Here is a 72,089-nt window from a genome sequence, read left to right as displayed (position 1 = left end):
GTGTCAGAGATTGGTGGCAGGTAAGAAACAAGCTCACCAGAAACTCGCAGAAAACTCGTCAGAAAATGGATCTAGCCAGAGACTGCTGTAACAGGCAGAGTTGGCTGGGCGCGTGGCCGCTGGGAGGTGTGACGTGACCATCCCCATAGGCAAACGCAGGGGGGGTTTCCATCTGCCTGGAAACCCCCTTCCCAGACCACACCATGACCGCAATAGAAATAGTAATATAATAGAATGTTACTATCGCTGCATGTTCTTCTCAGTATCACAAATGAAATAATTAGCACCACTTGTGGATCTTTTAACATGTAACAGCCAGTAATATATAACCTGTGCACCAACTAGGAGATCTGGAAAACATGCACTGTTACGGATGCACTGCTATAGAGTCCAATATATACATATATGTCCTGAGCAGTGCTAGGTTCTTCTGCTGCTCCTCCAGGCTCCCGGACTTGCTCCAATAGTCTGAAATGGTGCCCACATCTAATATAAATACATTCAGCTCAGGCAGGATGGCCCTACTGCCGAATGTAATGGCTTACTGTGATTACTGGTCCTGTATATGCTGGAACTATTACACACACTACACTTTGTATGACGCTTATTAAAGCTGGTTAAGTACCAATTCTGCCCTCTTCATTGACAGGCCACACTCGCTCTAAAATTAATCATTTGGAAACCCCCCTCTGAAAATCCTGCGTTTGCCACTGATCCCTCCCAGCAGGCAACACTTTTCTGTGGTGTGAGGTAAACGCTTGGTGCAGGGCAGGCGGTCTGAGGTACAGGCCCCGTAGCCGCTACTCCCTATGCACCTACGTCTTTGGGAGAAGGAACCTCTAGCATCATTTCTCAGAGTGCTTAGTGAAACCACAGAGGGGACTCAAAGTATAAAACGTTATGCTGTGAACCTCTTTATAGGCCCCATTTAATAAGGAGACATAAACCCTTTAGCACTCGCTAAAGGGTTTATGTCCTCCTTTAAGTATTTAACAAACAGCGGTAAACTAAGATTACCTCTATTTGTCAGTCTATCGTTTACGCCATCTATAGAAGCCGACCGTCTAAATGCCGACCGCTGGCTTCCAGACTACTTAATCCCGGCGAGGGTTGAATGACAGGCGTCTAAATCTAGACGCCTGTCATTTTACCGACGCCGGGAGACCGGCGCCCGGTATCCCGATCGAAGTGATGCCGGGCGCCGCAGCGGACAGCCGCGGGGGGGAGGGTTAGGGCTCCTGGGGGGGACTTAGAGTTAGGCACCCCCCAGGAGGCTAGGGTTAGGCTAGGGGGAGGGAGGGTTAGGGTTAGGCACCCCCAGGGGGAGGTTAGGGTTAGGCAGCGGGGAAGGGGGGTTAGGGTTAGGCACCCCCCGCGGGACTTAGCCTTTCTGGCTTCAGTGAAGTCTTTGTTCCAGGCACTGCCGAGTCCCCGCCGTGTGAATGTATCATGCCCATGTGTAGACTGGCCGTCACGCATGTGCATGACACGGCAGACTGTCGCTAACAGTGATAGGCTGCCAGCAACAGCATGCAGGATGCCACCGAGGAAAGGGATGGCACTGTACCTCGCCGGAGGGTTAAGTCATGTTAAATATCAGTGGCATATTCGGTAGTATGATATCACTGTGATACTAAATGAAATATGCAGCTGGTAATAACATTCGTTTTTAAATGGGGCCACAAATATTTTTCATAGGTTACGTCGGAGGACAAAACGAAGAAAAGGGCAGGAAGCCAATATTTGATCCAATTACTAAGGGTAACATTATTTATATCAAACAGCAGTGTGCTCTTTATTCTGACTTATTTATTGTCTGATCACATTTTGTTATTATTATTGATAGATACTAAAAGACATTGTATTGTGACCTGTATTATTACGCCAGAGAGAAGTGTAATCAGGTATTATTTATTAGAACATACTGAAGAGCTACAGTAAATGTATTGCTTTGTTAATAAGTAATACTCATTTAATGGTCCCCCAAACTAATAAAAATATTGATGAGCCATAAATATTTAATGATTTTATTACTGGGGGCAATGTTTAAACATAATATTTCAAATCATGCGGGGAATAATATTTTAATGTTAATTTGGGGACATATTATTTAATGCAGGGCTCGACAAATCCCGGGGGCCAGGTTTTGACCGTTTGGCACGCCTGCGTTCGGATCTCCACTCCCCGTTTTCAAGCACCTTCCCCTGTTACCACCCACAAACGCCTCATCCTGTCACTCAAATTAGCAGGCACTCGCTATTTGGCGAGCGCTCGATTTCCGATCGCACTGACTGGTTGGCGCATGCGTATTACGACCCATACGCATGCGCAGATGTGCGCACATCGCTCGGAGCGAACGAGCGGCCGCTTACGAGCCGCTCTGAATCAGGCCCATAGTCCATTATTACTGGAGGGTAGAGCAGGGGAGTTGTGCAGAGCAGTGAGGGGGCCTCCATTTTTCTGTATCCATTTAACTGTGACCATTTTGTGGACTAGTATAGTGTGTATAACACACAGAGCTGAGCTCCTCACTGACTCCTGTAACTTTTTTTGGGGGGGCGGTGGTCTGGCTCCTACAATTTCATCCTGGCTCCTAGATTTTCGAAATATTTGTCAAGCCCTGATTTAATGATAGAAGCACCAGTTACATTACATAGTTGTGGCACTACAAGAGCCAGCATGGATGTATGTTCTGTCATTATGTTTTCATTCTAATTTCAAATGCTATAATTTTTTAACATTACTGACGGATAGCGCAGAATGCATGCAATTTGAGCAATCTCCCCGGCCAGAGACGCCTCCTCTATCCTGCGAGTTTTTTTGGCGATTTTCCAGCGAGTTTACAAGTTGCAGGCTATTACATCTGGCCACTTGTATGTGTGACATGACAGAAATCTGAATAGCGACTTGTGTGTAGAATGATTCAGGAGGATTTCTGTCCACTTCGCATCTAGACTCATTCAGTTATATACGGGGACTTGAAACTCGCCGGAAAAATCACCCGTTTTAAAATTTCGAAGGCTATTATATTTCCTCCAGTGGCTGCTCCTATCACATCCCAATGACTTGCATGGCATACCGGGCTGTGCCGTCAGTTACACCGTAGTTAGCTGGACCTGCCTTACAGCATTACACATGGAACAGATCAATGGTTATAAAGTGACTGCAGGAAGACAAGGTAATAGAGCGTACACACACAACGATTTTTTGAACGATTTAACTATAACGACGTCGTTATCGTTCAAAAAATCGTTCAGTGTAAAACGATAAACGATTATCGTTCATGCGCGTTCACGTTTGTCAATTGTAGTTCAGTCAGACTGGCCAACTGAACGATTTTCAATAGAAGTTGCAACATTTTTCCATCAACACAAAAAATCGTTTATTAAGTAAAGTAAAACCAACTACTTTGTAAAACGATTTTCGTTCACTTTTTCAAGGGAAAAAGTGAACGAAAATGGTTCAACGAAAATCGTTCATTACTTACATCGTTGTGTGTGTACGCACCTTTAGTCATGATTTTGTACACAGAAGTAAATACTTTTTCAAATGCACTTAAACGTAGCTTTTCTTTGCAGTAGAGAAACTATCGTCTTGGCTGTAACAAGGGTAAATTTATGAAAACCGCTGCTTGGAAAAACATGTGCAAAAAACAGCTCCGCAGAGAACGAAATAGCAAAAACTACTCTGCGTTCTCCTGAAACAACTCGTGTCCCAATAAACCCACCCATGGCTTTGCACTACACTGACGCTTGGTTAGACGCCATTAGCTGTGAATTTGCCGCTAAATTATTAAAAAAAAAAAAAAAATGTATGTGCTTCAGCTTTGAATTATTGCAGTTCTACTGAACACTGTACACAGTACAAGGAATAATTGCGTAGCATGTCGGCAGGGTAGTGCACGTTTTGAAATTAGACATTGTCATGTAAGATGTTTATTTGTTGCTTTTATTTTGCATTCTGGTAATATTTAAGTAAAATAGAGTGTTATATTGTTATATTTAATATACAAGCTTAATGTATCTCTTGCTGAGGCACATGAGATTTTAGGGTACTGTGCACTATGGGCAGCCTGTGGACAACATGCAACCCTTCTAAACTTCCATGGCAGTATGAGAGTGGGCCAAGAGAAGAAGTCATTTGATTTTCTCCTCTGTCCACCGATACTGATACATTTGAGGAATAATGATTGTCGGAGTTGAAGTTTGAACAGAGAGGGGTTGTGGCTGGCAGCACCATTGCCAAATGGCACTACACTGATTTTCAAGATGTTGGGTAAGTTCTGACTACTTTTAATTGGCTGGTGGCTTTGACCAATTAGAGGCTGTCACAACATTCCCCAGAACACATCCAGTGACAATGCACACCGAGTTCCCCTGGAGCTGGAGGGACAAGCAGCTGGATCGGGAAGTAGAGGATGTGGCAGGGAAAATCATTGTGGGAGATTACTGGGCATTGCTGTAATTTCTGGCATAATACTGGGCATTACTAGCTGGCAAATAACTACTACAGTTGGCACTATACTACATATACATATTACTGGCTACCAATGCCACTGTTGCCATTCTCTACACCAGGGATATTGGACATGCGGCCTTTGGAACTACACATCCCAGCATGCCCGGGCACAGTTTTAGCATGCCCTAATAGCAAAACTGTGGCAGGGCATGCTGGGATGTGCAATTCCGCAGCAGCTAGAGGGTCGCACGTTTAATACCCGAGCTGTATACTGTTGATGCAGTCTGGCAGTTCATTGTGAAGAGTTCCGTAGCACCCAGTAGAACTTACCAAAAAGTTGAAGGTCAACCGTTATAAATGTAAAATGTATTATTGGTATTAAAGGTTTATTTTATATACTTTTTTTTTTACCTAAGCAAAATAAAAAAATTTAATGTGCAAATTTTGGGAAAATCCCAAGGCAGTCACCAAGTCTACAGAACGCCAACCACTATAGTAGGTGGTAGCAACATGGACTAGAACTGCAGTTAAAGTACACTTCCATCGTGGTGATTATACATGTGGCATTGGCAAGTTACTGGCTATACACTAGGACACTATTGCTGTATGCTGTACACAGTACAGGCTCGTGTATTCGTGCTGCAACATGGCAGTATCCTTTGACTTATGGCAGAGGTACAGTGTATTTCCGAAATTCTCAGCACGTAACCAAAGGAACAATAAATGAGACAACAACAGAGGTACATTGGTTCCTGAGATACCCTAGAAAAGTTTATTCCAGTAGTTGTGCAATCAAATTATTACAACTCTCAATTTGTTAAAAGACCCCACAGTTTCATATATTAAAACAAAGGACTCCTACGCACCATCCCTCCCCCCCAATGCATACACAAGCACATTCACTCAGAAGGGCAGCAAAATCCCAGATAAGTGGGTACAGTATAAAATATGAACATCTGCCACCTGAGGCTGGGCGCCAGCCCTTCCCACAGTGGCCAAGGGCATGCACATAGAAAAAAAATCACATTATCTGCTTTCCAGTTCTATACCCCTAAAAGTGCATGAAGTGAGGGCAAGCAGGCATGTGTGCCCCAACAGTTACCTATCAAATTGGGAACGAGAAATGCAATCTGTTGGCTTGATTAAATGAAACACAGATCAAGTAACATCCTACAAGCGAGAGGGGTTAGTGCTGACAGGTTACAGGCATCATTAACAAATGACTATAGATTAGAGGTAGCTTCTTGTGATGTCGTTGAACTACAACTCCCAGCGTGCTCTGCTAACCACTGAGAAGAATGGAAACATAAATTACGAAACATCAACTAACAGAAACACCTTTAAGTGTAAACTCTTGTACAGTATCCGAGCAATACATTATTAGACATGATCAACAAGTGAAATGGTTTGTAAGTACCGATATGAAAATTATAATAATATTGTCTAACACCGTAAATAATTATTTTTTTTTCCAAGTGATTTTACATTTTGTTCCCATGTTAAGAGGTAAATGTTCAGTTTCTACATAAAACGAAACAAATAAAACATATTAGAATAAAACCGATTTCGAGAGATTCCCCATCAACTGCTGGAATGTGACCATTCATTTATATATATATATATATATATATATATATATATATATATTGTATTTATATTTAAAGCATAGCTCTTCGCACGGGAAAAAAAAAAGTTACTGTATAAGAACATTTACAACTTTACAATTTTAAATTGTTTTTCCCTAAATATATGAATTAAAAGCTTCCAGGTTTTTCATACAAAGATATGCATTTTAGAACAAACAAAAAAAATGTACAACCAGAATTTAAAAGTGAGGAGAACAAAAAAGGCAATTATACAGTTTATACAATGCGATCGTTACCGGATTATCCAGTTAATGCATTACAAAGATTATTTGTACCATACGAATTGGGACTTCTCAGATCGTCTACACATTGTTTCCATTTTTACCAGTCCTTTGCTTAGTTTTTAAATACAAAACTACATTTCATTACGAAAATATGTAAACAGACTGTGCAAGCGATGACCGATCGGGTGGTTAGCAGAAGAAGCATAGGCAGACCAGAGACCACTGTTGCTTTCAGAGTTCATGACAATGGGGAAACCATTCAAAGGCAAGTGACCTATTGAAATGTCTCCTTCAGTTTCTTTGCCATCAGTGAAGCTTCTGGCCACTTGGACAGTGAAGGAGAAACAATATCTTCAAATGATATCCCATTCACCATATATGACCAAAACGACCTGTTTGTTTGGGTGATGAAGGCTTAAAGTGCACCGGTTGCATGTACACAATATAGGCAGCCAATTTGCAGCCTGAACAATATGCATTATAATGGAGACATATCACCCTCCCAGCCATTTCGAAAGCAGAATCAATATTCGTAAAGGTGCATGTGAATTCACCGACCATTTAAGACATCACTAGTTGCTATTTAATCAACAGCTTACCCCTGTCATAAAGTTTCCAGGTAACAGGTGTATCCTAAGAGCCTATCACTAATAACGTACCGAAACTTGTATTATTTCATTTATTGAATGCAGTAGGCAACTCGCCATCCTGGAATCCACATGCTGCTCTTTACCGTGTCTGTGCCGAGGTAGAGAACCTGAGGGTCTCTAAGTCACTAATTGCAGAGCAAGCTGGGATATACTGTTTAAAGGAGAAACCATGACGCATAAGTCTAATTTTATATGATGTGTGAAATAAAATGTTTTGACTTTGCAATTTATTTATTTAAATAATAAAAAAAAAATCATATGTTGGATTATTTGCAACGATGATATGAACGCATGACTGAAAAGCACAGAAAGGAAAAAATTTGAAACAAAGCATTTAGTAAAATTTATATGGGGCAGGTAAATGAATATAAATTAAATGATAAGTCATCTGGTGGTGATGGCTTCAACAGCTCCCAAAAATATGTATACAAAACAATGCAATTTAGTTACGGTACGCCGGATTGGAAATGTTGCCATATGAAATTGTGTCTGTGACACGGTAACTGCAGTCCCAGCAGTGATGGCCTGGAGTTATATTGCTGATCACAGTATAAGAGAAGGTCCACGATACATTGTGCAGAATGTGATGCCAGTGATGTCAGACATCAGGTAAGTGCATAGCAACAGGGACATAGGGGTCTATGTACTAAGCAGTGATAAGAGACAGAGTGAAAAGTGATAAGAAAGTAAGGTGCCAGCCAATCATCTCCCAACTGCCATCTCACAGGCTGTGTTTGAAAAATGACAGTTGGGAGCTGATTGGCTGGCACCTTATCACTTTTCACTCTATCTCCTAACACTGCTTAGTACATAGACCCCTGTATCTCTATTCACTTGAGGTAAGTTTGGGGTTTAGTGACCCACGTCCAGGCGAAGTGCATTATGAAAATCCATAGGTGTGTCCCCACAGCTCAAGTAATACAAAGGTTGGGGGAGATTTGGGAGATGTACAGGTGAGATAGCATTTATACCCATTCACACTGAGGAAACATACAGTATCAGATATGTAACATGCTAAACAACCGTTTCCATATGCCCACCAATACCACTGTAACATATATCTTAGCGCTCCCATCGTAGCGGTTACACAACATGTGAAAGCTCCAGTGTAGATTTTAAGGAACATAAAATGACAAAAGTTCCAGTGAGAGTGACTTGTAAAACCAAAGAAATCAGTAGATACATTTCATAATAACATCTTCCAGTGTCTGCAGCAGGAGCGTACATCTAGCGTCCCAGAAATTCAAATGACTGTTCGCAAAGACCGGCATGCTGGGAAATAAAATTGCCGGAACAATTCTAGTTCCTGGTCACTGGCCCTTTGTGAAGCGATAACATAACTCAATGGAGACGACCAAGAGTTTCATCTACGTGAAGAACAGAAATGCCTTGTGTTACAATACAGTGGCTCAACCAACAAAAATATTTGTGTTGACCAGAATCTGGGCTACTAGAATGAAGTATTATTTTTCCTTCACACGCAACCTACTCCGACAAACAATGCTCCATCCCCTTCCTTTGGAGGACCTGCCTCTCTAAAAGAAGGTTTAATGAACGGTAAATAGAACAATATTGTTTATGACAGATACGACTGAATCACATGATTACTAACTATGAAAGTCAATTAAGAGCTGGGAGTAAGTGTTCTTCAATACCTCAGTATAACCTATACTGGAAAGACACTAGACAGGGCCGGATTAAGGGGCCACATGGGCCTGGGGAATGATTAAGGGCCTAAGAAGCATAGGAGCTGTTACCAATTATGTGTGGGCGTGGCCAGTGCCATGTGGGTGTGACCACTGAGGTGTGGGTGTGGCCTTGCGCTATCAGCCCCAATGTCTCCCTAAATAACATACAAGTAGAAAAATTGCTTCATTTTGTGAGGAAAATAGAAATACAATTTTAATACTTATGAATTACCATGTGACCAGCTTGGCGGCCTGATGATGGGCCTATATTTATGTTGCGGCCTGGGGATCTAGTCCCCATCCACCTCAGTGTCAATCTGGTCCTATCCAAAAACATGCAGCTACTGTGGGTGTATTTGAATATTCAGGTAAAATACTCATCTACTACTGTAGTTCTTTCACGATAAGGTACACTGGGCCTGATTCAGAGCCAGACGCTATTTGTGCTCGCTCGTTCAGAAAAAGGGGCCGGATATTTTAACAGAGCGCTCGCTCTTTGTGGTCTGTTGACGCCTCTATGTCTGAGCGAGCAAACAAAATATGCGCTCGTTATTTTGTAAAGACGCCCCCTGGCCGTTCGCATCATATGTCATCTCCGCTATTTATTAGATTAATCGAGTACATCGAAAGGCGTATGAACTGCTCGCAGTGCTAGTGGTAGCATTTTCCTACCGCAATCATGCCAGCAGTTCAGGCTAAAAGACAACCAAGTGACGTGGTCGTTGACGCTGCTTTGTTAATTATGCACACCCTTAAAACGCCCGTTTTGACCGTTAGGCACGCCTGCGTTCGGATCTCCACTCCCCGTTTTCACGCACCATCCCCTGTTACCACCCACAAACGCCTCATTCTGTCACTCAAATTAGCAGGTATTCGCTATTTTGCGAGCACACAATTTCCAACCGCAATGACTGGTTCGCGCATGCGTATTACAACCCATACGCATGCGCAGTTGTGCGAACATCGCTTGGAGCGAACGAGCGCCCGCTTACGAGCGGCTCTGAATCAGGCCCACTGACATATAGTTCCAATCTTCCAAATCGTTTAAAAGGTTACATTTCCTATCCATTCCTATCTGACACACATAGGAAGCAGCCATTTTGTCAGCTCAACATATGTTCATGAGAGCAGTGTGGTAATTCATTATGAACCAATGGCTGCCGCTACTGTGCGCAAATGGTGGACACCGGCAGACAGAAGCCAAGACTGCCTCACGCACCAGCTGACATAAGGACATGAACTGAATTTAAGGAGTCACTACATGTTTAACCTACAACCCCAAAATTGCAGCTACAGTATATGATAACACAACAATAGTCTTGCCTACAGCAAAATAGGAGCAATATGATTTAACGGGCTGGACTACCCTTATGACTTGGTAGCAGCTTCCTTGTCGGAATGATCTCCAATCATGAATATCACTAAGAACCGAAGTCATGTGATAGGATTTGTTCCGGCTTAATTTCCACGCATCTACTTTGATATTTCTAAAGGTGCATACACACACAACGATTTTTTGAACGATTATCGTTAAACGATATCGTTTGAAAAAATCGTTCACTTTCTGAGTCAAAAGATGAACGATGATCGTTCATGCGCGTTCACGTTTGTAGTTCAGTCAGACTTGTCAACTCAACGATTTTCATTAAGTTAATATGCAAAAATCGTTTGTAGTTCAAAAAAATCGTTCATTACACTTTAAAAAATCTGACAGATAATCATTCATAAAATCGTTGGTAACAAAATCGTTGTGTGTGTATGCAGCTTATAGAGCATACACACGGTCAGATTTGTCAGATCTATCAGATGAACGATTTGAACGATTTTTACCAAAGATTTGAACGATTGAATGATTTTTGACTGCATTAAAATGAATGGAAATTGTCCAAGTCTGACTGCAAACACATCAGATGTCAGATATCGTTATCTGACCATCGGGAACGCGCATCGTTCAAATCGTTCATCTGACAGATATGTCAGATTTTCCTTCAGATATGAACGACTGAACGATTTTTAAATCGTTATCGTTCAGATCTGAAGGAAAAATCTGACCGTGTGTATGCACCATTAACGCTAAATCCAATTAAACAAATCTTAGAGACCTGCTTCCTAGAAGTTGCAGTTGTTGCTGCAACAAGATCTCTGCACTACATGAAAGGATTGGAAGATCTCTGGATCCACAATTAAGAACAATTTGAATTAATATTTAAACCAAGAACCTAGGTAGTTCCCTTTCAAAAGTCCAAGACTTAGTATCAATGGGGGAAGTACACCTAATGCATCATGCCAGTACCAGGTCCTTTAGGCTAGTTGAATCGGCCCGAAAAAAGATCATGATCTAGACCAGTGTTGGCTAACCTTGACACTCCAGCTGTTGTGGAACTATATATCCCAGCATGCCCTGCCACAGTTTTAGCATGCCCTAATAGCAAAACTGTAGCAGTGCATGCTGGGTTATGTAGTTCCATAACAGTTGGAGAGTCAAAGTTAGCCAACACTGATCTAGACCCTATTTAATGGTCATTTTTGGAAATGTTTTGGAAACACCTAACGCGATTCTTGTTTACTTTTTACTAGACAATAGAGTCCCATATGACCAGCGGTGCTGCTTCTGAGCAATCAGATCAAACAACGGGAAAACAATACAGTGTATTAAAATGCAGCTCATCTCACGTACCAACTTAGGCCCGTATTCAATTAGAGGCGTAAAGTCGGAATAGCATCACCTGTCTGACTTTCAGCCTCCTTCGCCTGTTTCAGAGGCAAAAACTGCTTTTCTCCCTTTCCAATTCCTAAACAGGCGAAAACGGAAAGAGGCGAATGCGGAACAGGCGGAAAGTACTGTCAGAAGTGGGGAAATCAGTCTGTACCCTAAAAAAAGATGCACTAACATAGGGAATCAATGTAGATGTGTACTAATAGCCCCAATAAAAGTGTCTGGGGTACTTAAGTAGTTTTTAAATTGCTTCTTTTTATCGTGTTTGCAAAAGTGGTGAAGAATGGTATAAAGCTGTATTTTTTGGTGAAAATAAGTAGTCCTGACTAATTTGGGGTACTTGAAAATGGGTGCTAGCATATTTTTATGTCTGTAAAGTGAACTTTTTAAAAACGTAAAAAACCATCCTCATACCTGCAATCCCAAAAACACTTGGCCCCTCCTTACAGCACCCCAAGAAGTCTATTTCGCTAGTTTTTGTAGTTGTCCCCAAACTTTTAACTTTTTCGCCCCCAAAATGAAAAGTACTTTTTTGGGGTGTTTTGAGGTAATTTGTTTTTACATTTTTTGCTGATTTGTCCTTTGGGGGGCTGTCCCAAGGGTTCTGAGTCGTTTCCCCACGTTTGCACCCCAAAATAAAGTTTTTGCACTTTTTTTCACCTGCTATTCATAGGAGATACTTTTCCGCCTATTACAATGCATTGAGTTTCCGCTTAGGCGAAATTGTCCTGGAATTGAATATGGAGATACTTTGAAAACAGACGGAAAGTCCGAATCCGCGGAAACTTTTCTCCAAACGGCATTTTTCGCCTCTAATTGAATCCGGCCCTTAGACTTTTTGGGATTGTTTGCACTGCAGTTTTCGCGGCATCTCGAAGCGTTAATAAGCACACATTAAGGAATGTATCCTTTCCTCAACAAAACACTATATAAAAGTAATTTTATAGTAAAATATGGTAAAGTCAAGGGTTTTGTCCCATACTTGCCTCTCCATGGTAAATTAATGGTGGATTTGCTAAAGCATTTTACAATGGAATACTTGTGTTTAAAGAACTACATCTTTAAACTGCTTCATCATGAAGACCAGAGAATATTTTCTCTCATTACAAGGACTGATCAGGCTCTGCGATCCCCTTGTGCCACCATATAAATAAAATACAATAATTACACTTTATACTATCCTAAGCCCAGCAATTTAAGACTTCCTCACAATACACCATTACTTTTTTCTCTTCACAAACAACATACATTTTTTAATGGGCAATCAAGACACAGGTGACACATGCTGCTTGTATTGACAAGAAAAGATATGAAACTCCCTTTATATTTACAGTACGTTTGGAAAGTCACCCTGCAATCAGATGCTAATCTGGTGTTGCTCAACTATCAAAATGAAAACCTAGCCTAAGATTGTTTGCTTTTCAGTAATGCTGGTCACAGAATTTTCAAAGAAGCCCAACTTCACGGAGTTGGGCCTAAAAATGTCATCAATGACCGGTATTAAATCTGATTATTCTCGGGCACTATCAACTCCAAACGGACATCCTGGCACTAAGGCACCCATAGGCAAATGCAGGGGGGTTCCAGTTGCCCAGCATCCCCACTCCAGGCCAGCGGCTGAAATCATGACCACAATAGCTATATTGTATAATATGATTTCACTAGAACTGTGACCACAACATACAGTATAAGGAACTGTGTGGAAATGAGCGCACTATTAGCGCACCAGACCAGACTATAAAGTGCATCCGGAAAGTATTCACAGCGCTTCACTTTTTCCACATTTTGTTATGTTACAGCCTTATTCCAAAATTAATTTTGGTGTTCAAAATTCTACACACAAAACCCCATAATGACAATGTGTAAAAAGTTTTTTTGCGATTTTTGCCATTTAACGGTCAGGTGTTTATTTTATTCAGAAACATAAACCCGCCTTCCTATTCAGTGAAAGTGCCATGTATTTGCCTGGCTGAGTTTGTGAAAGGGCTTGAACTAGCTCACAATTTGGAACAATATTGTCCTGTTCTCACCACATTGTTGTAAAGGGACGCAGCATACTCCAGTTTAATATTTTTAGTTAAAACATTGCTAAATAAAACATGTTTAGTTGTCTAATATAGAGAAAAAAAAACATTGGTGCATTTCATATATATGAGTTAGAAGTAAATATACTAAGCAGCTCTTTCAAAGGCTGGATTAAAAGGGGTGAAAATAATAAATACAAAACCAGATGAGTTTTGTCTTTAATATTATTGCCCCTTTAAATCCATCAGCTGAAACGGATGAAGTCGCCATGGCTTTGATACGTGCCAATTAGTAAATATACCCACCCAGGGGTGATCACGAGACAAATTGCATTAGGGCTTTCCTGGTATATAAAGTTCCGAATTCAAATCATTTGTAAGAAAACCTGAAAGCAGTAATAGAATCCTAGATGGGATTGTAAGTCTGTGATGGACAGCCTGGTTTTCAATGAACATCATTTTCTATGATGTCTAACTAGCTGCGTGGAGAGGGGGCAAATGGTCGACTACTGAAATCAGCGCTCACCAGCAGGGTAACTGGCGCTCACCAGCAGGGTAACTGGCTTTATAAAACCATCTCATGTGTGCTGTTTCCACAACCTTGACAAAACAAGAATGTATGGTTAAAAAATTTAGACTATCTGAACAATTTTTAAATACATACAGTATACAGTCAGGTGCATAAATATTGGGACATTGACAGAATTTTCATATTTTGGCCTCTATTCACCACCACAATGGCTTTGAAATGAAACAAACAAGATGTGCTTTAACTGCAGACTTTCAGATTTAATTTGAGGGTAATTACATCCAAATCAGGTGAACGGTATAGGAATTACAACGGTTTCTATATGTGCCTCCCACTTTTTAAGGGGCCAAAAGTAAAGGGACAAACTAAATTAAATCTGAAAGTCTACAGTTAAAGCACATCTTGTTTGTTTCATTTCAAAGCCATTGTGGTGGTGAACAGAGGCCAAAATATGAAAATTCTGTCAATGTCCCAATATTTATGCACCTGACTGTATATAAATTGCAGGGGGGGGAATAAATAATTTAAAGCATTCAATTCGGATGTGGAGTCACCTGTGCTGCAAACGATAGCACGCAGCATGTACAGTAAGTAGGCTGGAACAGTTCTGTCGGTTTTTCAGCTGCTGTTATCACTCACTCAAAGTCAATGCCAGATGATTCAAATGTGAAACACCGCTATTCAGAGGCAACAAGACTGCTGAACAAAGGAAAAGGTAGAGACCTATTTAAAAATGTCTTCTGCTGGTGACTGCTGAGGTTTTAACCTGCTAAGCCGTGACTAGAGGGGCAGGTTCCATCCGTTGAATCGCCAACCAGCGCTGAAAAGGAATTGGGCTAAATTATAACTAAAAGATATGTTTTATGATGCCTGGCCTCAACTGAAATGAGAAGTAGGTGTATGGAACAGAACAGCTATTTCAGAACTCGCAACAATCTCCAGCAATGCAACAGTTCGATGGGCGATACCAAAAAACTACGGCAGGCCTTCCGTATACTGTTTCACAAGAATAGCGGAGTGAAACGTTTTTTAATTTTGGAGAAAGGATATTAGGTAAACTTTAAAAATGCATCTAGCTTAAAATTGTTTTAGGCTACCTAAAGTCTGCAGGAAAGTGGGTGAGTAAGTGCAGTATTCTTCATGTACAGTTCTACTTCATAGAAGCACCGCTCCAGTCCTGCAGCTATTGGAACGGGTGCTCGCCCCGGACAATGTGCGAGGAGAATTCATAGCGGTCCTGGCTCCTGTGGCCACAAATGTTACATTCTAGAGGGTCCCGATAACCGTGGCAGCCCATGTGGATAGTGTACATGACGTGGTCAAGAAATAGCACACGACAGTGCTCACATTTGAAGGTTTTGATCTGCTCCCCGTCACCGTTGAAGACCCGATAGACATCTTTGGAAGATCCCAAACTAGCCTTCGTGGCGTTTACAGCTTTGCCGTCTTCCTTGGGATAAACGGGACTCGGCTTCCTCTTGGAGTCTAAGGCGTGGTTCCCTTGGTAGGACTGGCGGTCCTCGTGGCTGCTTTCAGAATCTGTGGTGTCCAGGCAGCTGTTGCTCGGGGAGGCCTCTCTCTCTTGGTGGTGACTCTTTGGTCTGATGAGGGAGATCGGGCCGTCCATGTTATTGTCGTTGCTGTCCGATGTTTCCCTGCTGATAGGCCTCTCCACTCTGCTCGGGTGGTAGACCTGAGAGTAAACGGAACTTATAACGGGGGCGACCTCAGAGATGGTGCCTGAAGGGTGATGGATTAGGGGCCTCAGTGCCTCTGCTCCCAAATAAGTGATGGCGTTGTTGATGGCCTGGTCCATCATTTGTGACTGCATCAGCTCTGCTTCCTTCTCGTAGGCCATGTTCATGTCAAATTGGAAGTCTGGATAACCGAACCTCATTAGCTTTTCACCTGTGGACAATAAACTGCATTTAATATCATGTTGGACATATACTGGACTGGTCTGCTTGTTGGACGATACACATGTAAAGTTGCAGATTCTGAAAGTAATAGACTATTGTTTCTAGGTATCTTTTTGTGCTGCTTCTAACGTACAACCCTATCCTCCCCCCACCCCACCCTCAATACATCCTCTCTGTATAACTTCTCTGTTGAATAACAATCTAATATTTCATTCCAGAGTGTCCTGTATAAAGGGGTTGTATAAGCCTGGCTTAATCGTATTATTTTTTATGATTAGCCAGGAGGTTGGCGGCGGCAGAGGGTACCTTGATGAAGAAGGTGTCACACGAATGGATGTGATTCACCTAACGCCCGCTTACACCCAATGCCAGCTTGGGCAGGTCGCCCTAATGCTGACTTTGTCATCCGAGAACGATAAACACCACGATTTAGATGGGCGGGTATTCATTCCTATACAGCACCTCATATGGATATATTCACCTAGCCACTGGCTTCAAACAACTCCATAAACCTACCCTACAACCTGCGCAGTAGGGAAAATTATTGTAACTTGGTACATACTAAATTCTATATTTTCCGTAAAATGTCTGTCAAAGTGACAACACAATTTGCAAACTCCAACTTGCAGAGTCCTAGCAGCCTTTCTGGAGAAATGTTGGATAAATGCAGGATATGAGCCACAATAATAACGGGCGACGTTTGTCATTCAGACGGACTGGAGCGTCATAGGAGGTGTGGTCTAGCAGCTAATTAAATGAAAAGGCTTGTCTACCTATGATCTATTCTTTCTTTATATAAGGGTACATACGCCATCCTTCATAGGTCGTGTCAGGTGCAACTTATGGACTTCTGCAGTAACTAATAATTGATCAAATCATCATGAATTCTGCTCACCTAACAACAATCCTGTAGGCCAGGGGTTCCCAACCACAGTCCTCGAGGCACACTGACAGGCCAGGTTTCAAGGATAGCCATACAGTACTTGGGCACAGGTGTCTTCATTAGTACCTCAGTTATTTTAAATTAAACATCTGTGCTCAAGCTTGGATATCACTAAAACCGGAATTGGTATGATTTACCGCCGGTTGGAATCCCAACAGCAGCATCCCGACAGAGGAGGAAATCCCAATCGTCAAAGGTAAGTATATAGTAACCTATTTCTACCCCCTAACCCTAACCCTCCTTTAGGGTGCCTAACCCTAAATCCCCCCCGGGGGTGCCTAACGCTAACCCCCCCCTTCCCCTAGCCTAAACCTAACCTCCCGGGGGAGTGCCTAGCCCTAACCCCACCTCCCCCTAGCCTAAACCCAGCCTCCCGGGGGGGGTGCCTAACCCTAAGTCCCCCACGAGAACCCTCAACCTAATAGCTATCCGCGCTCGGCGCCCGGCATCCCTTCGATCGGGATGTCGGGCGTCGGGCTACCGGCGTATGTCTAATGACAGGTATCGGCACATCGACGCCTGTCTTTAGACCCTTGCCGGGATATGACAGTCAGGAAGCCGACTGTCAGGATTAGGTCCGCCGGCTTCCCGACTGCATACCCTGTGCCTTGAAAACCGAGGCTGGGAAACACTGCTTTTGACATTAGGGAATGCTGGTTTGTTTGAGGAATATGTATAGAAAACGTTCTACTTGTGTTTTTATGTCATTTCTAAATGTATGACCGAGGGCGTGCACAGTATGGGTATGCCAACACCACCCCCTGTGTGCACAGTATGCGCATGCCAACACCACCCCCTGTGTGCACAGTATGGATATACCAACACCACCCCCTGTGTGTACAGTATGCGCATGCCAACACCACCCCCTGTGTGCACAGTATGCGCATGCCAACACCACCCCCTGTGTGCACAGTATGCGCATGCCAACACCACCCCCTGTGTGCACAGTATGTGCATGCCAACACCACCCCCTGTGTGCACAGTATGCGCATGCCAACACCACCCCCTATGTGCACAGTATGGGTATGCCAACACCACCCCCTGTGTGTACAGTATGCGCATGCCAACACCACCCCCTGTGTGCACAGTATGCGCATGCCAACACCACCCCCTGTGTGCACAGTATGCGCATGCCAACACCACCCCCTGTGTGCACAGTATGCGCATGCCAACACCACCCCCTGTGTGCACAGTATGCGCATGCCAACACCACCCCGTGTGCACAGTATGCGCATGCCAACACCACCCCATGTGTACAGTATGCGCATGCCAACACCACCCCATGTGTACAGTATGCGCATGCCAACACCACCCCCTGTGTGCACAGTATGCGCATGCCAACACCACCCCCTGTGTGCACAGTATGCGCATGCCAACACCACCCCCTGTGTGCACAGTAGTTTGTTATCATATTATTTGTAGGGAAAGTGGCCATGCCTCCACATTCAGTCCATGCCCCCTACAGTACCCGGGCCCACCACACACGCTCTATGGCCGTGACTGTGTGACGTACTGCGCTACGTGCTTCTCCTAAAAACTTCCTTCAAACACACTTTAACATGGCTGACGGCTGACTCGTAACATTTTTTTTTTAAAACAAGGATCTAGGTGGGAATATCCACACTGACACGTTCCAATGGAAGGACCATGTTCTCTCCTGCTTTATGAAGGGGTAACTTCACCTTCTGTGGGATGCAAGAGGTGTACAAATGACACTGGCTGACTAGACTGTGCTTCAGAAGTCATACACTGCAGAGCTGTCATACATTTACCACAGAGCAGCGTATGATATATGTAAGCACCTAAACCATCTAAACCCTGCACCCAGGGACTTTCCCGTCATGTAGTCTTTAAAATGGATGTCATTTCCCCTCATAGGAAACCGTGGTTTGCTCGCACAGAATATTCTTATTATATCATTCTTAAAGGGGAATACAATACTACCACTAAACCTATGTATGTAGAACGCAGCTAATTGCACATAGAGAGTCCAAAAAGCGGGTGCCTCTAGCAATGTTTTAGCAAACTGCGCACGGGCCGCACCACGCATACGCGCCATGGATGGAGGCTCTGTGCACGGCCGGCTCTTTTCTTTCTATGACATGGCCATTTCTGGTGACAACTTGGCAGCCACCTTGCGAATGAACGCTAGAGATCTGTTGTGTGGGAGCGATGTGGTATTGCTGTGGGCCTGCAGCCAGAATTTCCCGCTATTATCGATTGTGAGGGTCAGAAATGTGGACTTGTGCCCACATTTCATGCCAATCAGAATCAGGCCAAAAAGGTTTATATATATATGTCTGGCAGAAAACCACTTTTCTAGTGCTCCCTTCCTGAAAAGTATTTACTTAAAAACTATAAATTTACATCAATTGTCTACTAATGTTATTGTTCTGTTATTTTGCTTATCTACAAATTTACAGTGCTTGGCTATTGTATTCCATTGCTGTGGCATAGACGATTATGTATAACCAATATATGTGATGTCACAGCATACTACACACCAGACAACTATGCTATAAGTGTCTCCTCTCTGCTCCTGTCTGCGGTCTCATAGGTAACAGGAAACATGAAAGTGAAATCTGCTAAATTCACCATTCATCCGTCATTGATAGGGACACTGTAAGTAAAATTTTTCCTGCACAATCTATGCATGAAGGCAATCTATGGAAAATAAAGCGAATGCTTACCCACAAACTTCTGTGGGGTGGTGCTCTTACGCTTGCCCATGTTGCTGGCAAGTCTCTCTATGACAGCCGGTCTCTCAAAGGGCATCAGAGACATGTTGTTCCCCATCAGGATCTCTGGATTCTTACACTCATCCATAGGAGATGCTACACAGAACCAAAATGTCACATCAGAATCACTAGCCGGCATGCCACATCCAAGCAAGTCACCATTACTGTACAGCAAAGCTATCCTAAAGTTACACTCATCTCCAGATCCGGCTGGCTACTAGAACTCTGCATATCGTCAGGAGTTAATGGAGTTTGAAGACCGAAATGATCAAGACCACTTACGAGATCGTTACTGAAACCAGAGTAGGTAAAGCTCTGCAATCGTCCCCCCTCCCCCTCCCCCTCTAAATAAAACAAAAGCACGCTGAGACTTTTCTTGCGCCAAAGAGTGGCATAGTTACCAATTCCTGAAATTTTGCTCAAGCAATGTTTTTGTTTTCTAGTTGGGGGCTCGTCCGCTATAATCCTAATATACGTCAGGTCATTTGGGAGAATAAACAATACACGTTTAGGATCCATTCATTTGCACAATTGATAAGAACAATAGTGATTGACATTTTTAAAATAAACATCAAAGTGTATGTCTGCGTCCAAAATGCATTATGAATTCAGGTACAGCGCAAAGGCCTTCAACAAAACATTTCTCACCTGCAGGAACAGTGATTGCCAATTTAACTAAACAGGACTTAAATTAGAATATTTGTTCGTTATTGAATACTTTGCACAAAGACAAATACATCTTCTTCCGTGTTGCCTGGGCAAGATAAATGAGGCCTGACGCTATTTTTCTTCGAAGAGAGGGCAGGTGACAGACACATGGTGTGCAGGTGACACATTTGGTGACGCTGGAGTCCGTCAGTTAAGTGGGACAGCCTGGATGGTGTAGTGGTTAGCATTACTGCCTCACAGCAATGAGGTCTTGGGTGTGATTCCTACCAAGGGCCGTATTCAATTTGAAGCGAAAAGCCGTTTTCGCGTGTTTTTGGTGAAAACTATTTGCCGATGACGCCATTTTCACCTGTTTGGGTTTTACCCCGTATTCAATTTGGAAGACTTTCTGCCTAGACGGAAAGTCAATGCAAAGTAATAGGCGAAAAAGTTTCACCTATGAATACCAGGCGGTAAAAAGTGCAGAATTGGGGTTTTGGGGTGCAATGTTGTGGGAACCCCCGTGCAGCCTTCAGATAGTCCCCCAAAGGTAAACTGTGTCAAAAATAAAAAAAAACAATTAAGGACACCCCAAAAAATCACTTTGAATTTGGGGGCGAAAAAAAAAAAAGAGTTGGGGGACAAAGATAAAAACTAACAAACTTGACTCTGGGGGGGTCCCCAAGTATGCCCCAGGTGTTTTTTTTCATTGCAGGTGCTTGCGGAAGGTGGATTTTTCACGATTTTTTCAACTTCACTTTAGCAACTTTTAAATATGCTGACCCCCATTTACAAATACCCCAAATTTGCTAGGATAAATTATTTTCTGGAAAAAACCTCCACAATAATATTCTGCATCACGTATAGAAAAACGCTATTTAGCAGCTATTAAGCCCGTTTAAAAACACCAAATACCTTCAGCAAGCTAAATCGGAGGATACCATAGTGAACCCCCATGTCAGAGCATCTTTTGGGGGGTGTCAGGCTGATTTCCCCAAATCTAACAGGACTTTCCACCTGGCACGGCCGCAATACTTTTCCGCCTACAAAAGACGCGATGTAGGCGAAAAGTCTGGGAGGCGGAAAAGTATCGCGGATCCGCTCTAACTGAATACGGTTCTAAGGCCCTCATTCAGAGCCGGACGCTCTGAGCAGAGCGCTCGCTCTGAATGAGGGCCGTCCTCCATAAAAATGGAGCGTCCTCCTGGACGCTCGTATAGCTGTGGGTCACCACCCACAGCACATACGAGCGTGCAGGGTGATGGTCAAGACCATCGCGACCATCGCGACCATCGCCTGTGCGACCAGAAGCCTGTGGTCGGGGTTTTCGACCACAAGCCCTGGAGTGATTTTGGCTCTATGAGAGCCAAAATCACTCCCACTGACATCACTAGTGATGTCAGTGGGGCCGGCTTCTGACGGTAGGCGTTCCCTTGGGAACGCCTCCGTCTGGAAGGCACGCCCCCGGCACTCCCGCCAAAGGGGGCGTGCTGTGAATCAACATCGACAGCACGCCCCCTTTGATCAGACACAACGAGCGAAGGAAAGTCCTTCGCTCGTCGCGTCTGGCGCATGCACACGACGGAGCTCCCTCCGTCGTGCGCATGTGCAGTGCACACCATCGACCCACTTGCGAGCGGACAGCCGCTTGCGAGTGGGTCTGAATGAGGCCCTAAGACTCTAACTGTTTGGAGTTTGTATGTTCTCTCCGTGTTTGCATGGATTTCCGACGAGCGCTCTGGTTTTGTCCCATAATCTAAAAACATGCAGGTAGATTGTGACAAAAAAACTAACCCTAGTGTATATGTGTGTGCATCTGGTAGGGAATATAGGGGTCTAAATACTAAGCTTTGGAGAGGGATAAACTGGATGGAGATAAAGTACCAACCAATCAGCTCCTAACTGTCTTTTTACAGGCTGTGTTTGAAAAATGACAGGAGCTGGTTGGTTGGTACTTTATCTCCTTCCACTTTATTCCTCTCCAAAGCTTAGTACATAGACCCAAGAGACTGTAAGCTCCACTGGGGAGCCAAATATTGCCTGTACAGCACTGTGTTAATATGCATGCAATATAATAATAACTGCTAATAATAATAATAATAATATAATGATAATAATAATAGATGCAATCTGTAGGTCATTATAATAAGATAAAGGTACTGCTCCTGTAGTGGAAGCTGCATTTGTCAGTGTACAAATAAGAGGATTAGAGTGCGTAGTACTCACCACCGTGGCGCTCCGTGCCCTGGCCACTTTCCATTCCCACGTTTTGCAGGTAGTTGTGACATCGCTCTTTATGTTCCTCCAGGGAGCTGCGCTGTTTGTAGCTTCGGCCGCAGTAGTTGCACTTGTGAGGTTTGCCTACTGCAGAGTGACAGGAGATCAGGTTAATGAATTCTTCGCCTAAAGGGGAAGACAACTATGCATCTTGCAGTATAAGTAATAGTATATGACATCTATCACACGTTCTGTTTATCCTGCACTTATAAACCAAAACCTCAGTTTGCTTATTAATATTCATAACAACATAGAAAAGTTTAGAGCGAGCGTTTGTTAGCAAAATGCAATTTATATTGGTGGTGGAGAGAGTAACTTGTTTATTTGACAGATGTTTACATAGAGCACAAATATTCTGCTGTGTTTTACAGACAGAATATTTGGCTATTCACATCAGTCCCTGCCCCAATGGAGCTTACACTCTAAGGCCCTGATTCAGAGCCGGACGCTCTGACCAGAGCGCTCGCTCTGAATCAGGGCCCTCCTCCATTAATATGGAGCGTCCTCCTGGACGCTCGTATAGCTGTGTGTCACCACCCACAGCATATACGAGCGTGCAACAAGATGGTCTTGACCATCGCGACCATCGGACTTGCGAGTGAAACCCTGTGGTCGGGTTTCTCAACTGCAAGGCCAGGAGTGATTTTGGCTCTATCAGAGCCAAAATCACTCCCACTGACATCACTAGTGATGTCAGTGGGGCCGGCTTGAGACGGTAGGCGTTCCCATGGGAATGCCTCCGTCTGGCAGGCACGCCCCCGGCACGCCCACCAAAGGGGGCGTGCTGTCAATCAACATCGACAGCACGCCCCCTTTGGTGCGAGACCCGGAGCGATGGAAAGTCCTTCGCTCGCCGGGTCTCACGCATGCGCACGACGGAGCTCCCTCCATCGTGCGCATGTGCAGTAGGGACCAACGACCCACTTGCGAGCGTACTGCCGCTCGCGAGTGGGTCTGAATGACCCCCTATATTCCCTACCGCATGTACACACAAACACATTAGAGTTAAAAGAACACCACATTTCTCATTTAACTACTTATTTTTTTTAAACCAGTTTACCAGTTGTTGTTGAACTACAACTCCCAGCTGGTAGGGAATACTGGGAGTTGCATGTTACAACAGCCATAGAGACACCCCTGACAAGATAAAACAAATGGTGCCTAAAAACAGGTTACAAGTAATCTGGCAATGCAAAGGTGCCACACCCTAAAGATGGCGGTCAGCTGCTGCGCATACCTTTTACCAATGTCACCTGATGTGCAGTGGCCATGCCTACTTCCCACTATTGGGACCCTGCCCCCAATTATAGGTATATATATATATTTAATTAGTTATATCATTTACGTCTAAAGTTTATTTAGTAGTTAATACTGACTGCTCGTCTGATTCGCTACAGATCACTATTCTGCTTACACACACGCAACGCAGTTGCTAATATCAGCGGTGACATGTAAATGTTTGCATTCGCATTGCGATCGCAGCCTAACAAAAGGACGCCCACTTCCCCTTACTCACATCCGTATACTTCGCCAGCATAGCGAAACAATCGGTAACATCGAGAAACAGCGGACCCATACGCACAGTTAAGGCAGGTCAGACCTCACTCAGGAATTGCTTACACCCTATGAGGCCACAGGCTGCGTATGGTATCACTGTGGATAATTTATGCACGCCCCTGCGACGCTGTCCCAACGCACTGGCACGCCTGCGTTCGCCCGACCACTCCCGCGTCACCACCCAAAAACAGCACTTCCTGTCACACATGCGCAGAATGCAAAAATTGTCCGATTACGTGTGTACAAGCAACTATGGGCCTGATTCAGAGACGGACGCTATTTGCGCTCGCTCGTTCAGAAAAAAGGGGTGGCTATTCAAATGAACCGTTCGCTCTTTGCGGTCTGTTGACGCCTCTAGGTCTGAACGAGCGTACAAAACATGCGCTCGTTTTTTGGAAAACTACGCCCTCTGGCCGCTCGCATCCTACGTCATGTCCGCTATTTATTAGATTAATCGAGTACATCGACCAGGGTATGAGCTGCTCGCTATTCTTGTGGTTGGTTTTTCCTACAGCAATCATGCGAGCAGTTCTGACTAAAAAATAACCCAGTGACGTGGTCAATGACGCTGCTGTATTAATTATGCACACCCATAAAACGCCCGTTTTGACCTTTAAGCACGCCTGTTTCTGATCTCCACTCCTCGTTTTCAAGTACCTTTCCTCTGTTACCACCCACATACGCCTCCTCCTGTCACTCAAAATAGCAGGCATTCGCTATTTAGCGAACAAATGATTTTCGGCGGCACTGACTGGTTCGGGCATGCGTATTACGATCCGTACGCATGCGCAGTTGTGCAAACATCGCTCGGAACAAACGAGCGGCCGCTTACGAGTGGCTCTGAATCAGGCCCTATGTTCCTTGCTGAGTCAGGCCCTGTAATTGGAAATGTCTAAGTTTACTTGGGGTAGATGAAGAGAGCATTAACTTGATGTAGTTACCTCGACTTGGGGTGTTGCGAGTTTACAGTATTTGCTGTAAGGGCTTAAACGCAGAAGATAAACATAAAACAAGAACAGTTTTACTTGTAGATCCGTCAGCTGCAAGAAGCAGGTGATAAACGCAGATTTCTACGGCAAATGGTATCTTTAATATTACGAAGGTGGATCCGACTGCACTAATCACTGAGGAAATCCCTCCAGGAGACTACAATCTAATATCTGGGCTCCCTCCCTATTTTAAGTACGTGTACACAAGGATTATAATAACGAGCGCTCAGGGGGATAAATAGGCTTCAACTATTTCTAGTAAATGCAGATACTTTAGAATACAAATTATTTATTTTTGTTTTTTTATTTTTTTCAACCTGTCTTTAAAAGGGTTTAAAAATATCATATAGAGACAGACAAAATATATATGTATAATACAGAGTTATGTAAAAGAAGATTTATTCTTCTCACACAAAATGTAACTGTGACTACAGATATTTCATAATACAAGCTTTTAAAGGATTCAAAGTGATTTTAATTTGCAACACACTGCTCGATGTTCCTCCGTTTAAGGAACAGATACATTGTAATAATATACTGTGTGGATAAATTTCCCCTTGGGGGAATGGCAATAAAGTAACAAAGTAAAATACACTAATATAAAATACATGCATATATATATATATATATATATATATATATAAACAGAGCCCTAATTGGAGGAGAAGACACTTTAAAATATTGGTAAATATACTTGAATATAAAAATAAAAAAATATAGTTAGGAGTAAAAATAAAACATTTGTGAATTAATATTCTCCGGAATTCTCGAAAATATGTGGTTTATAGCTGTATTATTAAATGGTAGTGTTACCAACCAGTAGTATAGTTAAGCGGCATCCCACTTGATACTCTTACCGGTAAGATGTTCAAAAGGTGCCTGTTCGCATGACTTTAATATTTAATATTATACTTTAATATTTATATTAAATATTTATTCACTGAAACACATACTGGGGTATACTTACGTAGAATCGGTTACTGCTAACTCATATTTTGCATTGCTTAGAACAAAACGAGTTACCGCTGTAATTCACTAAAGGTTCCCCCTTACTGCTGTAATCCGGAGTAAATAGGCCCCCTCACAAATGCCCCCACCGGAAGCGTTAGTGCTGACGCTTGGGCAGTAATTATTCCCTGCATTATTACTGCACAGTACTGCTAAAGTGGACATCACACGGGCACCACAAGATGAGAAAGCATCTAGAGATGGTGTTATGTTAGCTTCAAAAACTACGATAAGACTAGTTTATATAGTTTTGTTAACTGACAACGCACAGAGACCCCGGTAACTTCCTACAGGGAAACGGTAATCTCCGGATATGAAGAAACGCACAGAGACCTCGGTAACTTCCTACAGGGAAACGTTAATCTCCGGACATGAAGAAACGCATAGAGACCCCGGTAACTTCCTACAGGGAAACGGTAATCTCCGGACATGAAGAGACCGCACAGAGACCTCGGTAACTTCCTACAGGGAAACGTTAATCTCCGGACATGAAGAAACGCATAGAGACCCCGGTAACTTCCTACAGGGAAACGTTAATCTCTGGACATGAAGAAACGCACAGAGACCCCGGTAACTTCCTACAGGGAAACGGTAATCTCCGGACATGAAGAAACGCACAGAGACCCTGGTAACTTCCTACAGGGAAACGGTAATCTCCGGATATGAAGAAACGCACAGAGACCTCGGTAACTTCCTACAGGGAAACGTTAATCTCCGGACATGAAGAAACGCATAGAGACCCCGGTAACTTCCTACAGGGAAACGGTAATCTCCGGACATGAAGAAACGCACAGAGACCCCGGTAACTTCCTACAGGAAAACTGTAATCTCCGGACATGAGGAGACGCACAGAGACCTCGGTAACTTCCTACAGGGAAACGTTAATCTCCGGACATGAAGAAACCGCACAGAGACCCCGGTAACTTCCTACAGGGAAACGGTAATCTCCGGATATGAAGAAACCGCATGAGAAATCTATGATTTGTAAATTGATGAAAACAGTGATAATCTTTTTTTCTCTGCGTACAAAGGGGTTACTGTATCTCTGCTTAGTAAATATATCCCATTGTGAGTTAGGCACAGATAAATATACGGTTATCTTCAATCTTGTTATTAGAGAATAATATGTGAATAAGTAATATTTGGTGGCTGAACTGTACTTTTTATTCACATAAAGCATTTGACAAACAAAAATGTATGTTGTAAATGTATGTTGTAAATGTATGTTGTAAATGTATGTTGTAAATGTATGTTGTGTGCTTATTGTGGCAAGTTTTTCTTTTTACGCTCTTTCCTGAATCAAGCATTTGGAAACTCCCTGGGAGAAACCCTCAGCTTGCCCCTCGTAAAGTATCATGTGTTTGGGGTGGACCTGGTCCCCAGGTATTTTTCCCACAGGCCTCAATCTCAGGGCAGGAGCCCTGGTGTGATCAGCAGACTGACTACAGGGTGTGGAATCCCCGCGCTCACTCCTGGAATGTTGCTGGACCAACACTCCCTCTCTAGCTGGATCTATTTTTCCTCTTAGTTGGGTTTTAATCCCTCAGGGATATTTCTTAAATTCTTTTTTCTCCTTTTCACTGGGTGAAAGAGCTGTTGGTTAACGCAATAGAAGAATAGGATATAAACACACTAATGTTTTATTTTCTTTGTATTCATTGTTGCAGCTGCAAACTGAACTGGTGCTTACTAGGTTTCAAACCTTTACCGGGTGTGTACATATAGCCACACAACACCCCCTGTAATATGTAACCTACCCTGGTCCCTCCTGCCCCTGTGCAGCAAGTGGGTTTGGTCGCCTCCACAAGCCAGGCTGGTAGCTCTATTTTAGTAGACTGAATTGTAGTATAAAATTTGAGCCAGAAACCCCCCAAAAAACAGATGGCTCTTGTTCTTGTTACATAGGGGGTGGCTGAGCATGTTGTATTAAGGGCGGGGTAGACCTTTAACTTCCTCGAAGCTGAACCTATTTTGCCACTGTTTGGGCTGGCCAACTCGCACAAATTATACCCTGTTTTACGATTTCTCCAGAAGACATTGAATTTCCAGAAATCAGCATTAGGTTGATTGTTTTGCCTCACACGTCAAAGACAATCTACCCAAAATGGCCAAAAGAATAAGTTAATTTAATTTTTTTTTGTAATTGAAATAAAGTGAAAAGTAAATGTGTGTATTTTATTTTCTACCCACCACCAGGAAACACTTTCTTGCTTCAGTAATAATCCAGGTTACGGGTAAGATTCTACACTTAAACTGGGTACACAATGGAGCGATGTGTACCCAGATGATATGGCGACTGACAGGCTGGCATAGTACCCACGGTACACATCAGTATGACGGACAGAGCGATCCCTTGCTCCGTCCTTCTTTACCTTGCACGGCGCCTCATTTTCCGGTTGACCATGCAGCACGGCAGACCAGAAGATAACGCCGACGACCACAGCAAGCGCGCAGTTTGGACGTACACAATGAACAATCCGGCCGATATGTCATTCCGATTCAGCCAGAAACCTCACATATAGGGCCGATATCGCTCCAGTGAGTACCCAGCTTTAGGTTTTGCGTCTTTTGCTGCAGTTACGTCTGCGACTATATGTTAATGCTAGTATCAGCCCTTCGACTGGTGTCCAAGCGTGCGTATGAATGTGCAAGGACTGAGACGCCCACTTTGAGCATCTCCCGATGCTGCAATTCCGCTTGGCGCGTCTTTAGATGCCACCATCGGTCGCACCAAGTTTCGATGTCTGAGTATGGCCTCCAAAGTGAGCCGAATAAGCGCCTGTGACACGCCCGCGGTGCTTCCATAACACACCCATAAGATGGACCATCTATCCAGTACATTCCTGATACCGTGAGTCTCAATCGCTACTGCGCCTGTGTGTACGCGCAGTGTAACATGGGCGCCGTACGAGTTTTTGGGGATATTCGCACACATGCAGTAGCAAAACAATCGCTCAACTGCGTGATACAGGCTCACTGTGGGCAAATACAGTGTAAAAATAAAATAAAAATACAGATGATACAGCTCTGAATTTACTTTTGCCTGATGATCTGTGCGCACAGGAGTAATTAGGACAGCAGAACGGTAATTACTATAGTATCTCTTTTGTAATACCTGATGTTTTGTTACACAATTGTACTAACAGTGCCTATATTAGTCATGTACTCCTAATTATCCAAAACAGTTTGGGGTTTAATTAATAAGAGCATAAATAGACAATGATGGCACAGCACGGTTGGCGTAATGGTTAGCATTAGTGCCTCACTGCGATTTGCAGGAACTGGCGCTATTCGTTTAAAGGCAAAACCATTTTTTTTAAATCTAGTGTCTACGGGCCTAATTCAGAGAAGGACGCAATGGCGATTTTTACGCAGATTAAACGATTGTCTGCTAATGAGCATGTGTGAACGCCGAACCGTGCACATGCAGCGATTGTATTGCGATTACGCAGTTGCGTTTGCATTAGCGTGAATCTCTGAGTCAGGCCTTATGTCACTGGTATCGCACCGTTGCTGCAAATCACACGCTATTATATTTGGCCTCATATAATTTGTTCAACATGGAACTAAACGGAAGGCCATCATTTGATATATAAAGATATGTCCTTCCTCGTCTATCCTCCGAGCGTTATGAGTCGCGTTACACAGGGCGCATGACAGCGGCCGCCTCCTGTGCGACTCTGCCGGCGCCGGGCAATTTCTTTTTCACCGCAAATGCGTCTTATTCGCAATGCGATGTGAATAAGAAGCACAAGCAGACTTTGTTGACTAAAATGATATGCGGCGTGTGTGCGGCCGAGTCTGTAACATCATCACCACGCAACGTGGCGTGGAAACAGCCGCCGACACTGTAACGTAGCATTTCCTATGCAGTCACACACAGAACATACACCGCCGCATATCATATTAATCAGCAAAGCCTGTCGGTGCATTTGCGGCTAAAAAGACAGACGAAAAGACGCTCGGCATGAGTAAACTCGCACGGGACAAGGTGCGACTAAAACGGGGCTGTTTAACGCGACTGTAGCGACAACGAGAGAGGACACAACTGTACATACATCATTAAGTATGATATATGATTTATAGGTTTGTCAGATGAACTTGGGATGAGGGTTGGTAAGCACCAGAGAGCGGGTTTAGGGGTCAATGTATCACTCCGCTAATAGACATCCTTGCATCACCACAGTGAGGCAGAATATCTTAAGTAGAGGGGTGTTACGGTAACTCACCACTCTAGCGGACTCTGGGCCTGATTCAGAGCCGGACGCTCTTTAAGAGCCAAGCGGGCGGCCAGGTGATGGTTGCGACCATCGGGGCTTGCGACGAGACCCTTGTGGTAGGGTCTTGTCCGTCGCAAGCCCCAGAGAGCTTCCTGCTCTAACAGAGCAGGAAGCTCTCCACTGACATCACTGGTGATGTCAGTGGTGCCTCCCACAAGCGGCAGGTGTTCCCTCGGGAACCCCTCCTTTTGTGTAGCCACCCCCCCTCCCCGCCTACAAAACGGGGCGAGCTGTCGATCAACATCGACAGCCGCCCCTTTTATAGTGAGTCCTGGAGCGAGAAAATTTCTCTCTCGCTCGAGCGCCGCGCGTGTGCAGTACCCCCCACACACGCTATGCGCTCGCGAGCGGGTCTGAATCAGGCCCTCTGTTCTTCTCTATAGCAAGGAGAAGTGATGCTATTTGTAATGACTCCTGTCAGGTTCCTTTGCGCAAGCATAAAATACGGCAACTTGCACGATGTCAAACGAACGAACTGAAGATGGCGCAGGTCCCCGCTGTCATGCTCTGAATATTTTGGCCTGTATTAAATTCCCGGCAAAAAGTCGGAATCCGCGAAAAAAGTATCGTAGATGACATCATTTCGCCAGGCGAAAACTTTTCGCCGTATTCAATTGCACACACTCTTCACGTACGCGAAAACGCAATGCGATGTAATAGGCGAAAAAGATTCACCTATGAATAGGTGTTGGAAAAAAAGTGCTAAATCGCTATTTTGGGGTGCAAAGGTGGGGAAACCACTCTGCACCCTTGGGACAGCCCCCCAATGGATAACTGCGTCAAAAAAATCTGATAAAAAAATCGAAGAACACCCCCAAAAATTACTTTGAAAAAGGGGGCAAAAAAGTGCAAAGTACAAGTCTAAAAACTAGCGACATACACTTTTGGGGGGTCTACAAGTTGGGGTGAGGTGTTTTATTGATTGCAGGTGGTTGCTGACGGGCTGTTTTGTTTTTACATAACAAATTAGCGACTTTTAACTATGCTTACCCCCATTTTCTAGAACCACACATTTCACTGGACTACTTACTTTCAACTTAAAAAAAAGCAACATGCTATTCTTCACCACTTGTGCAAAGATGCTAATTACAGGGCAATTTACAGCACTTAAGTACCCCAAAGAGCTTCAGTAGGGCTAATCGGGAACATCTATATTGATCCCCAATGTTATAGCATCTTTTGGGCGGTGTCAGGCTGATTTCCCCATTTTTGACAGCATTTTCCGCCTGTTTAAGTATCGCCGGGTTGCGTATTTGCGTCCTTTGAAATTGATTAAGCGAATCGCGAGGATGCACGTGATAAGTTTCCGCACCTAAGACACGCGACGTAGGCTGAAAAAGTATCACAGGTGCGAAACCTATTGAATATGGGCCTTAGTATTTTCGGAGCTTGATGAATTTAGGTCCCCATATTAGTGTATGGGGAAAGAGGGCCAGATCGGGGCTGAAAGGTAATTTCTACAAAAGTAGGTGAAAATGGTAATTTCCAACTACTTTTGTAGAAATGAAGGGATAATGAATAGACCTCTTGGTGAGGGAAGATGGTGGTGGGAGAGGGGACTGGAGGAATTTGGAGAAAATGTAAAAAAGGGCATAGAAATAATGGCATCATTAAACTTTTGATTATCACAGGCCCTAGGGGAAATGTACTAAGCCTAGAAAAGTGATAAAGTGGATGGGGATAAAGTACCAGCCAATCAGCTCCTGGCACTTTACAGGCTGTGTAATAAAATGACAGTTAAGTTAAGAGCTGATTGGTTGGTACTTAGGGCCTGATTCAGACCCGGACGCTATGCTGCGCTCGCATTGAGCGATTTTTCGCAATCTGCGCAAACCAGTCATTGCGATGGGAAAGTGCTCTCCCGTAGCCAGTTGGGCTGCTATTTTGAGTGACAGATAGTGCCGTTTGTGGGTGGTAACAGGGGAAGGTGCTTGTAAACGAGGATGTGGATGTGCGAACGCAGGCGTGCCTGACCGTCAGAACGGCGTTTAATGGGTGTGCATAATTAGCAAAGTAACGTCATTACACACGTGACTAGGTTGTATTTCAGCCTGAACTGCTCGCAATGTTGTGGTGGGAAAAGGCTACCACAAGCGCTGCGAGCAGCTCCGATGGCTCTCGATGTCCCCGATTAACCCTACAACTGCCGGAGATGACATGTGTTGCGAGTGGCAAAGGGGCGTCTTTATACAGGTGCGAGCGCATAGTGCGGCCGCTCGCTATTACTTAGTGGGCGGCTTTACGTGACGCAGTGCGAGCACATGCTTTAAATAGCCGGCCCCTTTTAGACAACCAGCGGCCGCAAATAGCGTCCGGGTCTGAATCAGGCCCTTCTCCCCTAGGACTTGCTCATTACACAATACTTCCAAAACAAAGCCCTGACAGGGCACGTCCTGGGGAAGACTTGAATTTCGCTCCTGAACTTCCTTGATGAATAAGAGGAATAGCAGCCAGCCACACCACACTGGAAAATCCAGTCAACGTGACATCTCACTTCCAGTCAGGGCCACACCCTCACCTTCTAGTAAAGGTTTATCTACAGGGAAACAAACTGTGGTGCAGCGGGGACATGCACAAGCCTTAAATATAACATAGGAATCCTTTACTTGTCTGATCTTGGTTAGGGGATACTACTGTAGCCTGTTCAATTTATATATGCCTTTTTAATAATTTGAAAGCAGCAATAAGTATTTTAATGTACGCTGAATACTTCCCCACCTTAATGCACCTGCCAGGAACCAGCGAACCATTAAAATTGGTTCCTGGAATTAGTGTTTGAAGACATAGCAGTCAGCATTGTGGACGGTTATTACAATTACTGCAGCCAGTTGATCTCGCTCCTGTAGGAAATCCCAGTTACGTTGTCACTGGAGTTTTCAGTGGGTCGGAGTCTGATCATGGGAATAATAAGAGCAAATGGCAGGGACCTCTCAATAGGTATCTGGCAAAGAGTGTTTGCAGAAATGTCTTCCAGAGCCTGCCTAGAATGCAGGGGGTATATTGACTAAAGCACGGGTGTTTAGAAGTGAAGATGTGGCCCATAGCAACCAATCAGATTCTACTTAACAGTTATCCGGTACCCTCCAGAAGTTAATAGCTAGAATATGTTTGGTCGCTATGAGCAACAACCCGCACTTTAGTACATATACCCCCAGGAGAGGTGTGTATGGGGGGAATCCCGTGAACAGGGGAATTTCACAAGTCCCCAGGCAGCTTTTAAAGGCGACTTTTGTTCCAAAATGATTAATGCAATAATATCTGGGCAGCGACATAGTAAGCAATATGGCAGCACTTACTCGTATACAATGAATACAAATATGCAGACAAGTATAAAACAAAAACTACGATGATACATTTACAGAGCACTGCAGAGAAATATAATGAATAATACTACTTCCTATAGGATACATTTTGCTCCATTCTTTAAGAATACTTCTTTTACACAGCACAAATTCCGAACTGATTTACCATGTCATATACTATAACCTACAATCACAATGTTTTTATTTTCCCCTCGAAGATTAACGTATAAAAACTGTATATTAACAATGTATCCATCTTAAAACAAAAGAAAAAAAGCCAAAAGGGGGAAATGCATCAAAGCTCGGAAAGAGATAACATCCCAACCAATCAGCTCCTAACTGTCATTTTTCTAGCACAGCCTGTAACATGACAGTTAGGAGCTGATCGGCTGGCACTTTATCTCTCTCCAAGCTTTGATGAATCTCCCCAAAAAGACACTACTCAAAATTACTGACACAAGGGAAAAACTGCCTCCGATATCAAATTTGCTTTTGCTAAAAAGCAAGTGCAATAGTTCAGTATTATAAGGAAACTATTATAAGGAAACTATTATAAGGAAACTATTATAAGGAAACTATTATAAGGAAACTATTATAAGGAATATCATTGCTACATTATCGGAAATGATTCCATACTTTACACTCGTTATAGGCAATCCTCTTTATAACGTTAAGGCTAGCAAAGTGCATGTGACTAGGAAATTAGAAACATAGGGCCTGATTCAGAGCCGCTCCTTCGCTCCGAGCGATGTTTGCCCAGCTGCGCATGCGTACGGATCGTTATACGCATGCGCGAACCAGTCAGTGCGGTCGAAATTCATGTGCTCGCAGAATAGCGAATGCCTGATAATTTGAGTGACAGAAAGAGGCGTATGTGGGTGGTAACGGGGGAAGGTGCTTGAAAACGGGGAGTGGAGATCCGATCGCAGGCGTGCTTAAAGGTCAAAGCGGGCGTTTTATGGGTGTGCATAATTAAAACAGCAGCGTCACTGACCACGTCACTGGGTTGTTTTATAGCCAGAACTGCTCGCAAGATTGTGGTAGCAAAAACCAACCCCAAGAATAGCGAGCAGTTCATACGCTGGTCGATGTACTCGATTAATCTAATAAATAGCGGACATGACGTAGGATGCGAGCGGCCAGGGGGCGTATTTTTTCAAAAAACGACCGCAAGTTTGGTTCGCTCGTTCAGACCTAGAGGCGTGAACAGACCGCAAAGAGCGAACGGTTGATTTGAATAGCCACCCCTATTTTCTGGACGAGCGAGCGCTAATTGCGTCCGGCTCTGAATCAGGCCCATAGTATACATCATATATTGATATAAAAGGGTACATTTTTCCTGTCTTGTTTCTCCGGTTTATGCTATGTCTTTACAGCGTCTGGCAGAGTTGTTTGTTGCGGTTGCCCTTGGATATGATGTAGAGCTGCTCTCTCCAGACAATGAAGAGGAGAGCAGCAGGACTGTGTTGAACCCCAGGTAACACTAGATACACATCTCTACTTGAATATAGGAGGGATACAGAAAGAGAAAGCAAACACTGCAGCAGGGCATGCACAAGCCAATATATTATAGTGATCTGAAGGTGAAAAGCCATTTCAATCAAGAGTAAAGGGAACTAACCTGAGTGCGTCCTGAGGTGCCCTGTGAGCGCATCTCTCCGCCGGCAAGCATAGCTACAGAATGGACACTTAAAGGGCTTTTCCCCGGAGTGAAGCTTAATGTGGCGCAGGAGATTCCCCTTTTGAGTGAATGATGCTCCACACTGGTTGCAGTGGAAAGGTCGTTCCCCTAAACAAAGACACAAATCAAGCCCATTTAATTGAAGCCACGGGTATATGTATGTAAAGTGTTACAAATATGCAAGTATATTCCTTTTGTCATCAACCTACTGTCCCACATAGGGATAGGACAGATCCAGGGCTAGTTACAGATCATTGTCAATGTTATTGTAGTGCTCAGCTGATACTAGAGTTATGGAAGTTACTTGCTGGTTCTATTTGGCCAGTCTACCAACACTAGGATATGCAGCCATCACCACAGGCTGTATTTCACAATTAGCTTTTTTTTTTTTTTGTTACAGAATGTGTAGAATGCCCCTTAGGCTTAGCAGCATAAAAAGTAAAATAAGAAGGAAAATCTCATCAACGTATGTATTTTTTAAATATTCACACGCAGGACCTATATAAGGATCTATAGGGGCCTTTAAATGCTGAGCCGCTTGCTGAAGTATAAAACTTTACACTGCTGTCTCTCAGGGTTACTGCCCATGTGCAGATAAGACCCCCCACACATACGTCCTTTGTCTGGTAATGTGTCCTAGGGTGCAGAGGACCAACTGTAACGAGCAAACATCAAATGTACTAATAGGAGATAAACGCTGTGCCATGGCCGATGCAAGCCAAACGCTCAAAGTGACCAGCATCAGCTAATAAACTTTACAAGTAATGATAGGGATTGCAATAATTTGGGGGCTATCCCTGTACATCATTTTCCATATAAAAGCATTATAGGAGCATAAAAGCATATATAATTCTAATCACGTCGATATACACATACATACAGGGCTGTAACTAGGGGGCGAGCAAGCGCTAACTTTTCGCAGAGAGCAGGACTCTGTGGGCTGGTGGGCGGCACTATCGCTGGCCAACAGCCCTTGCATCTGGCTAGCAGGGTCCCTGAGACGGTACCCTGCAACCAGTGATGCCTGGACAAAGGCAGGCACCCTGCAACCAGTGTCGCCCAGACAAAAGGCAGGCACCCTGCAGCCTGTGTTGCAGCGGCAGTGTCACACGGACAAAGGCAGGCACCCTGCCATCTGTGACGCCGCTCAGAGCATTCTCAGGACGCTCCGGGCAGTGCTGCATTTCCCGTTGTTGATGGCCTCTTCTGTGAGACGCCATGACGCTGTGTTATGGCACTGTGTGTGTGTGTATATATGTATATACAGTATATCATACTTGCCTACGCTCCAGGAAGGTGCGGGAGACACTCCTGATTATATCGGTAGTCCCCTGCACCACCGGGTGAATCTCCCACATTCCGCCTACTTCTTAGTTTCCACACACTTCCTTCCTCCGAGCGCTACAAGTCGCGTTACACATAAGTGCCGTGCGACTCAGTAGCGCCGAACATCTTTTCATGCGACTTTTTACCTTCAGATGTGTCGTATTTGCATAGCGATACGAATAGGACGCACAAGCAGCTTCAGGCAAAAACACATAGAATCTGGGATAAGTTCTGCGATAAAACGCCACTTATCGGGGGTTTGTGCCTGCCTCCGGGCAGCTGAAAAAAAATCCCTGATAGTGCCGCCTTCCTGTCAGCAGCTCAGCACATGCTGCTGTGTGCTGGGCTACAGTGGGACAAGGAGACTGCTGCCACTGAGAAGTAGCAGTCTCCTCTACTGTGGGGGGGGTGTGCGATCACTGATCGCTGCCCCACTGGATCTGCCCTGGGCCCTGGCAGAGCCCCCCTCCTGAACGCGGTCGCCCCCCCCTTAAGGGGTGTGTGGCCACGCCTCCCTCACTTAGGCCACGCCCCCTATAATTTACGAGTCTTCGGGCTAATTGAATTAGCCCGGGGGGAATAGTATTAGCTGGCGTTAAAGTACCGTGGCAAATAGAATTCCCCCGCTAAATGTTGCCAGCAGCATGCCATGGGCTGCACTGATACTGAGCACATTGGTTGTCAGCGTAACACTGAGGTGTGATCATTATGGAGGAGAGAAGATTATTTCCAAACATAGTGTGGGAACAAAAGTGAAGTGTCTAATTTGTGTCACTCTGGGACCCGAGTGAGGAATGCCCTAACATGCCCACAGCAAAAATAGACATTATTAACACTGCCTTTTATTGGCAAATATAAGGATAACTTACACAGCTGGTTATACGGGGATTCAAACTACCCATATTATACAGTTCTATTTTACAGCTATTACATCAATCTCCAAAAGAATGAATCCATACAAAGCCAGCACTGTAGAACTAATGCATGCAGTAAAATGTACACACCTGATTTTAGCAACCTTTTTTCAAAAGTAGCTATATCCAATATATATATATATATAAATATATATATATATACTGTATGTATTTATAAATTATATACACACAAAATATTCCACTGTTGCCATTAAGAAATACCTGACCGTATAGAGATGACACACTATACAACAACGTCTCCTAACTACAGGTATTCAGGAGCCTCTAACACTCCATGTTTTACAGATCTCCTCAGAATCACGAGTGACACAATTAGCTCTACCTGTGGATCTTTTAAAGTGTATCAGCCAATGGTGAATACACCTGTGCACTAACTAGGAGATCTGGAAAACATGCACTGTTAGAGGGCCCTGAGGACTGGAGTAGGGGAACACTGCTACAACATATTTGTGTTCATTACTGTACATCTAGGTGCAACAAGTTAAGGCCCCCAAACATCTGCAATGCATTGGGGCAATTCCCCGATCCCCAGACCCCGGGTTTAGGGTCATCGGTGAAATTCAACATGTTGGATTTCCTTGATTTGCTGATCCCAACCAAAATATGATCAGGATCCGGGGGGGACACAGGATTTTTATGGGGGGGGGGGGGGGGGGGTGTTTCCCATATATATATATGTATATATATATATATATGTATATATATATATATATGTGTGTGTGTGAATATACATACACACGCATTTAGACACATACACACTTACATATATACACATATATGTCACATATACACAAACAAACTTACCTTGCAGCAGATCTTACCGAGACAGGACCTAGCAGGCTGGCAGCATGTTCATAAGCCCCGCCCCCTCCCGGCAAATTGCCGCGATTCGCGGGTCAACTGGGAGGGGACGGGGCCAAATGACTCGATTCTAATGAAATTGCGTCATATTGGCTCCGCCTCCTCCATATTGACCAGCGAATCGCAGCAATTTGCCATGAGAGGGAGGGACTTTGCAAACATGGTTCCTGCACTTCAGTCTGTCATGGGGGGTTTCTGGGTACTCAGAAACCCCCCCCCTGCGTGCGCTACTGGGATCAGCAAATCGGGGATTTTTAACATGAAGAATTTCACAGATTCCCAGACGGATCGGCGACATCAGCTTTTTCGACTGGCGTATTGGCGGTTTTGAGGACACAGCCAGCAGATGTATGGGGGCCTTTATGTGAATGTATGCATTTATTCACCCAAAATAGGTTGTCTGGAAAAAATAAAAGGGTTTTTATTCAGCTGATACTGGTCACTTTCAAAAGATTTCAGAGGATGGATTTTGGGTCGGCTGCCCCACTGAAGAATACCTGAAGGATCAGATTGTAATATTACCTGAGCTATTGCAAGCACACACATCATTATTATAATTACATCACCACTTCTTAATGCGCAACAGAAGGCAGAAAACCTAACTGGCACTCCAGCTGCTGTCGGACTACAACTCCCATGCCCGTATACTGGGTCACATCATTACATGTAACTCTCAATTTAATAACCGCTCTACAGGGCACCATCAGTGTAAACTGATTCCTTACATCTGACAAATATTGTAATTAAATAATAAATAACTGAAACTTTAATTGCCGTTATGGATGTATTTTATGTTGCACACCATTCTCCGGAAATTTTGGAAACTGTTGTGCGTGTAAATCTAAGGAGGTCAGCCGTTCCTGAGACTCAAACCTCCCCGTCTGGCACCAACAATCATTCCATGGTTAAAGCCGCATATCTGTTCCCCATTCTGGTGTTTGCTCTGTACAACAACTGAATCTCTTGACCATGTCTGTCTGCTTTTATGAATTGAGTGGCTACTGAGTGTATAAAACCGCATGCCATTGGAAAATCACAATTTTCCCATTGGGTGTACTTACTGTCTACATGTTGCCTACATACAGTGGAGATGGCGATTTTGTTGGCTGAGCTAGTATTCATGAGGCAAGAACCAATCGGTTCACTGAGAACCAGTGATATCACTAACAGCGAAGATTGGGTTTTCTGTGTGTAAATGACAGGAGCACTACGTGTGACAACATCAAAATAGTAAGATAAATTAGCCCTTTCCTTTATTATAGATTTTGCTGTAACGCATATAATATATGTAATATGTTAACTGTATTTATTTTACCCAAAAGTCCATTTACCCTACAGGATTATCCCATAAACTTAATGCAGGCAAAACCCTGTGGCATTAACGAGCATGTCTATTACATATAATAGAAGTGATCCTTTTATTGCAAACTATTCCTATAAGTCTTTACTGTATATGGCTGTCACAATTGGTGCATGAGAAGAAGCCAATATAACCGATAGCAACCAATTCAAATCAGCTATTAGTACAATCTGATTGGTTGTTAGGGGTTACAGTACCTTTTCCAAACGCACCAGTTGTCATTAAATAAATCCCAGACTTTTGGCTTTTCTATTAAAAGAAATGTGTTCGGTCAACTATTAACCCAAATTATTACTTATTACAGCACCACTTTTTCCAGGCCACTGCAAGCAGCTCCCTTCTCCCAAGCCTTAGCTATGTATGCACTTCAAATAACCATGTAAACTTATTAAAGACACCATTTAGTAGAACAACACAGGGCCATTTTTAATTAGAGGGACTTTCAGCAGTAAGTTGAATGAGAACTCCTAAAGATATTGAAAGTGATAATTTTTGGTATATAAAAGGGAGTACAGTGGTTTGGGCATTGCTATACTATCTACCAAGTACATATCCAGTGGTGCACAGCACTCAGACTAATCTTAAAACAGTGCCCATCCATGACAGTCGTTGCCAACTTTGTGAAACTACCCTCCCTGAGATTTTGGAGTGGGAAGTCCCAGGGGTAACTGCGGGGAGAGTGGTGCCGTGATGCGCATTAAACTTGGCCCTGCCCCCCACTTCATAATGCCTCAATTTGTGGCACTGTGTAGCAAGAGCCACAACAACGCGTTTCACCGCAAGTCACGTCATCACAGACCTGCCCACTTCACTGCAGAGACGAGTGGGATGCGGGAGGATTGGCTACTCTCACAGGATCCTTACGGGACGTGTACTCATGTATGAATAGATACAGGTGAGAGATGTTACTAAATGCATTGTAGGATTAAATGAATAGTTGTTTTGAAAAGGTGAACATCTCAAGTCACAGTTCTTTTGGAGGAGACCATACAGTAAGTATCTCTATCTCTGTGAGTAATTGGGGAGAACAGTGTATATTCGTAATAAGCCGATAACTAGTCGCACCAGCTGCATTTATTACGTTGCTATGTTAATGGCACACAATAGTTGAAACCCTGCCTCTACGTTTGAGCAAGCAATGACAGGCAATAGTATCAGGTAATATTAACATCAGATGCTACAGGCAGTAGGTTTCTGGCTGCTTACCCGTATGACTCCTCTTATGGACCATTAGCACATTGGGGCCAATGCAAACCATGCCACAGACGTCACATTTCAGTTTACCATTCGGAAGCCGGATGCTGCCATCGAGAGACAACTCCTGGCTCATGCGAGAGTCTGAGATCCCGTTGGTTTCAGCTAATGGCTCCTCTAGGCCGCTCTCTTCATCCTGTGACTGGTGCGGCGTGTCTCGGCGAAGGGGCTTCCGGTCTCCTTCCTCATCGCTGTGCCTCTCTAGCTTCACCGAGTTTGCTAAAACATTAAAATGTGCTACATTAGTTCCATCTTATCCATATACAGTAACTTTAATCAAAGTTTGTGCCAATTAAGCATAGTATATATATATATATATATATAAAATATACATACACACACATTACATGCTGCTACATAGTTTACTAATAGGCAAAATAGGATGTGTATTCCCTTCAACATTAGCAAACTTGGATAAAAAAAAGAATAGTCTAACTGTCTGTTATAACACAAGTCCAATTCTGCATGATTCTAAATAACATGTTATGCTTTATGCGCTGAGGATATCTCACACGGATTCGGAGGACTAAACTAAGATACATACACTCTCAGTGTAAGTTAATGTTGCTTTAATTGAATAATTGGAAACATATGTATTACAGAAGTATCACATATTGTATACACACACATTATATACATAAATATATATATGACGAAGTAAATGCGGATAACGAAATGTGCAGGGCATTGCCGTAGGCTGACGCCACGACATCTCTAGGAAGCAGGACTATACTGATGGTGATCCGGGTTCCCACAGAGATGAGAGTGACGGACGGACTGTGGGCAGAGCGTGGCAACTGTGGATCGGGAGGCAGGCAATGCTATTGATAGGTCATTTTTATTGAATGTACGTTCATTACTTCATGAACTGAATACATTTTATATGAATTTATTTACTGCGCCCCTTTTTATATAATATTTCATATACTGTATATATATATATATATATATATATATTTTGTATACTTGCACGTGTGTGTTTGTATATATATATATAATATATAGTCTTCACTCTAGCATCCTCTAACCTGCCTGAGGGGTCACTCTCTGTTCTGGTGCTTCTAGCGCACTCAGCTGAGATTAAGCAGTTTGTGTGCCAGTAGAACCAGAGCAGAGAGCGACACCCCAGGCAGGATAGAGGAACTGCACAGGTTTTAACAGGTGCTGGGTGCTAGAGTGAACACTATATATATATATATATATATATATATATATATATATATATACATACACGCACACACCCGTGCAAGTATACATAATATGTACGGCTTCCAATACCACAGGCACTGTACAATTACTGTAAGTTTCATTGTGCAAAAGCCTAACAAAGTCAGTTTTCTGAGCATTCTAAGAAATAAAGATGAGGATGGCAGAAGTTACCTTTAGTAGAGCCATACTACATGAAATCTCAGATGGCTGGAGAACAACTGTTAATATTATAAGAAGTAGTATTATAAGAAAGAACTATTTAGAATTCAACCTTACGATTAAGCTCCTTTAACAATCATAGGGGGGAATTCAATTCAGTGGGAACTGAATAGCGGCGTGAGGGAGCTCTCGGAGCTATTTAATTCAGCTCTTTAGAACGACTAATGATTTCTTCTCGCACCCTCCTGAGGATGTGAGGAGAAATCTGACTAAAGTGCCAGCCGTGAGGCTGTTTTCCAGCTTTGCGCGACGCTATCGGCCTTGCGGACAGCACTTTAGCTGGAGAATGTTGGTTCTCGCGACTAAACACCCACGTTAAGTTGCCAGAACCGGCATTCTCCGACATAACTGCTTCCCGTCAGAGTAAACATCCCGGTGAATTGAATAGCTTCGGGAGCTCCCCTCCGGCGCTATTTAACTCCCGCTGAATTTAATCGCCCCCATAATGTACTATTTAATGCCAAAAAAAAGTGAGTGGATTTAGGGGCCTCATTCTGAGGTGGGAGCAAAGCAAAAAAAAAAAAGCAAGTAACTTTGTATCTGGAACAAACCATGCTGCAATGCAAGGGGTGCAAATACATTTATTATTTTTGCATGCAGGGTAATTACCGGCTGCTTTTGCATGCAGCCCACAAATGCTGGACAGCGTTATTTTGACACTGCAATTTAGAATTAAGATAGGACACTCCCCTTCCAGCTATAAAACTCTCTGCACATTTTAAATCTGCACCGCACCATGGTTTTGCCAAGATGCAAAGTCTCTTGCTCCTTTTCGCTTTGCTCCCAACGCAGAATTAAGCCCTTAGGGAGCAATCTTTATTCTGGATGGAAGCGTAAACCTGAAGCCACGGAGATACATGCTTACACAAATCATAGGGATCTTAAGATCACCGACAAGATAACTTTCAAAGGCCTTTGACCCTCTACGCTTCTGCCTAGTGCAGGGTTTCCCAAACTCCGTCTTCGAGGCACCCGAACAGTCCAAGTTTTAAGGATTTCAATCAAACTGACTGAAGTACTAATTAAGTCGCCTCTGCTTAAGCATGGATATACTTAAAACCTGGACTGCATTTGGGTACCACTGGTCTAGTGCATGAACAGGTAGTTGTAAAATATGAAAACAAAGCAAGTTTGTCAAAACATTATGAGAAACTATGAAGTCATTTATCTATTAAAAAAAAAAAAATCCATAGCAGCAGATAAGTTAGACAGGACGCCATTGAGAAGCACGACACAAGCTAGTAAACAAGAAAAAAAAAAAGATCAATGAAGGAGGCAGATTGTTCTGGCAGGCAGAGCTGGCAGTTTTCTATCTCATAACTTCTCACCATATGGTTTCATCTTGCTGCTTTCTGGCTTTTTTCCAGCAGGACCAAACAGCTGTCAGGTGTGTGCTGCAAGCTGTTTGCCCCTCTCCTTGTGGTCGCTGTCTAAGCCCACAAACGAGGGTTGCAGAGCCCCCGCCAGCGCATGAGGGAGTGGAGTCTGACCTCACGCAGCCCTGATCTCCTGTTCAACACGTCTCCATCCTTCCACTTAAAAGATCCTGCCGTCAATACTTGTTGTGTGCCTGCATCCTCTCCCACAGGGATGGAACAGCGAACAGCGTGTCTCCATAGAGGATAAATGCTGCAAGAGGGATCTCCTCGCCGCTATACAGAACCTAGCTGTGTAATAATAATTCTGTCACACCAGACCGTTGTTGTGAGCGTAACAACCAGAGCAGCTATGGCAGAATAAGTCATGCTAAACTGTCGTCTCTGGGTTTTACTTTAAATGATCAGATATCGCAGCATGCCCTGAAACAGTTCTGTTATTGAGGCACGCTAAAACGGTGTCATGCTGGGATGTGCAGTTCCACAACAGCTGGGGGGCCGAATGTTGAATACCCCCTGCCATAGGGTATGTCAGGCATACAGCAGAACTTCAGAGGGTTCACCAGTAACCCACAAATGAGCAAAATTAATGAACTACGCATTCCAACATATACAGTGCATCCGGAAAGTAATCACATCGCTTCACTTTTTCCACATTTTGTTATGTTACAGCCTTATTCCAAAATGGAATAAACTAATTTTTATCCTCAAAACTCAATGACGTGTAAAAAGTTTTTTTGAGATTTTTGCAAAATGTACATAAATATTCACAGCCTTTTCCTTGAAGCTCAAAATTGAGCTCAGGTGCATCCTGTTTCCACTGATCATCCTTGAGATATTCCTACAGCTTAATTGGAGTCTACCTGTGGTAAATTCAGTTGATTGGACATGATTTTGAAAGGCATACGCCTGTCTATATAAGATCCCACATTTGACAGTGCATATCAGAGCAAAAACCAAGCATGAAGTCCAAGGAATTGTCTGTAGACCTCCAAGACAGGATTGTCTCGATGCACAAATCTGGGGAACGGTACAGAAAAATATCTGCTGCTTTGAAGGTCCCAATGAGCACAGTGGCCTCCATCATCCATAAATGGAAGAAGTTCGGAACCACCAGGACTCTTCCTAGAGTTGGCGGCCATCTACACTGAGCGATCGTGGGAGAAGGGCCCTAGTCAGGGAGGTGACCAAGAATCCGATGGTCACTCTGTCAGAGCTACCGCATTCCTCCAATGAGGCCTGGATGGTAGAGTGGCCAGACGGAAGCCACTCCATAGTAAAAAACACATTGCAGCCCGCCTTGGGTTTGCCAAAATGCACCTGAAGGACTCTCAGACCATGAGAAACAACATTCTCTGGTCTGATGAGACAAAGATTGAACTCTTTGTCGTCAATGCCAGGTGTTATGTTTGTAGGAAACCATGCACCGCTCATCACCAGGCCAATACCATCCCTACAGTGAAGCATGGTGGTGGCAGCATCATGCTACAGGGATGTTTTTCAGCAGCAGGAACTGGGAGACTAGTCAGGATAGAGGGAAAGATGAATGCAGCAATGTACAGAGACATCCTGGATGAAAACCTGCTCTAGAGCGCTCTTGACCTCAGACTGGGGCGACGGTTCATCTTTCAGCAGGACAACGACCATAAGCACACAGCCAAGATATCAAAGGAGTGGCTTCAGGACAACTCTGTGAATGTCCTTGAGTGGCCCAGCCAGAGCCCAGACTTGAATCCGATTGAACATCTCTGGAGAGATCAGAAAATGGCTGTGCACCGACGCTTCCCATCCAACCTGATGTAGCTTGAGAGGTGCTGCAAAGAGGAATGGGCGAAACTGCCCAAAGATAGGTGTGCCAAGCTTGTGGCATCATATTCAAAAAGACTTGAGGCTGTAATTGCTGCCAAAGGTGCATCAACAAAGTATTGAGCAAAGGCTGTGACTACCTATGTACATGTGATTTCTTAGTTGTTGTTTTTTTTATTAAATTTGCAAAAATCTAAAAAAAACTTTTTACACTTTGTCATTATGGGGTACGGTATGTAGAATTTTGAGGACAAAAATGAATTTATTTCATTTTGGAATAGGGCTGTAAGAAAAGTGAAGCACTGTGAATACTTTCCAGATGCACTGTATTATAGGGATCGGGATGAAATACCGGCGGCTGTTCAGGAGAAGCCCGACAGGAGGAACCTTCCCCTCTCTTCCTCTAACCCTAACTTAGGGGTGTCTAACCATAAAACTCACCCGGGGTGGTGCCTCACCCTAAGGCCCCCTGGGGGTGCCTAAACCTAACGCCCCCATCCCACACCCAAAACCTAACCCTCACTGGGGGGTGCCTAACCCTAACCCTCCCCCGTAGGGGTGCCTAACACTAATCTCCCTCCCCAAAACCTAACCCCGCTACACTCCCTAAACCTTCCCCCCCCCCCCCCCGTGGCTAACGCTAAGGATGCCCTGGACTTACCTCGTCCGGGCTGGCATCCTTTGGCATTCCGGTGTCAGGATTGAGATAGGCGTTTATATTTCAACGCCTATATTAAGTCCCCCATCGGGCTTCTCCTGTTGGGATATAGACCGGCGGCATTTACAGGCTGTGTTTGAAAAATGACAGTTAGGAGCTGATTGATTGGTAGTTTATCACTCTCCAAGTTATCACTTTCCAGAGCTTAGTACATCTGCTCCTCTGCTTCTTATGATAGGCCCTTGAACATTTTCCGCCGCAGGCCCCGTTGGCCCTTAATCCAGCCCTGGACCCATCAGCAGAACCAGACTTGCCATCCTTTGATAAAAAATTATTAATGAGCATTTTTAAACATTGACTGACTGCTACCATTTTTACTGATACATGAGTACACCTGTCTGGGAGCCGTCCAATCAGTAAACAAGACACGAGGCGGGCTCAGACATTTTAAAAAGCGTTCGCGGAACAAAATGTCAAAATCGTTGTTGCTGCATTGCACTGTATATTATCTTAGTGGATATGATCTGATTTGAACTGAATACTTCCATTTGCTTACTGACTTAGGGGGTCTATTTACTAAGTTTTGGATGGAGATAGAGCGTAGGGAGATAAAGTACCAGTCGGTCTTTAAACTGCATCCCTATATTATAATATATGGTTTCCGCTGGTATTTGGAACTCTACAAAGTTAGTACTTTTGTGTTCCCAAAAACAGAACATGGTGAAACACGGATTTGGCAAGTGACACCTCCTAGCCAACTGTATGCACAGATGTCGGCAGGACATGTAGTTGCGTGGTACAGCTTACGGTTACGTGTTGGGACGCTGCAATGCCCATCGTCCCTCAGTGAGATAACATTCAGGCAGTTTAAAGTTACTGTCATTTTTGGTTTCACAACCTCTTGTTCTCAGCCTTTGATAAGGGAATGTGACAACCATCTCATCATTATGAAAGCCTCCGCTATCTATCTTCCTTTTGCTGTTTTAGCAACATTCTCTGTAACTGCCTCTTCCTGCGTTCACATGACATTTAAAGAAGAAAAAAAAAGAAAAAGTAAAAAAGTTGCCTCATGTTGGGGATTATCTTCACTTATCAAAAGAAAACATCTTTGAAAATAAAAGAAAGAAAACTGTAAAAAGTTATGTCTTCTTTATTTGCACCGTTCAAAATCCGGCACTGGGTATTTCTATGCAACAATGGATGGTTATTATCATGGATCACCTGAAAGTCTGCAGGGATCCAGATCTGGTTGTGTTAAGTCAGACCCGCCCAGGGCCAGATTAACGATGGGGCGGATGGAGCTACAGTTCCAGGCCTCCACATAAAAATAGGCCCATCACATACTTGCCTACTCTCCCGAAACGGGCGGGAGCCTCCTGGAAATCGGGTGTCGCGCACGAAGCCCCGGAAGAGAGGGCAAGTCTCCCGTCCTGCACCACCCGCCTGTCGGTATCCGCTCCCACCTTGCAAAAGGGGACGGGAGGAGCCGATGATGCGATTCGCACTGGTAATCTTGGCATTGTGTATTGGGGCAGCGATGATGCGATCGCACCCCGCCCACAAAAACGCATCACGAACCCCCCTACCTTCTGCTGTGCCGAGCTGGCCTGCCTCCTCCCGGAAGAGGCAGCCAGCCTGTCGGCAAGCTTGGCACATCATCACGACAGCGTGATGATGGCCAGAAACCAGCTGGTCACCCGGTCGGACATAAATCATCAGTATTAAACTTATATTTCTATTCTCCCCTGAAATAATGATGCCATTTTTATACTTTTACATATTTAGTTAGACAGTGGGGCTGAGAGTGTAAGGAGTGGACACGCCCACACGGCCCTGGCCACACCCACACTGCCCTGGCCACACCTCCTCTGTGGAAGATGTACTAAGCTCTGGAAAGTGAAAAATTGGAAAGTGATAAACGACCAACCACTCAGCTCCTAACTGTCATGTTACAGGCTGTGTTTGAAAAATGACAGTTAGGAGCTTGTTGATTGGTGGTTTATCACTCTAGAATTTATCACTTTCCAGAGCTTAATACATCTGCTCCTCTGTTTCTTATAATAGGCCTATGAACATTTTCCGAATGATCTTCTCCCCACGGCCGATGCGGACAAACGGCGTGCTTCTCATCTTCTTTCATGGCTGCACCCTGACCGAGGCAACAGCTCCTGGAAGTAGCGGCGTACACTCCATCCGGCTCCTTGCAAGCGGATGCACGTTCCCGCTGCTACGTGTTAAGTGCTGGAAGCGGATAGCCCAGGGGAGTCTCCACGGGGGAAACAGACGTAAAATCACTGTTGCTGGGTGTGATACCGTCCTTCACCAATGCGTTTCATTACAATGAGTAGCTTTTTCAAGGTTTAAAAGGAATATAAAAAGCACACCGGCTATCTACATCGGCCGTGGAGAGAAGATCATTTGGTAGGGTAAGGTAGGGATAGCATTCAGATCTTACTGTGACCGAAGCCTGGGAGCATAACCACTATATACATTAGAAAGGGGCTATAAACATCCTAAAAGTGTAAAAGTGTGCATTTTATGTGTGTGTCCACGTAACTGATTATATCTTGCAGATCCATTGTTTACTTTGGTTTGTTTTTTTTGTTTTTTACTTTTTATACATATTAACAGCAATTTATTACATGACATCATACAGGTGTACAATAAATAAGGTAATTTTATTTTAGCGCTTTCTGGCCACTATCCATAATTAAGAACAATTAATTTTGTTTATGACAGCTGCTTTGCTGACAATCTAGAAGCGCTTGACCACATTTTATACTTGAAAATATGCTAATGTCTGCCACCGCACAGCCAGCGTAGAGACGCCCACTTCTGCTTTCTCACATTCGTAATACCTCGCAGTCCTGCGTACACATCGCTAACATCGAGGAACATCGGCCTGTCACGCACGATTGCAGCAGGTCCGACCCGTCTCAGACATTGCAAGCCTCGTCACACGCACTCGCAGCGACTAATTTATGCACGCCCATGCAAGGGCGTTCAAACGCTCACTCTGCGATGGATTCCTGTGTGCGTGCGTGATCGCAGTGAGATCGCGGCGCACGCACACTGTGGCGTATACGTATGCGCTGTACGCAACAATCGGCTAATCCGTGTAACCGGTTGCGATCCAGGCTGGATCAGGCTTACTGTATGTTTCCGATTTCTGAATAAATTACCATTTATATAACAAATATTACTCTTCTGACTGAAGCGACAACAATATAAATAAGTAACATGTTTGAACATAAACTCAGGTATATGTGATATACAGGATCAGTTCATCTCAGGTTTTAGAAATGTAAATGTTTTAGAAAAACAATAGGTGTGGCTGTCTGAAACACTTGGATCCTTTTGCTGAGGGGGCAATAAGCAACCCCCTCAGCTGTTGTAGAACTACACATGCCAGCATACCCTGCCACAGTTTTGCCATTTGGCCATGCTAAAACTATTGCAGGGCATGCTGGGATGTGTAGTTCAACAACAGCTGGAGTGCCTCATATTGCCCACCCCAATAGCACCTCAAAGAGTAAATGTGTGAGACAATGGCAACTTGGGAAAAGGGACTTTAAATCCCCCTAATATCACTAATATGTTATAACATACTGTATGGATCCCAAAACAGAGACCACTACATGAGCGGAAGAATATCTGCTCAGTTCCTAATAGCCATTCTAGGGTTTGTTTTGGGTGCCAAATACCATATACAATACATACAGTATATCACCAATGTAGTTCACCAGTGAGTATAGGATTCTGAATGATGGAAATCTGATTTACCAGTCGGCTCTTCTTACTCCAGTCTGACATTTAGAAACACCAACACATATTTTACCTGGGTTGGGTTGGGTATGAAATCCCGGCTGTTGGGATGCCGCTGTTCAGAATACCGACCGCCAGAATCCCGACACCCATAAGAACGGCTGGTAAGTATTTTCCCTACCCCTACCCTACCCTAACCCTCTCTCCCCGGTGCCTAAACCTAAGCCCCCCCCCCCCTTCCTTCCCCAGTGCCTAAACCTAACCTCATCGCACCCTAAACCTAACACCCCTTCCCTGGTACCTAAAACTAACCTCCCCCTTAATGCCTAAAGCTAACCTCCCCCTCCCCGCGCCCTAATCCTAACACTCCCTCCCCGGTCCCTAATCCTAACCCTCCCCCTAATGCCTAACCCGAACCCCACTACCTAACGCTAACCTCCCCCTAAGACCCTGATACTTACCTTCGGGATGCCGACGGTCGGGATACTGGTACCAGGATCCTGACCTGTCGGTATTTCAGCGCCGGTATTTAGACCGTCGGCTTCCCGCACCCCGGGAGGCCGACTACGTCCCATTTTTCCTGATGCATGAACAGTAAAGAATTAGTAGAGAGCAATCCTACAGCCCAGTTCCCCTGTAGTCATCTATATCTTAAAGACACTTTAAAAGATATAGGGGGTCTATGTACTAAGCCACGGAGAGAGATAAAGTGAATGGAGGTAAAGTCCCAACCAATCAGCTCCTAACTGTCACTTTACAGGCTGTGTTTGAAAAATGACAGTTAGGAGCTGATTGGTGGGGGTTTGAGGGTTTATTTACTAAGCATTGGATGGAGATACAGTAAATAGAGATAAAGTCCCAACCAATCAGCTCCTAACTGCCATGTCAAAGGCTGCGTTTGAAAATTGACAGTTAGGAGCCGATTGGTTGGGACTTTATCTCCGTTCACTTTATTGCCATCCAAGGCTTAGTAAAGAGACCCTTTTATCTCCATCCACTTTCTCTCTCTCAGAGGCTTAGTACACAGACCCCATAGATAGAGAGTCATGTAAAGAAAGCAGTGCCACTTGAAATCTTCAACGCTTCGGGGCATGCACAGGGGGCCCTGACTGGGTTATAGAGGTGACATGTGACCATATCGTACTGCCAGCAGTTATATCGCCCAATCAGAGTAGCTTCAGTGAGGTGAATACATTACCCATAAGTCCCACCAGGCTTCTGCTCTGGGGGAGTCAAATGACCAGTATTCGCCCAGAAAAGCACCACTGTTCTCCTATATGTTTCCCAGAAGGCAACTTATTCTGACCAGACACCGTTTCACATAAAGAAATCCACAGTAGAACAAAGCCAAGAGGACTTGTGGTCACAGTATGTGCTGTGCTCAGGCTCGGGAAAACAGGTGACGTTTTACAACCATACTTGCTAATGCTTGAAAAATCCTTCCAGGGAGACTGTGCAAGTACTGTACCACCTAGGTACCTGTCCTAAAGTGTCATGTCTACTAGTCTACCACCAAACTTTGCTGTCCAGGTGGAAACTATAGTACCTTAACCTTACTCTAAAACCATGAATGTCCATAATTGATAACAGCAACCAGCACCGCTCCAAATGTGGAAGAAAATAGTTTTAAAAAACTTTTTGCACCTCATAAAATACGTCAGTTTTCAAGTTGAAAGTCTCATATATGTAACGACCAAATTTTCAGTTTTTAACAAATCCCTATGTACCTAGGCCGCATGTATCCTATACTGACAATGACACCAGGCTTCTCTGGATCAAGCCTAGGCAACCTGCCGCTCTCTTGATTTTGTGGAACTACAAGTTTCAGCACACCCAGTCATTGGGACTGCTAGTACCACAGCAGTTGGTACACTTAGCTCCGTCGTGCGCATGCGCGAGACCCGAATAACGACGGCCAAGCTGTCGTTATGGGTCTCGCACCAAAGGGGGCGTGCTGTCGATGCTGATTGACAGCACACCCCATTTGGTGGGCGTGCCGGGGGCGTGGCTGCCCAGACGTCTGATGGAGCCAAAAGCACTCTAGGGCTTGCGGCAGACGAGACCCTACCTTAGGGTCTCGTCGCAAGCCCGATGGTGGCGATGGTCTTGACCATCGCGACCATCATTTTGGCCGCTCGCTATAGCTGTGGGTGGTAACCCACAGCTATGCGAGCGGCCGGGAGGCCGCTCCAAAAAGTAAGAGGGACGACCCTGATTCAGAGCGAGCACTCTGTCAGAGCGTCCGGCTCTGAATCAGGGCCTAAGAACGGAAAAAAAAAACTAGGAGAGAGGAGATAGAAGAAGAAATGATCGTTCCATGAGAGGGACAGTTACTGAGTGTGATAACAGTCAACAGGTCGCATTGCCAACAATTCAGCGCAGAACGCAACACGTCAGTAACCCATCAGATATCATCTGTGGGGAGTGTGGCATCTGAGCAGGAAGTTAATGCAGTGAGGCGCTAGTGCAGGTCAGATAAGAGGGAGCAATCCAGAAAACATGGCCAGTTCGGGTTAATTGTGGACTGGAGTTGAGAACCCCTGATCTATAGGATGCTCAGGTATTTGCAAAGCCCCCTTTATCTGTGCCCAAAGTCTCTAACGATGGCCCTGGCTACCACACTCTGTTCCACCCCCAGGAGTCACAGTCCAGGAGATCCCTCACTATTTCGGGAGCCTTGGCAAGACAGCAGGCATGACTAGAACATTATTCACATTATTCTATATATTCTATCACGCAATAGGCTTTCCTCATGCAGGAAACATGCAATAATCCCTATGCTGATAGCCTAAAGCTGAAAGTGCATAGTACCGTAATGCTCTGCAGGAATGTTGCTAGATTTTGGAAAGCAATAAATTGCATGCTTTGTCATCTATACACTTCTGTTCTGTTTGTGGTAGAAAAAAAAAATAAAAAATCAAATACACAACTCCGATGTAACAGCCTTTGCGTCTGAAAATGTCATTTACATGGCTGGCAGGTGAGTCACTGCTGTAACCACTGGATTCAAAACATAATAGAAGAAAGAGCGGTGGCAGAATCCCACATACTGACGTTTGGGGTTTCTTTTGAAACTCAAGGTGCGTTCTCTAATTTACTCAGTGCTAGATGAGCTGCAGGCTCTCTGCAAAGAGGGTATGGGTGTTGGGCCAATGTGCTAGGGTGCTCCAGCCACAAACCTGCGACTCACTGCACCCCCAGCTGTGGTGAGAGAGGGAAGGTCCATCACGATACACCGCCTGAGCACATGTGCATGGGCCGTCCATACTAGTTCTGTACACTGTCTGTCCATACTAGTTCTGCACAATGAGCATATTACAGTATTTCTGAATGCAAATCAATGCAGTTGAAACAATCCCATTGTGATCAATGGAAGTTATTGTAAACACGATGAGATGCAAGCAACAAGCTTTTAAAGATGCAAATTCCCTGCGTTTGGCTTGGAGAAGATAACAGCCGACTGTTTTGTCATAGATACATAACAAAACTATAAAAATAAACACCCAAAAGAAACAATTTCATGGGTGTTTTTCTTTTTTTTAAATTGCATTTTAATATACGACACAAAACTGCAAAACATCACTGGGGAAAAAACACGTAAACTATTTTTCTTTACTGTTTCAATACGTTTTTAGACACGGCCGTTTGGATTTATTAAGGTATGTTAAAATCTATAAACCAGGACTGAGGGTTTGTTCACACCTATCTGTATAATGTGCTTTTCAGCAGATAACAATTGCCTGAAAATCGCATTAAAACTAGGATAAATGGTTTTGTTATAGACTTGTCCCACTATTGTGTTCTTATTATTTAAACACTGAGGGCCTGATTCAGCAAGGATCGCTATTCTGCTTATACGCACGCAACGCAGTTGCTAATATCAGCGGTGATATGCAAATGTGTGCATTCGCAATGCGATCTCAGCCTAACATGAGGACGCCCACTTCCCCTTCCTTACATCCATAGGCAAACGCAGGGGGGGTTCCGTCTGCCTGGAAACCCCCCTCCCCAGACACATACCATGACCACAGTAGAAATAGTAATATAATAGAATTTTACTAGTGCTTCATGTTCTTCTCAGTATCACAAATTAAATAATTAGCACCACCTGTGGATCATTTAACATGTATCAGCCAGTAATAAATAACCTGTGCACCAACTAAGAGATCTGGAAAACATGCACTGTTAGGGATGTGCTGCTATAGAGCCCAATATGTACATATATGTCCAGGGAAGTGCTAGGTTCTTCTGCTGCTCCTTCAGGCTCCCAGACTTGCTCCAGTGCTCTGGAATGGTGCTCACAAAATAAAACCATTCAGCTCAGGAGGGATGGCCCTACTGCCGCATAAAATGACTTACTGTGATCCTGTATATGCTGGAATTATGACACACAATACATATTGTATGACGCATATTAAAACTGGATAAGTACTAATTCTTCATGGACTGGCCACACTCGCTCTAAAATCAAGCATTTGGAAACCCCCCTCTAGAAATCCTGCGTTTGCCACTGACATCCGTATACTTTGGCAACATAGCAAAACAATCGGTAACATCGGACTCGTACACACAATTAAGGCAGGTCAGACCTCACTCAGGAATTGCTAACTTCAGCGCACGCTATGAGGCCTCTGGCTGCGCATGGTATTGCAGTGGCTAATTTATGCATGCCCCTGCAACGCCGCCCCAACACACTGGCACGCCTCTGCGTGCCCGACCATCCCCCCCATAACCACCCACGAACGGCACTTCCTGTCAATCACTCTGCGATGAGTATGCGTACACACTGCGCTCTCATTTCCGATCGCATTGGCTAGTTCGCGCACTGCGGTGTGCATACGCAGAACGCGGAAATCGTCCGACTGTGTGCGTCTTAGCACTTGCAATCCTTGCTGAATCAGGCCCCGTGTTCACATTATTAGAACGAGGCATGGCTTGTTTCTCATGTGTTACCATGCATTACCAGTATTATATGTGTATAATGGGAAAAGCACCAGCTAAAGAGCAAAAGCATCACTAAGATGCATCCAAAGCAGTGGTTCCCAAACTTGGTGCTGTGGCACCCTGGGGTGCTGCAGGGCACTTGCAGGGGTGCCACGGGTTGGTGGTGCAGGACTAAATCATATTATTTATGGTCCATGTGATACAGGCTTGCCTACCCTCCCGATTTGGCCGGGAGCCTCCCGATTTTCGGGTGCCGCTCCCGGCCCCCCGGAAAGGCAGGCAAGCCTCCCGGAAGCCTCCGACCCTCCCGTCCTCCCCCCTGAAAAGATTAGAAACCCCCGGAGCGGGGGAGCCGCACGATCGCGTCATCGCGGCCCCGCCCCCTGCTTCACACTGCCGAAAATAACGGCATTGTGAAGAAGGGCGGAGCCACAATGACGCGATCGTGCGGCTCCGCCCCCGGCTCCACCCTCAATGCGCCACCAACTGGCTGGCCCACCCCCGGCTCCGCCCCCGCCCCCCCGCTGTTAGCCGACAATCAGCTCCCTCCCGGAAGGCTGGAGCGGATTGTCGGCAAGTATGATGTGATATGCAAAACCAGAGCTGATGGCTCCCAATCATAAAATGTGTGGACAAAAAAAAAGCACAACCCTGTCCACAACAACATAACCGGCCCTAAGGGTGACAGGTCAGCACAATTTACTTCATTTAATCATTATTTCAGAATTTCTCAATAAGAAACTTATGGCCTAGGGGCGCCGTTAAAAAAACGCTGATACTCTAAGGCGCTGTGATTAAAGACTGTTTGGGAACCACTGATCTAAACCATTTTGGCCCATTTTTCCAACATAAACAAAGGGGACCAGCCATCCAGGAACAATGCATAATGGTCCAATGGTAAAACACAGCTTGGCTTTGTACAGTTTGCAGAGACCACCTCTCAGATCCAGGCGTTAAAAAGCTCACTGCCGGCTGGAGTAAGTGCTATCGCCTGTGGCAACCCGTTTATGGAAAACATAGAGACCTACTGTATAACCGATCACCTATAGTTTCGCTAGCCATGGGCCTTCTCGCTCTCTGATAAACCCACCCACTAATCCTCCATGGTTCATCTCACTAGTTCAATTCTCAATTTAATTTATATTATTGTTTTAAGCTGATTAGTCAGTAACTACCAATGACAGGTACCAGACTCAGGGCCTGATTCAGACCTGCACTCGAGCGCAAGCGGGTCAATGGTGGCCCAGTATGCGCAACGTGCCTAAGTGCGCCCCGGAGCAAGTGAGACCTTCACTCGCTCCGGAGCTCGCAGCAAAATGGGGAGGCTGTCGATGTTTTTCAACAGCTCGCTCCGTTTTGTAGGCGGGTAGGGGGGGGGGGTGGCTGAACAAACAGAGGCGTTCCCGGAGGAACGCCTGCCGTTTGTGGGCGGCCCTACTGACATCACAGCTGTGCGAGCGGCCTGGAGGCCGGAATTAAAAAAAATAGGGACGCCCTGATTCAGAGCCTAGCCTCTGAATCAGGCCCTCAATCCACTACTCTTTCCTGAAACCCAGGTACCTCCCCTGACAAATACAAGCCAGCCAACCACTTGCTGCAGGAAACATGTTTCTTCTGATATTTCCATCCAACTTGTTATCTTTTTGCAGCAATAAAAAGCTGAACTGAGCTTAGCGGATTGTCCTGAGAAGCCCCATAACATATAATAACATACTCAGATGGACAAGTAAATACAGTATCTTGTCAGCAGTCAGTTATTGGCATGTTTTCACTTTACTTACTAGTAATCTGTCATGTTTTCTTATTCTTTAATATACAGTATACAGAGCAGAGCAGATGGTTGTGGCTTGCAGCACACGGTACACAGCATATCATTGCCTATTATCAGACAAAGTGGTCTATTTACTAAGCCTTGGATGGAGATAAAGTACCAACCAATCATCTCCTAACTGCCATGTCACAGGCTGTGTTTGAGAAATGACAGTTAGGAGCTGGTTGGTTGGTAGTTTGGGCAAAATTTACTAAGCGGCGGGTTCTATTCTGTTCTAAACCCCGGGGGTTTGGTGGCGGTTTTGCAGCGGGTTTCTAAATGACAGCCCTCTTCTATTCTATTCTAAAATGGGTTTTGACTGTGGTTTGGCGGCAGTTTTGCTATCTGCAGATTTACTAAGGCCAAAACCGCTGCAAAACTGCCATCAAAACACATTATGGAATAGAATAGAACAGGGCTGTCATTTAGAAACCGCTGCAAAACCACCACCAAACCCCCGGGGTTTAAAACAGAATAGAACCCGTCGTCAAACCGCCACCAAACCGCTGGAGTTTAGAACCCGCCGCTTACTAAATTTTGCCCTTTATCTTCAGCTTAGTAAATAGACCCTAAAGAATGATTACAGCCCATTTTTAGCAAAAACAGCTTTAATGAAGAACTCTACTAACTTTTAATTTTGTCATTATATTAAGTGTTGGGGATCTGCCTCCCTTCCCACAATAGGCATAGCAGTTGGGTACCATGTCTGGGAATCCAGCAATGTACATGTATTGGAATGCTGGGATCTCAGACATGGTACCCAGCTGCGATGCTTTCTTCGGGGTTTAAATGATCCCCCCCTCAATGGAGTATTTAGATAACACTGGGTGGATAACTGCCTGTGCTTGTTGGATAGTATTCCATCATCCCATCAGCATTGTCACAGCAAAACACTGGAAGGAAAATCCATGGAGTGATGTCCACTGAAGAAGGGACTGTTTCCGGTACCGCAAGTGACACCTGGAACCGTGGAGCACCACCCATTGTGGAAGGCTCTAGTTCATAGTTCTTTGCATTACTGTAGTAAGGCCATAAACATTACTAGATGCCTCTGGAATAAAGTAAGTTGGCATTTTGTATAGTATCTACCCTGCACCAATTAACTAAATCTTCTAGTAATACTAAATGTCGTCTCCAGCATTTGCAAAGTCCTATAATACATAATATATGCACGGTTATGCTTTGCCACGTACAGTATAGCATAGAGCTGGTGTGCTTTTGTCCTTGTAAAGAACAAAGAAAATACCTGCACCAAACTTCTTATTTTCCATACGATCAATACTGATCATTTAATATATTGTTTACCAACATAACTTAATGATTTTTAATGGAACAATGCCAGGTTGTGTATTTAATTGTTGGTGGTGCTCCCAAGGGCTTATATTAGTAGATTATAAGGGTGGGTTTTGTCAAGTGAGCAAAACAAAAAAGAAAAAAACTCTTTTTGGGGGCACTCTTATGTAGTTCCAATTTAAAATGATTAATAGGTATGCATTAAAAAATTATTAATGTAGACACATAGAAAATACACATAAGTCAAAAACATGAAAAAAGAGCATAAAGAAAAGGGACTTTTATATATTGTCTTTCTCAAATAGTAATATAACTATATATATTGATAGTGGGAAGATATCCCAAGAAATTAGTCCTTAATGGTTGGGTGAAAATATTAGTTAAATAACACCTCTGCTCAAAATGCAGGTGCTAACACAATAAAGTCAGGTGCATAAATATTGGGACATTGACAGAATTTTAATATTTTGGCCTCTATTCACCACCACAATGGCTTTGAAATGAAACAAACAAGATGTGCTTTAACTGTAGACTTTCAGATTTAATTTGAGGGTAATTACATCCAAATCAGGTGAACGGTGTAGGAATTACAATGGTTTCTATATGTGCCTCCCACTTTTTAAGGGGCCAAAAGTAATGGGACAAACTAAACAATCCTAAATCTAACTTTCACTTTTTAATACTTTGTTGCAAATCCTTTGCAGGCAATTACAGCCTGAAGTCTGGAACGCATAGACATCACCAGACGCTGGGTTTCATCCCTGGTGATGCTCTGCCAGGCCTCTACTGCCAATGTCTTCAGTTCCTGCTTGTTCTTAGGGCATTTTCCCTTCAGTTTTGTCTTCATCAAGTGAAATGCATGCTCAATCGGATTCAGGTCAGGGGATTGACTTGGCCATTGCATAACATTCCACTTTTTAGCCTTAAAAAACTCTTTGGTTGCTTTTGCAGTATGCTTTGGGTCATTGTCCGTCTGCACTGTGAAGCGCCGTCCAATGAGTTCTGAAGCATTTGACTGAATATGAGCATATAATATTGCTGAAACACTTCAGAATTCATTCTGCTGCTTTTGTCAGCAGTCACATCATCAATAAATACAAGGGAACCAATTCCATTGGCAGCCATACATGCCCATGCCATGACACTACCACCACCATGCTTCACTGATGAAGTGATATGTTTTGGATCATGAGCAGTTCCTTTCCTTCTCCATACTCTTCTCTTCCCATCACTCTGGTACAAGTTGATCTTTGTCTTATCTGTCCATAGGATGTTGTTCCAGAACTGTAATGGCTTTTTTAGATGTTGTTTGGCACACTCTAATCTGGTCTTCCTGTGTTTGTGGCTCACCAATGGTTTACATCTTATGGTGAACCCTCTATATTCACTCCTGTGAAATCTTCTCTTGATTGTTGACTTTGACACATATACACCTACCTCCTGGAGAGTGTTCTTGATTTGGCCAACTGTTGTGAAGGGGTTTTTCTTCACTAGGGAAATAATTCTACTGTCATCCACCACAGTTGTTTTCCGTGGTCTTCCGGGTCTTTTGGTGTTGCTAAGCTCTCCGGTGCGTTTTCTTTTTAAGAATGTTCCAAACAGTTGATTTGGCCACACCTAATGTTTTTGCTATCTCTCTGATGGGTTTGTTTTGATTTTTCAGCCTAATGATGGCTTGCTTCACTGTTAGTGACAGTCTTTGGATCTCATATTGAGAGTCGACAGCAACTGATTCCAAATGCAAATGTCACACCTAGAATCAACTTCAGACCTTTTATCTGCTTAATTGATAATGAAATAACGAGGGAATAGCCCACACCTGTCCATGAAATAGCTTTTGAGTCGATAGTCCCATTACTTTTGGCCCCTTAAAAAGTGGGAGGCACATATAGAAACCGTTGTAATTCCTACACCGTTCACCTGATTTGGATGTAATTACCCTCAAATTAAATCTGAAAGTCTGCAGTTAAAGCACATATTGTTTGTTTCATTTCAAAGCCATTGTGGTGGTGAATAGAGGCCAAAATCTGAAAATTCTGTCAATGTCCCAATATTTATGCACCTGACTGTATTAATAAAGGCACATATGATTAGGTAAATAGAATGTATATTACAACTTGATTTCCACAGGTAACCAGAAAGAGAAAAATCATATATAGCCAAAAAAAGCCTGGGTAACAAATTGAATGATCTCAGTCTGATAGTATTATAGTGTCAGGTGTTGCTCTGCCCATAGACATGCAGTACACAGAACATGATGCTTTTGTCCTTGCCAAGATCATTTAGAACAGATAACTGCAACATAATGCCCAAAACAGCAACGTAACAGACCGACTCCCATGAATCAGATAAATAACTTTTTTTCTAACAGGCAATATACAGTATGATGTATGTTAGACGCCGGTAGCATACACAGCAAGGCACATATATTATACGGTGTGGTAGATCAACATACTGTACACAGAGTAATTTAAGGTAATGACGTATTGTACAAGGACTGTGCCCTTCTAGGAAATAATTACATGAATATGATTGTGGGACAACGTATATGGGATCCCCCAATAGACACACCCTGCTTTGCTTTGGCAGCACCAAGACTAGCTCACAGCCATGAAACCGGTTCCAAGTCAGCTTCCTTAGAAAGTAGCTGTCGTTAATTAATTCACCCCCTGGGTGACCCAGCTGAGCCTTGCACAACACAGCAGTCTTCTGCAATTCAGGACTGTTCTTTACTTATTGTTTCCCAGGAGTGTTAGGGGTGTCCAGTTTATACACTCCCCTGTGGTCTGACTAGCAACCTGGATTTTTATCCATTTACAGATGTGCCCTCATACACCTAGCCTCAATACGCCACGGAGCGCGATCTTGTTCGGCGTGAGTGAGCTGCCAGGTTCCGAGCTACCCTGCTAGCGTTGGGCATCTTTTTTTGGCCGAAAATGCATCTAAGTCGCAATACGATGCAACTAGGACGCAGCAGCAGCCTGTGCTGATTAATTGATATGCGACACTTCTACCGATTGACAGGGGTGTGGGGAAATGGGAGTTATCCCTCTGCCGTAGGCGCAGGTGCTTTCATAGGGGGGCCCTAGCCACACCCAGCGTGATGCAGTCACGACCGTAGTGTGCTACAGGTGCGCCCCCGTACTCATTCCAGTCTCCCAAACTTTGGGAGGTATGCTGATATATTTTAGGTATCATGATCCCCATTATGGAAAAATAAACTTATCTGGAGAATGTCAAAGTGTAATTCTGGACATTAGATGCCACAGCTGAGCTGTAATGGAAGTGAAAAGCGGCATCTGTGACAGCTCACTCCAGTCTGAGAAATGATTAATAAACAGAAGCTACACAGGACAAAAGCAGGAAAGTGCAGCAGTGTCTTAACCTCATACAAATCTGATGTCCAAGTTTTTTTTTTCTTGGTGTTGGCTAAGTTTATTTTAGACACATAGAAGAATATCTCGACGTCACAGACTGGTAGTAGTAACATGGTATTTGGCTACAAATTTTGCACGGAATCGGTATGTAATCCCAGCGGCTACATAGCCGCCGGATCAAATACAGACAGTGGAAGATCAAAACCCTGACTGGGGCTGGTAAGCACCCTAATCCTCCTTTAGTGGTGCCTAACCCTAACCTCCCCCATAGTGCCTAACCCCCCCATTGGTGCCTAACCCTAACCCCCCCCTTCCCGCACCCGGAACCTAACCTTCCCGGGGGGGCGGTGCCTAACCCTAACCTCTCCCTAGTGGTGCCTAACCCCCCCTTCCCGCACCCTGAATCTAACCCTCCCGGGGGGTGCCTGACCCTAACCTCTCCCTAGTGGTGCCTAACCCTAACCACCCCTTTCCCTAGCCTAACCCTCCTCCCCGCGGCCTCAACCTAAGACAGCCGGCTTACCTTCGTTCGGTATGCTGGGCGTCGGGATTTCGGCGTGGGGCTAATGATAAGCGTCGGGATATCTTTAGTCCCATGTCAGGCTTTCAGTGTCGGGATCCCATTTTACACTACCATTGGATTTTGGAATTTCTTCATGCATGGTTGACAACCAACACAAGCCATATTGGAAATAATGGTCTGCTGTTGTTTATTATTGCCATCATTTATTTTATTGTGCTGTCATATTACACTGCCCTGTTGGAACTCACACACACACAAAGTCACTAGGGTCCATTACTGTCAGAAGCCAATTGTCCTACTTTGCGACTGTGGAAGGAAACGTAAGAATATAGGGGGAGAACAGACAAACTCCCCACAGATAGAACCCTGGTTGGACTGAAACCCATGAAATTAGTGCAGTACGTTGCCTGTGCTTCTCCAATTGAACACAATAATATTCACTATACCATTGAAGTATGTTTAAAATGTTGAATAAATAATAGGATATCTGCCCTTCCTAAGCTTAAGATCTATGGTTATGATTTTATTGGGCGCATTGAATTAGTTGTGAGGATCTGCGCACATTTGCAGTTATTACGGTAGGTAAGACCTCTACGGGGTGCACACCAATATAAGCAGGGTTTACCACCTGCCGTACTTTCCCAGCGATGGAGCGTGAGATTCCAGTAGATAATTGAATCCGCCTCTAGGAGTTAGGTGTTTAGCTAGATACTGTCCATTCCCCTGTGTCACACTATGGTATGTTGTATAGACTGTACACGGGTTGTTTATAAATCAGAACTGTGAAGAGCATAACAATGACAATCCCCTGCTGTTACCACAACACAACCTCGGCTTACAAGCTGTACTGTTTCTGTTGTAAAAGCAAATTTATGTCAGACCTATGCATTTTTAAGTGTGTTAACATCCATGAAACGTTATAATAAATAGCATGGAGATATTACAGTTGTGAAGGATAATGATGCAGAGTATATAAGTGGTGATGCTCAGCTGCAGATCAGTAAACAATCGCACACATGTCACCCTCCGGCGTTTCTCTTCTGGGAGCCATCACCTTTGGGAGATGTAAAACTCCAAGGAAGGCTTCAAAAGTTAAAGGAAATGGGGAGGGAGGAGGGTCTCAAAGTGTAGGTTCCCCAACGTTGTTTCTAACGGTGGATGTGCCAAGGTCAGTATTAGGAACAAATTATTTGTAGTGATGAGAGCGTGAAACAGACAATTAACAGCTACTCAGGTGCGGGACTTCCACGTTGCTGTTCTATCCTAGCTCCTGATGCAGTAAAAGCAGCACTTCCATTGTACAAACACTGAAATGCCGCATGTCCAAAGACTTTGCGACTAATGGTGGGTACACACTGGGCGATATTACTGAGCGACTGCACGATTACGACATTGTAATCGTGCAATCGCTCAGTAATCGTGCACAAATCGTGCACTTTTATGTCGGAAACGACCAGCGATGCGCACTCCCGCTGGTCGTTTCCGAAATTGTCCATCGCCTGAACGTGCAGCACAACCTGACGATAACGACAGATTGGCATGTTCAGGAATGATGGACAGTGCCTGCACTGAACGACTGATTGTTCAGTGCAGACACTACAGGGGACCAGGAACGACGGTACAATTACAATGTCGTAATCGTACTGTCTTTCCTGAGCGCCTAGTGTGTACGCACCTTAAGCTGCAAATCGCGTCCCGCTACACAGTTTTGTTCTGAATTTCTTAGCATCACTAGTGCGACAAAAGTACAATGCACGAGTAGCCTGGACGTTGGCGCTGGCATTGCATGCAGTTGCTGTGTGCAACTCAAGACGGTAACCTGGGTAAAAAGGCATAAGATTGAGGGGCTGATTCAGCATGTACTGCTGATTGCAGATTCCCATTTATTGGGAATCTGGGCGTGCGCAGGACCCATTCTGCTAGTGTGCAGAATAGTTCCTGCATAGTCGCACGCAGCCCCTTCTGTGCCATTGCCTGATTGACAGGCAGAGGCATTTAAGGGGGCGGTGCGGGGGTGGGGCCAGCCGGCGTTCCTGGAAACGGGGGCGTGTCCGCTCCGTTTTCCCAGAGCGGCAAGGGCAGGGACGGCGCCCTTGCTATTATGCAAATGCTATAGCAAGGACGTAATTGCAAAGCTGTCTGCGCGACGCTTTGCAATTGTGATCCTTGCCGAGTACTGATGCGTGCGGTGCCATGGATCGCACCGCGCATCGTTGTGCTCAATCCCTCATGGCCATATTTATCAATATTATTTTTACTTAAATAATGTGAAACCGGGTGTTACTTACACCCTTTTCACATTATTTTAGTATCACTTAAATGTATTAAAGGGTTTTTGGAGCAGTTTTCATACCGTTTCGCTTTTTGGGATAGCCGGTGGCACCTGCGCGGTCACACTCTCAGAGTATTTCTTTGCGAAAGATACCCTGAGAAGTGCGGGGGAGAGATTTGCAGCTCAGTTGCAGGTGGGATGTGATAATATCGCCCATATTCGTGATGCGATATTTGAATACATCACAAGGAAACATCAAATATCACAAGCAGGGAAAGAGCTTGCGGGAAGTCTCTGGCCCTCATTCAGAGGCGTTCGCAAGAAGCGATCGCTCTCTCTGAATGAGGGCGGGCGCTTTTTTTTTTTTTTTGCGGCTTCCTGGTCGCAAGCTAAGCTGTGGGTTACCACCCACAGCTTAGCGACCGACCAGGGTGATGGTCGCGATGGTCAAGACCATCGTGACCATCGGGGCTTTTGACGAGACCCTAAGGTTGGGTCTCGTCAACCGCAAGCCGAAGCTCCCCACTGACATCATTGATGTCAGTGCGGCCGCCCATAAACGGCAGGCGTTCCTTAAGGAACGCCTCCGTTTGTTCAGCCACCCCCTGCCCGACCCGCCTACCAAACGGGGATGAGCTGTCGATCAACATCGCTCTCTCTTGCTCCAGCGTTTGCGCACGTGCAGTGCGGCCGCTGCGCGTGCGCAGGGCTAACCATCGACCCGGTTGCGAGCGCATCGGCGCTTGCGACCGGGTCTGAATGAGACCCTCTGTCCCTGCATGTGATATTTGATGCATCTGTCCGATGTATTCAAATATCGCATTGCGGATTGTGATAAACAAATATCTGAGATGCGGATTGTGATAAACATGCCGAAGTGTCCAGGACCCTATAAGCAACTTTGGATGCAGCTACCGTGCGAACAAGGCGCTAGAAATAAGCATGAAAGTTTGGGAATCGCTAACTGTGAAGGAGCGTCTAGGTGGCGCCATGTGTCTCGCGCCATATGGCGCAAAAGAGAAAGATGTATGAGGACACACCTGTATTAAGAATCGCAGATTTTCATCGAATTTGCCAATTTATTTTTTGGAAGTGGTGGTATGTGTTGGCTAACATTAAATAAAAACGCCACCCAGCTCACCCATGCTGGCCTGCTATGTAATCCTACCGCTCGCCAGTAAATATTGCCGCCCCTCCATAGCGAAACCATTTATGCGGCTAGGAAGTACACCATGGGCCGCCCATGCCTGCTCGGCCTCTCCTAAATAAGCATGTAGATGACTGAGCAGAGTGGGACCGTCACCCGGAATCTCAGACGATATAATGGGTGGCGTGTACAACTTTATAATATATTGATGAAGAACAAAGCACACACAAGTATATATATTGGGAAAGATCAATCAGCAAGGAGAAGTATAGTATAGGAGCAGTTATATATAATATCTTAGACGAAGTAGGCGACTTGCGCTCAGCTAAAGTGACAACATTTTAGGAGGTATTAGCCCCACAGTAGCGCCTGCTTTGTACAGACTGACAATGCACTGAGTACAAAAAATTGCTTTACTACTTTTCTGTTTCCGCAATACTGATAAAGACTCCGACCCAATTACAGCATAGATACATTAAGCTTATTATACAGGTATAACCATGTGACTTTGGGCCCGATTTAGAGATGTGCGCTAATCCCGCCGCTGCTGCATCTCTGGCCCTGATTCAGAGACGGACGCTCTGAGAGAGCGCTCGCTCTGAATCAGGGCCGTCCTTCCTGATTTTAAAGCGGCCTCCTGGCCGCTTGCAAAGCTGTGGGTGACCACCCACAGCTATAGCGAGCAGCCAAAAAGATGGTCGCGATGGTCAAGACCATCGCGACCATCGTGCTTGCGACGAGACCCTTGTGGTAGGGTCTCGTCTGCCGCAAGCCCTGGAGTGCTTTTGGCTCTATCAGAGCCGAAAGCACTCCCACTGACATCACTTGTGATGTCAGTGGGGCCGGCCCCAGACGGTAAGCGTTCCCATGGGAACGCCTCCGTCTGGCCAGCCATGCCCACCAAAGGGCGTGCCCACCATCGACAGCACGCCCCCTTTGTAGCGAGACCCATAGCGACGGCTTGCCCGTCGCTATCTGGGTCTCGCGCATGCGCACAACGGAGCCGGGTCCGGCGTGCGCATGCGCACTGGCCCAACATCGACCCGCTTGCGAATGCTCAGCACTCGCGAGCGGGTCTGAATCAGGCCCTCTGTACGCAGCGCCTGTGCGAAACTATGCAAATGTCGCAGCCACCATTGAGATGCCCACAGGCAGCATCGACCGCAGATCCTTCGATAATCGGTCTTCTGAGTATACCCGTGGTCACGCAGAATAGCGTCAGAAAAGGCCAATTTCACTTTGTAAGGCATCGCAGTCGCATGCAGGGACACACCTCGAAAACGTGACGCAACTGGGTTTGGGGCGCCACCCACAAATGATCCCTGCCTGCCAATGACACTGCAGGTAAAGAGTGGCTGAGAGGGAAGATGGTAACGTACCTTGACGCATGCGCAGTGTGTGACTTAGACGCAGTTTATAGATGATCGGTCAACTGCATAAATATCTGCCCTTAGTGCCACAGGGAATCTTGCATGTACAACAAGCCTCGGGCGACCTTTACTATGCACGGACGGATTAAACACAAAGGCAGTGTTTGAAGAAATTGCAACCAATACAGAATATATGCTGATATGTTGTGAGGGGTTCGGCACGGGATGCCGTCGCTCAGGATACCAGCTAGTGCCTAAACCTAATCCCCCACTTAGTGCCTAACACTATCCCTCCCCCTAATGCCTAACCCTAACCTCTAACCCTCCCCATAGTGCCTAAACCTAACCCCGCTAGTGCCTAAACCTAACCCCCCTAGTGCCTAAACCTAAACCCCCCCCCCTTAGTAGCTAACCATATCCCTCCCTCTAATGCCTAACCCTAACCTCTATCCCTCCCCCTAGTGCCTAAACCTAACCCCGCTGGTGCCTAAACCTAACCCCCCTAGTGCCTAAACCTAACCCCCCCCCCCCTTAGTAGCTAACCCTATCCCTCCCTCTAGTGCCTAACCCTAACCCTCCCACTTACCATCAGGATGCCGGCGGTCGGGATACTGGCGCCGGGTTTCTTACAGGTATCGGTATTACAGTGCCAGTGTTCTAAGCGCTGGCATCCCGACTGTCAGGATTACAACTGCATTAATGATTGGATTGTGAACTATATTGCATTATATTTCCTTGGCTAATAGGACAGTCCTGTTTACAGTATTAAGACATTGTTCAGTGCATGTTACTATACCCCATCCCCTGCTCACTTTAATCCTTCATTTTATTTTGAAGTGGAAAATCGGTGAAAGAAGGGATAATATGGATTGAATGACAAAGATATGGAACAGGTGCAGAAAATTCAGCATCAGCTCATTATGGAGCTCAAATACCCTCTCGGCAGCGATTCTGTGCACAGCGGACTTATGAAAAAATGTTAATGACTTAGCCGATGCCTTGCGCACTGAGATGCCCGCCCCCAGTGTCTCACACCCGCCGCTCACGTACAAAAGCGGAAACATTGGTCGCACATGGAAATTCCGAGTAAGACTACATTGTCTCAAACAGAGCGGCACTCCTAAGACGCCGTGGCCTCTACTGCTGGGAACGAACTTGCAGAAGCTCATTAGTGCATGCCCAGAAAACGGTCCCGATACGCCTGCGTTTTTTTTAACCCCCCCCCCCAAAATGCCGACTACCTGTCATTCACTTTGCAAAAAAATCCTTCCTGCAACCGCTGTTGCTAATCCATCACTGCGCAGGGAGACTTTGGCACATGCACAGTGGCAAAAAATTGCTCCAATCTGCCCAACATAGACATTGCGTCCATCTCTGAATCATGCCCAGTGTGACCTCAGAATAAACGATACAAGTAGTTGCTCCCATTTACAGTCACTGGAGCGATAAGAATGAGCAGCGTGGTAAAAAAAAAAAAAAAAACTAGTCAAACACTATGAAATCCACCCGGATATGACCTTGGAATTGTTTGAGAGAAAATGTGGAAAGACCAGAAACTTGTTCTGTGGGAAGAAAAGACAGATGGGAGGGAATTTTTGTAAAAAAAAAAAAGCCTTTTATTTGACAGGTTCTGGCCAGAAGCCAGAATAACCTGGAGTAGCTGGGAAGGTGTGGAGGGGACTGGCGAAAAGGTTTGTTAAGGAATGGGGTGGATGGGATGGGTAGTATGATTTCAACTGTAACACAAACACAAGAGTTGGATTAACTCTTGCTGCACTGCACTGCAAAAGCCACAAGGCAGCACGATACAACCTAGCGGACCTTTTTAGTAAGCCAATCGGATAACCTCTTTGCTATACTTACAAGTGCGGAGCTGCATTCCGGAATTGTAAAAAGGCCAAACTCAGCAATACAGGACTGCCGGTAATGAGCACAGTACAGTAGACAGCTGTGCCTGGCCTTTTCTAAACGGCAGCAGGTATCATCTAAATTCACATTAAAAAGGTAGCGCTGCAACGACACGGCGGCTTGCCAGCTGCGCAAGTTTGCACTGAGATACAGATATGTCCACTTCAATTATTGCTGCGTTCGCAATCCGCGGCTCTATAGGATTGCATGGTGAGATCGCAGTCCGCACAATGGCGTACCGTAGCGTACACTGCTGCGGGTAATCGCATGGTGTGATGTGTGCGCACGTTTGTAGCGTGATCGGCAAGGATGTAAGCGGACACATCTGTATATATGTATTGGTCTATTGCCTCCAGGGGTGAGCAAGTGCAGTGAGGGAGACTGCGGTGACTGCAACACAAAGCAGGACCGGGGTGCTATCCGAATTCCTGAATGACAAGAGTTTAGGAGCCCAGAGCAGCCAGGTAATAAACCCAATGCAAATAACAGTTTATACACAAAAATAAATACAGGTGCTCAACTCCAAATTAACTGATTGTATATAAATAAATAAATTTTTGCACTGAATAGAGGTTTTTGGCATAATCTTGGCCAAGGTTATGGGCCTACCCACCACATCCGGGTAACCTCTGTCTGGTAGGTCCCTAACATACTAGGGTTCAAATCCAGAGCGCAGGACACCCCCAAACTGGCCCAGCTAAGCCGCCCCAGGGCACCGCTATAGTAAGAAGTGTAAAAGAGATAGTTAAGAGCAGTCGCAGCTGCATATTAAGAATACAAATAAAAAAGGAAGTGATCGACAGCTTGTTCCCGTTTTGTAGCCACCCCCCTGACCCGGCTACAAAACGGGGCGAGCTGTCGATCAACATTTCTCACTCGTTCCGGGGCTCGTGCATGCGCAGTGTGCACGCCGCACATGCGCACTGCTCGCCATCGACCCACTTGCAAGCGCTATGTGCTCGTGAGCGGGTCTGAATCAGGCCCTGTGTTCTCTTCCTATTTAACAGAAATCACCCTAATTACCTATAAGGGACACATTTGGTGTTATTCTATTTTCCTTAATTTCTTCTTCAACAGAATATGATGAAAAATCCATAGCATCTTCCAGCAACCAGGAGTTACGGGAACGCAAAAATAAACCCCTACGTGGAGATATAGGGTATTGGGGGGGGGCAATACTCGCAATGCAGTTTATAAGGTTCTGCACATGTTGCAATAACGAATAAATTCATAAGAAATCACATGGAGAATCTGAACCACACATGAGTATTTAAGTCACATGATCGATATTAATAATGTCGACACTAGCATGGTTCAACATGTCGACATGCACCAGGTTCACATCCCCAGAATGTCAACATCGGAAATGTCGCTATTCTCAGCATGCCGAAGGTTAAGGGTAGGCGTCGTTGAGCTGCTTCCCGCGAATAACTTGAACATCAATATTTTTTGTCAGTCAAACAGACTTGTTGCAGAAACAGTAACACCAGAACAATATTCTAAAACAATTAGCTATATATATTCATTATGTTCTATACTGCTTTTTCATTCCTGAGCAACAAATAACATCGAGGGGTCATTGTTCTTTGGGGACAATACTGTCCAACTTATTTGGGAGTAGTTAGCCAGAGCTAACTAAAATATGAATTTCCAGAAGTAGGAGAAAAGAGACTTTTGGGGAAGTCTGTCCATTACAGGATGTGGACAGCCTTTATTTACGGTTGATTCACCCATAAAGCACTGCAAACGGTGGACAGCACAGTGGCGCAATGGTTAGCATTGCTTCCCTTCAGTGCACTATCTGTGTCAAGTTTGTATGTTCTTCTCGTGTTTGCGTGGGTGTTCCAGTAACCATCTCACATTCCAAAACACATACATGGCAGGTAAATTGTATTCTAACTAGGGATGTGCAGGCTCGGATTAGTTCGGATTTTCCCAACAAATTCGGAATTTTCCCGCCCCCAAAATCGGGTCTCCGAAAGAGGAAAAACAGACTTTTGTCCAAGAACAATGATGTTTTCCATGAAAGATGACGTTTTGCCTCTTTCTGAGACCCGATTTTTGGCGGGGAAAAAAAATAATAATCAGAATTGGTCGGGAACGTCTGAAGTAATCCGAGTCTGCACATCCTTAACTCTAACAAAATCAATCCGAGTTTTTAAGGAATTTAGGGCCTGATTCAGAGGCGCACGCTGTTTGCGTGCACTCGCTCTGAATCAGGGCGTCCCTTGTTTTTTTAATTCCGGCCTCCAGGCCGCTCGCACAGCTGTGGGTGACCACCCACAGCTTGTGCAAGCGGCCTGGCGATGGTTGCGATTATCGCGACCATCGACATTGCGAGGAGACCCTTGTGGTAGGATCTCTGCACTCGCAATGCCAAGTGGACCCAGCTCTAATAGAGCCGGAAGTCCACTACTGACATCACGAGTGATGTCAGTAGGGCCGCCCACAAACGCAAGCGTTCCTTCGAGAACGCCTCCGTTTGTTCAGCCACCCCCCTTACCCGTCTACAAAACGGGGCGAGCTGCCAATCAACATCGACAGCCACCCCGTTTTGCTGCGAGCTCCGGAGCAAGTGAAGGTCTCGCTCGCTCCAGGGCTCGCACGCCGCACGTGCGCACTTGGCCACCATCGACCCGCCTGCGCTCGTGAGCGGGTCTGAATCAGGCCCTTAGACTGTATGCTCCAATGGTGCAGGGACTGATGTGAATGAGAAATATACTCTGTATAGTGCTGCGTAAAATGATATCAACAATAAACAAATATTATGTAGATCGTAGCAATTTGAGAGACTGTCTGCCACATAGTTCATTTTGCATTTGCATAAAGGGAATATTTTATTTATATGTCCTTGGTAGTTATATAATTTCTGCTGAAATAAAAAAATATTCACTCAATAACTGGGTGACCCTCAAAAATTCCAGAGTGTGGCTGCACCTTAGCTGCTGAGATGAAAGGTTTTATCGTGTGCAGATCTCACCTGAGCTGTCCATCAATGCATATAAATGTTTTAGGGAGTGGGAGAGAAGTTATGTTTCCCAGACTCCCGGCAAGCGTGTCAGCTTTCCAGTCCTGGGCGGCTCAGTTTCTCCCTACGGCCGCCCCAAGATTTTGTCCCTTTGCTGCCGCACCCATTGTCAATTGGAGCAAACCACCTCTAAGGTCAAGACTAGTAAAAGTCAGACATCTGACGAGGTTCTCACTTCTAAGACCGGGCTCAATTAACCCCTTAATAAATCACTGAACAATAACGTCAACACAAATATAAAGTGTCGTTATCGCAGCAAAGTTATTACACGCAACAAAACTGACCCAAAAACAAATTAAATCTACATAGTATCTGAATTAGACCTATTGAAAAGATATAAGTAAATAAGGCAAGTAGAGAAAGGACACACT

The 72,089-nt window shown here is 44.7% G+C and overlaps 1 protein-coding gene across 2 annotated transcripts; it reads right to left on the bottom strand.

Moving 5' to 3' along the window:
• Nucleotides 1-14,409: 14,409 nt before the first annotated feature.
• IKZF2 (IKAROS family zinc finger 2) lies at nucleotides 14,410-41,183 on the bottom strand. Of its 2 annotated transcripts, none has more exons than XM_088474134.1 (5): nucleotides 40,966-41,183; nucleotides 35,218-35,385; nucleotides 22,410-22,547; nucleotides 19,488-19,631; nucleotides 14,410-15,843 (listed from the first exon to the last, which is right to left on the bottom strand). In XM_088474134.1, exons 1-5 carry the CDS (start codon nucleotides 41,087-41,089, stop codon nucleotides 15,119-15,121), a joined length of 1,299 nt encoding a protein of 432 aa, XP_088330260.1. In that variant the 5' UTR covers nucleotides 41,090-41,183; the 3' UTR covers nucleotides 14,410-15,118. The 2 variants fall into 2 exon arrangements, with proteins under 2 accessions (XP_088330260.1, XP_088330261.1); XM_088474135.1 differs by having other exon boundaries at nucleotides 41,044-41,183.
• Between the last annotated feature and the right edge of the window lie 30,906 nt (nucleotides 41,184-72,089).

The sequence above is a fragment of the Taudactylus pleione genome, unplaced genomic scaffold, assembly GCF_031769625.1.
Source record: "Taudactylus pleione unplaced genomic scaffold, aTauple2 ptg000147l, whole genome shotgun sequence".
Classification (NCBI taxonomy): Eukaryota; Metazoa; Chordata; class Amphibia; order Anura; family Myobatrachidae; genus Taudactylus; species Taudactylus pleione.
This window is presented reverse-complemented; position numbering and strand designations above follow the sequence as displayed.

Coding starts and splice junctions, on each gene's coding strand:
- IKZF2 (XM_088474134.1), bottom strand. CDS start 41,089: ATGAGCCAGGAGTTGTCTCTCGATGGCAGCATCCGGCTTCCGAATGGT. Junction 22,548..35,217: donor GCACCTCAGGACGCACTCAG/GTTAGTTCCCTT, acceptor GTCACTCTGCAG/TAGGCAAACCTCACAAGTGC. Junction 19,632..22,409: donor GGGCACGGAGCGCCACGGTG/GTGAGTACTACG, acceptor GGTTCTGTGTAG/CATCTCCTATGGATGAGTGT.